Here is a 60,948-nt window from a genome sequence, read left to right as displayed (position 1 = left end):
ACACAGACTCTGGGAGGCAGTGATGATGGCTCAAGTCCTTGGGTACACACCACCCATGTGGGAAACCCGATTGAGTTTCCAGTTCTCAGCTTTGTTCCTCGTCCACTTCTGACCCTGTTCTGAGCCAGTGAACCAATACCGGATACCGCAACAGCAACTTCACGTGATCTGATGTGTGCCACACCTGACAGCAGAGGGGGAAGCCACAGGGGAGATGTGCAGTATCACTTCTACTTGTTCACTGTGGGAGTTGGTCGCTAGGTCTAGCCATCTACTTGGCCTGGTTCAGTGTTTTTATGGATTATAGTAGCTATTTTTATTTATTTTATTTATTTTTATTTTTTTTGACAGGCAGAGTTAGGCAGTGAGAGAGACAGAGAGAAAGGTCTTCCTTCCGTTGGTTCACCCCACAAATGCTAAGGCCAGCGCATTGCGCAAATCCAAAGCCAGGAACCAGGTGCTTCCTCCTGGTCTCCCACGCAGGTGCAGGGCCCAAGCACTTGGGCCATCCTCCACTGCCTTCCCGGGCCACAGCAGAGAGCTGGACTAGAAGAGGAGCAACCGGGAGAGAACCGGCACCCCAACCAGGACTAGAACCCAGATATAGTAGCTATTTTTAACTCAGCTAATCGCTCACAAGATGGATGTGACAAAATTTCTGCAAATAAATTGGAAACTGAAGGTAATACTATTAATACATAAATAAAAGAATGGCAGAACGGGCTCTCCTATTGCTGACTTGAATACATTACAATTGTAAAAAGTGGCAAACCGATCAGAACATTCAAGAAGTCAATAAAAAATAAAATCATTACCGACTGTGAAATGTATCCACACCCGTGTCAGTACCACTCACCTCCCCCTCAGAGGAGGAGGCGCAAAGCAACATCTTGAGGAAGACATTCGCCAAAAAAAGCAAGCCTCTGCAATTTTTTTTTTCAGAAGTGCTTTACATCATGTGATACACAGTGCTTCACTGAATTTCACAACAATCAGTGTCAACATTTAGAAGTTGCTTTGGAGGCTCTTTGTTAATAGGGAAAGGCAAAAAGTCACATGCCACTTGTGATTCTTGCCACAACAGGATGGTAGGCTAAAACCTTCTCCTTAGTCAGCTACCCTATTAGAAGGTTAAGCAGGAAATACAGCTGAAGACTAGAAGAAACAAGGGCTAAATTTCACAGCGTGGGAAATCTGCACAGAATTATATACGGCATGTAACAAGGCGCAGCCGTTTCTAACAGGTCCTTGTCAATAGCGTACTACACAAGGTGGACTATAAAGGGACAGACAAAATGAACACTCAACTGTGATTTGCTTCTCCAACGTTTTAGTGCCCCGATCTTGGTTTCTAAACAATCTTCCCTACCAAAAGAAACCAGGTCCCTTTGGAGAAATGGCTGATTTCGAGGCGGGGGAGAAAAGTGTAAGATGAACTTGGAATATTTTGTGTTAGAAAACAAAGAAGGGCTCCCCAAAGTGAAGCGGGCATTTTAAAAGGAACAGAAGCCAGCTGGAACTGGCTCCCACTGACCAAACTGGGATGTTATGTATTTATTAAGATAAATTAGAAGGATGAAGTGGTGGAGCCAGGGGGGCACTGCAGGCAGGGACTCTATTCTGTATCACAGTACAGGGGCGGGGACACAGACCTCAAGGATTTGGAAAATCCTTAAACCCTACAACACAAGAAATGACTCCAGTGTAAACTATGCACTTTAGTTAGTGATCATTTAACAAGAGAAGTTCATCAATCTAGGCACCCATGCAAGGTGTTTACAAAAACTGAGAGGAGGATTGAGATGAGAGAGTATAAGAGAACTCTGTACTTCCTGTTCCCCTTTTCTATAAATAAAACTGCTCTGAAAATGAAGTCTATTGTTTAACAATGGTTTTTAAATTATTTATTTATTTATTTGAGAGGTAGAGTTACAGAGACAGGGAGAGACAGCGAAAAAGATCTTCCATCCGCTGATTCCCAAATAGCCACAATACCCAGAGCTGGGCTGATCTGAAGCTAGGAGCCAGGAGCTTCTTCCAGGTCTCCCACATGCGTGCAGGGGCCCAAGGACATGAGCCATCTTCCACTGCCTTCCCAGGCCATAAGCAGCTTGCTGGATCAAGAAAAGAACGGTGGGAACTAGAACCGGAGCCCGTACGGGATGCTGGTGCCACAGGCAGAGGCTTAGCCTACTAGGCCACAGCGCCGACCCCTAAAAATATTTTTAATAAATAAAGATATCAATGAACTAATAAGGCTGAGTCCATATTGATAATAAAGGGAAAGAAAAGCTCTTTCTTACGGTGACAACTGATACTTGTAATGGAGGAGAAAAGGTTGAAAAGTTACCATCTGGGGCTCACTTGGTTAATCCTCTGCCTGCGGCGCCGGCACCTCATATGGGCACTGGGTTCTAGTCCCGGTTACTCCTCTGCTGTAGCCCGGGAAGGCAGTGGAGGATGGCCCAAGTGCTGGGGCCCTGCACCCACATGGGAGACCAGGAAGAAGCACCTGGCTCCTGGCTTCAGATGGGCGCATCTCCAGCTGTGGCGGCCATTTAGGGGGTGAACCAACGGAAGGAAGACCTTTCTCTCTGTCTCTCTCTCTCATAGTCTATAACTCTGTCAAATAAAAAAAAAAAAACATCTTAAAACATTCACAGTAAATAAAATTAAAAAAATAAAAATAAAAAAACATTCACAGTAGCATGTTTCAGGCAAGGATCATCAATGGATATTTCCTGTAGAGAAAATGCTTGTGGAAGAACAGGGTATTTGTAGGATTTGAGCGTCTTCCCACGGATTCCTTAAAGGATAAAGCAGTGACTGTGCAGCAGACAATCAGTAACACCTTGACATGTGATGACATGCGATCAAAATGACCATCACCAAGGCCGGCGCCGCGGCTCACTAGGCTAATCCTCTGCCTTGCGGCGCCGGCACACCGGGTTCTAGTCCCGGTCGGGGCACCGGATTCTGTCCCGGTTGCCCCTCTTCCAGGCCAGCTCTCTGCTGTGGACAGGGAGTGCAGTGGAGGATGGCCCAAGTCCTTGGGCCCTGCACCCCATGGGAGACCAGGAGAAGCACCTGGCTCCTGCCATCAGATCAGCGCGGTGCGCAGGCCGCAGCGCGCCTACCGCGGCGGCCATCGGAGGGTGAACCAACGGCAAAAGGAAGACCTTTCTCTCTGTCTCTCTCTCACTGTCCACTCTGCCTGTTAAAAAAAAAAAAATGACCATCACCAAAAAACAGGCACTTCCGGGTGAGCTATCTATCCCTGCACAGCACACAATCTATGCAATGGTCCAGCCTGAGATGCACACTCTGGATTTAATCAGGAGGAACCATCAGATGAGCCCAATGGTTAGCATACCATCAAACAGTTGGCCTGTCTTCTTCAACAACAACAAAAATGCTATGTGACATAAAAGACAAAGGCCAGGCTCCAGATTAGAAAGCTAAACAAATTCTGGAGAATAACTTAATGATATGAGGTGGGCCCTTGGTACCAGCATTTAAGACACCCACATCGCATGCTGGAGTGCCTGGGTGTGAGTCCCAGCTCTGCTCCCATTCCAGCTTCCTGCTGCTGTGCACCCTGGGAGGCAGCAGGTGATACTGGCTCAAGTGCCTGGTCCCTGCCGCCCCCGTGGGAGACCTGGACTGAGTTTCTGGCTCCTGGCTTCACTGGGCCCAGCACCAGCTATTGTGGGTGTTTGAAGACTGAATCAGCAAGTGGAAGCTCTGTCTCTCTCACCTTCTCTCTCCCTGTCTCTCTGCCTCTCAAATTAAATATTTAGTAGATAATGAGTTTATATAGATAGAGTGAAGATGAGGCAAAATGTTAACAATATGCATAGATCTTCGATACTTTTCTGTCAATTTGAAATAATTTCAAAAACAAAATGTGAAAAACAGTATGTTTTCTGGAATAACTGCCAGTATAACTTCTGATGAATCATTTCTGACCGGACAAAGGAAGAAAAGCTTCTTGGGTTAGGTTACAGAGCTAGCACCACTTGGGAAATTAACTCCTGTCTCATGGACAGGCGATCACAGTCAATGACTTTTTAACTTAAATTATACAAGCTTCATATATTTCATATATAGATTTAGAAACATAGTAGGACTTCCTCTCTTCCCCCCAACCTTGGATTCCCAGTCTTAATTTTGTTTAAAGATTTATTTATTTATTTGAAAGTCATAGTTACAGAGAGAGAGGAGAGGCAGAGAAAGAGAAAGGTCTTCCATCTGCTAGTTCACTCCCCAGTTGGCCACAATGGCTGGAACTGCCCCAATCCAAAGCCAGGAGCCAGGAGCTTCCTCTGGGTCTTCCTACATGGGTGCAGGGGCCCAAGGACTTGGGCAATCTCTACTGCTTTCTCAGGCCATAGCAGAGAGCTGGATCGGAAGTGGAGCATCGGGACTTGAACTGGTACCCATATGGGATGCTGGCACTACAGGTGGCAGCTTTACCCGCTATGCCACAGTGCCACCTTCCCATTCTTAATTTTTAAAATAATCTATCATCAATATACTTAGTGATCATATAGTTAACCCTACTCTACGTAAAAAGTTCAGCAGAGTATGAAGAGAAAAAAATAAAAGATTATTCCTCAATGGAAGAGACAAGGGTTATAAACACCCATTCTCCAAATGTCTATTTTACTCCAATACATTACATTTCAGGTATTCTATTAGTTGCATCGGATCAGGAAACACATATGATATTTGTCTTTTTAGGACTGGCTTATTTCACTAGTATAATGGTTTCCAGTTGCGACCATCTTGTTGCAAAAGACAGGATTTCGGCCGGCGCCGCGGCTCAATAGGCTAATCCTCCGCCTGTGGCGCCGGCACACCAGGTTCTAGTCCCGGTCGGGGCGTCGGATTCTGTCCCTGTTGCCCCTCTTCCAGGCCAGCTCTCTGCTGTGGCCCGGGAAGGCAGTGGAGGATGGCCCAAGTGCTTGGGCCCTGCACCCCATGGGAGACCAGGAGAAGCATTTGGCTTCTGGCTTCGGATCAGCGCGGTGCACCGGCTGCAGTGGTCATTAGGGGGTGAACCAACGGAAAAAAGGAAGACCTTTCTCTCTGTCTCTCACTATCCACTCTGTCAAAAAAAAAAAAAAAAAAAAAAAAAAAAGGGACAGGATTTCATGTTCTGTTATAGCTAAGTAGTACTCCATAGTGTACATAAACCATAATTTCTTTACAGCCAATAGTTGATGGACATCCAGGTTGGTTCTATTATCTTAGCTGTTGAGAATTGTGCTGCCATGAACACGGGGGTACAGATAACTCTTTCATACACTGATTTCCTTTGGTTTGGGTAAATCCCCAGGAGTGGGGTGGCTGGATCATATGGTAGGTCTATATTCAGATTGCTAATCTATCTCCATACTGTCTTCCACAGTGGCTGTACCAGTTTACATCCCCACCAGCAGCGGATCAGCGTACCTTTTCCCCACATTCTCACCAGCATTTCTTTGTTGATTTCTGTATAGGAGCCATTCTAACTGGAGTGGTTTGCATTTCCCTGATCACAGTCAATTATTTGGAAGCGATGCACATAAACTCTTTGCTACAGGGTGTCACACTTGCAGTCAACTCTGCTAAAACACAACCCAGCACAGCAGGGCAAGGACATTGAAACCTGTTTGGGGCAATGGTCACGCTAATTATCCTGATTCCATCAGTTCACAACGTGTCTACGTTAAACACAATATCATCCTGTACCCCATACCTATTGATTAGAAGTGAGTGTTTGACCTAGTAGTTCAGACACGGATATCTGAGTGCCTGGGTTCGAGTCCCGGCTCCACACGCGGCTGGTTGTAACGCACACCGTGGGAGGCAGCGCTAGCGCCTCCAGTACTTGGTCCTTGCCATCCATGTGGGTTGAGTTCCTGGCTCTTGGCTTCAGCTTTGCCCGGGCTGTGAAAGGCTCTCCCGCGTCCTGCGGCCGGCAGGGTGTCGCGGAGGGTCCCCCGCTGTCCGGCAGCTGCTCCGGCCCTGAGAGGGGTGGGCGTGGAGGTTCTTCCCGCAAAACAGCGTCTTCTACAACGCGCAGCTCGCCAGGCAGAGGCCAGGGCGGGATCAGGAGGCCCCAGGCCTGTGTCACAGGCGAGGGGCCGACCAGCAGGCCGAGGGCGCAGCCCCGGGACCGGGCCCAGGGCAGGACGGGTCCTGCCATCACGTGCACGACCCTCGGCTGAGGCGCTTCCGGGAGTTACCCCCGGGGTCCGGACAGCGGCTGGCGATCTAGCGCACCGTGGAGAGGCCGCCGCTCGGGGCCAGCCCGCCGCGGTTCTCCCTCAGGCCCCGACGGGTCCGCGTCGGCCCAGAGCCCGGCCGCCGGGCGACGACCCAGCGACCCCTCACCCCTTCGATCGCCCGGGGTTTACAAACCCAGCCGACTGGGCGAGCCCGGCCGCGGACGCCGAGCACGGCCCGGGAGCACCGGGCCCGGCTCCCCGCCCCTGCCCTCGGGGCGCCCACAGCGGGAAGCCGTGGGCGGCCGCGAGGTCTGCGCAGGCGCACTAGCAAGGCGCGGAGTTCCCGTAAGGGTCAAGGCCTCCTCGGGGCGTGGATTTCCAGGAACGGGCGTCACGGGGCTGACGGGTAACCGAGCCGCCTGCCGCTTTGTAACGCGCGCGCGCATGCGCCGTGGAGAGGAGTCGCGCCCTTGCAGAAGAGGGCGGGGCCTGCGCGGAGGGGCGGGGCGGCCTCTGGGGGCGGGGCCTGCGCGTGGCGGTGCTTTGGCGGGAGGGGCGGGGCCTGCGCCGAGGGGCGGGGCGCGCTCCCAGCCGAGCCGACGCGCTCGGAGGAGCGGCCCCCGGGTCGCCGAGGCGGGAGCGCGCGCCCGGGTTTCCAACGGGACCGCTGTGCCCGCCCCGTCCGCGGCGCTGCTGGAAGTGACTGAGGATGTGACTGGGGCGGCGGCGGCGGCGGCTGGCGGACGATGCTCGCCCTCCTGGGCGCGACGACCCTGGTGCTGGCCGCCGGGGCCTGGTGGGTGTTACCCGCAGCCGCTGGTGAGAAACGAGGGGGTTTCTGTGTGGTCCGGGGGCGCCGCGGTGGCGGCAGAGGGAGCTGTGCGGGTCCGCGCGCGGCCCGGCGTGAACCTGTGGGCTCGGCCCGGCGTGAATCCCTGTGGGCTGGGTCCGTGCGCGGCCCGGCGTGAATCTGGGCTGGGTCCGTGCGCGGCCCTGAGTGAATCCCTGTGGGCTCGGTCCTCGCCGCGGCCCTGCGTGAATCTGTGGGCTCAGCCCGCGCGCGGCCCTGCGTGAACCTGTGGGCTCGGTCCGCGCCGCGGCCCTGCGTGAATCCCTGTGGGCTCGGTCCGCGCCGCGCCCTGCGTGAATCCCTGTGGGCTCGGTCCACGCCGCAGCCCGGCGTGAATCCCTGTGGGTCGGTCCACGCCGCGGCCCGGCGTGAACCTGTGGGCTCGGTCCACGCCGCGGCCCGGCGTGAATCCCTGTGGGTCGGTCCACGCCGCGGCCGTGAGTAAATCTGTGGGCTCGGTCCACGCCGCGGCCCTGAGTGAACCTGTGGGCTCGGCCCTAAGTGAATCCCTGTGGGCTCGGTCCACGCCGCGGCCCTGCGTGAATCCCTGTGGGCTGGGTCCGCGCGCGGCCCTGAGTGAATCTGTGGGCTTGGTCCACGCCGCGGCCCGGCGTGAACCTGTGGGCTCGCGCGGTCACAGCTTTGAGGTCTCCGTGCACGGAGCATTCGCCTTGACAACTGCCCAGAGTTCTGTGTGTGCGTTGGGAAGCTCATCTGGGACTCACTGGTCTGGAGAACTGCGGGAGTGTAGCTTGTAGGGCGTTAACCCACGCATTTTAAGGGCTCTCGTGCACGGAGCTTCCACCCGCTGTAGACACTGCCATCCTCCGTGTGCGGACCGGCGCTCTTAGAGACTGATTTGCCCGACGCCGTACAGCCAGTCTAAATCAAACCCTGAGAATCCGGCCTCCGAGCCTTGGGGCTCACCCAGACCAAACTTTTCCTAAGAATCTGAGTTCTTCATTTTCCACCTGTGTGTTAAGGGCCTGGCTATCTTTTATCTCTTTTAATTTACTATTTTTCCCCAAAAAAAGTAATAATTATATCTAAACAAAGCACGAATTCAAAGTTCAGATTGTAACGTTGCTCGGCCTGTTGAGAGCCACGACAGTATTCATACTTCTTAACCTGGGAGATGCACTTTTGGACCCTAGACTAAGAAAACTGTCAATCAGGGGAGGAGATTTTTATTCATGTTTGTTTTGATTCATGTTGCTATGGATATGCATGTTTGGATTTACATCAGACCTAAAAAGCTAGTAAACTCTGTGTTCAGTCAAGGTCAATCTGGAAGGCTGGAAGCAGCTAGAAGAGTTTGTGTTGAATTAAATGCCCGTTTGTACATTTTTACGTGCTGAATAGTTGAAATCAAATATTAGAAGGATATTGCTAATAGTAATGTAGTAAAATCCGTGGAAACTGGGGCCGGTGCTGTGGCACAGTGGGTTAATGCCCTGGCCTGAAGCACCGGCATCCCATATGGGCGCCGGTTCTAGTCCCGGCTGCTCCACTTTCGATCCAGCTCTCTGCTATGGCCTGGGAAAGCAGTAGAAGATGATGGCCCAAGTCCTTGGGTTCCTGCACCCACGTGGGAGATCTGGAACAACCTCCTGGCTCCTGGCTTCGAATCAGTGCAGCTCTGACTGTTGCAGCCAATTGGGGAGTGGGGAGTGAACCATCAGATGGAAGACCTCTCTCTCTCTCCCTCTCTCCCTCTCTCCCTCTCTCCCTCTCTGTGCCTCTCCTCTCTCTGTGTAACTCTGACTTTCAAATAAAAATAAGTAAATCTTTAAAAAAAAAAATCTGTGGAAACTAAGTAGAGTTTAATAACTATATTTCCAAGTGCCTGGCTATCAATTATTTGTTGATTTCCCAAGTACCAGATGTCTCTCACTCCCAGGACTCCATTCTTTAGCAATAGAAGGGTTGCATCCCTTTGGAAATTCCGGGCTCTGCCTCATCAGATTTCCTGTATCTTGCACAGCAGTACTAGAATTGGAACTTTCTGGACAGTATGCTTATAAATATTTCACGGGCCATCAGATTTTTTATTAAAGATTTTTATTTATTTATTTGAGAGGTAGAGTTACAGACAGTGAGAGGGAGAGACAGAATGGTCTTCCATCTGCTAGTTCACTCCCCAGATGGCTGCAATGGCTGGAGCTGGGCTGATCCAAGCCAGGAGCCAGGAGCTTCTTCCGAGTCTCCCACATGGGTGCAGGGCCCAAGCACTTGGGCCATCCTCCACTGCCCTCCCAGGCCACAGCAGAGAGCTGGATGGGAAGTGGAGCAGCTGGAATGTGAACCGTCGCCCACGTGGGTCTCCCACATGGGTAAAGTGCTCAAGCACTTGGGCCATCCTCTGCTGCTTTCCCAGGCCACAGCAGAGAGCTGGATTTGAAGTGGAGCAGCCGGAATGTGAACCGTCACCCACATAGGAGTCCGGTGCTGCAGACAGAGGCTTAGCCTACTGCACCAAGCACCGGCCCCAATGAGAGATTTTTAAAAGACAAAATGAAGAGGGTTACCTAAGTTGTTGTCAAAGAATAACGCATGGATTCAATGATTGGGTAGCAGCAGTTTGGGGCTGAACACACGGTAGTGGGCAGATCTCACAGAGGTGGCCTTTGGGCAAAGCTATAGTTCTAGGTCTTGGTAGAAGGTCGTGTTTTGGTGGAATCTCTTGCAATCATTCCCGCTGTTGGGCAGATCATGTGTGAGGACCCTCCAAGACCTAAGTATCGAACCCATCGGCAGATCCTGTACCAGTGCCTGAGCCCTCTTAGTCACACTTGTCACAGTGGTCACTGTTGGGCAGCATGGTCACCCAAGTGTCCCACTGCTGGAGGCCCTGTCACTACCAGGGCCCCGTTCAGTCCATCAGTTGTTGTGCAGGTGGGCCGTGGCCACGTGCTGCCAGTGCTCAGCTGATCCAGAACTTCACTACACGCTGGGAGTCTCCCCGTGGAGTTGGCCATAAACTCTTCCCCCCACAGACACTTTAAGCATCTGCTGGGTCCCATGTGGGTAAGGAAAGGGGAGCAGGACAAGAGGAGGCAGCGCACAAACTCACAGCCAGAATGGGTTTGTGTGTGTGTGTGTGTTGTTTTTGTTTTTGTTTTTGACAGGCAGAGTGGACAGTGAGAGAGAGAGAGAAAGGTCTTCCTTTGCCGTTGGTTCACCCTCCAATGGCCGCCGTGGCCAGCGTGCTGCGGCCGGCGCACCATGCTGATCCAAAGGCAGGAGCCAGGTGCTTATCCTGGTCTCCGATGGGGTGCAGGGCCCAAGCACTTGGGCCATCCTCCATTGCACTCCCTGGCCACAGCAGAGAGCTGGCCTGGAAGAGGGGCAACCGGGACAGAATCTGGCGCCCTGACCGGGACTAGAATCTGGTGTGCCGGCGCCGCTAGGTGGAGGATTACCCTGTTGAGCCACAGCGCCGGCCATGTGTGTGTTTTAAAGATTTATTTATTGGGGCTGGCGCTGTGGCTTAGCGGGTATGGAGACTGGTTTGAGTCCCAGCTGCTGCACTTCCAGTCCGGCTCTCTGCTATGGCCTGGGAAAGCAGTAGAGGATGGCCCAAGTCCTTGGGCCCCTGCACTCATGTGGGAGACCAGGAAAAAGCTCCTGGGTTCAGATCGGAGCAGCTCCAGCCTTTGTGGCCATCTGGGGAGTGAACCAGCAGATGGAAGACTTCTTTCTGTCTCTCTCTTTCTGCCTCTCTCTAACTCTGCCTTTCAAATAAATAAATCTTTTAAAAATATTTTTAAAAGAACTTGGGCCATCCTTTGCTGCTTTCCCAGGCCATAGCAGAGAGCTGAATTGGAAGTGGAGCAGCCCAGGCTCGAACTGGCCCCTACATTGGATGCCAGTGCCACAGGTGGAGGATTAACCTATTGTGCCACAGCACTGGCCTCAGGCCATCAGATCTTGATTCATCTCTCTGAGCCCAACTCCTGCCCTTTGGCTGCCTAGAATCTATGAATTCCAACAACCAGGATGTGTTCCAGGAAAACCCAGTCAGAAATAAGGCAGTTGACCACCAAAGGTGAGGGGTGCCCAAAGACAGAAGAAAGAAGTGGACAGATCCAACACTGGAGAAAGTGCAGCCTGGTGGGGAAGTGTGGTTGAGGGCGCCCCAAGACCAATGGCACCCCGCACTGTACAGCCACAGGGAGGGGATGGATGTGCGCACTCAGACGCTTGGCTCTCTGCCAACCAGAATGGGCTTCGTTTTCCCCAAGGCGCGTGAAGGGCTTTGAACACATTCCGGGTATTAAACACTCCTGCACACGGCACCCCACAGACCTCTGCATGGCTCTGCTTATCAGGTGGTTCCCGTATGCGTACCCAGAACAGCGATGCCAGCTGCTTTAGCTCTCATGGTTTTGTCTAAGGTGGTGTAGGTCGTGTCCAACAGCATCCCTGCAGGATGGAAGTCACGTTAGGAAACGAGGAATAAGGTTGTGTAGTCTGTTCAGGGATGAAGATTCAGTGAATTGGACTGTGAAGCAAAACACCAGGGGTAGGGAGACCTAATCAGTGCCTCCTTAATTTTATTTTATTTTTTTCCCAGAAAACGTTTTCTCAAATGTCCCTCTTTTGCCCGTCTTTGCGGAGAGGTGTGGAATAGAGGTTCTTAGCGCAAGAAGGAATTCAGACATGAGACAGAGGGTAGTGCCATCTGAGTGTCTGGGCTCTGTGCTCTGGTAGCTGCTGCTGCTTGTGACCACAGAGTCACAAAGAGATGAGTGGCCGTCGATGGTGCCCCTCTCCCGCTGTTCAAGCTCTCCCCACCTACCAGGTGTCTTCTAGGAGATCAAAAGGGCTGGCAGCCTTTATGCCCCTCTGCTCTGTCGCTTCGTTTTTCTCCTTTTTCATTTTTGGAGCCAGAGAAGGTTCAGACCAGGACATCCAAAAGCAGCTGCTTATATGGGAACCTTAGAAAGTAATTGTGCGTACTCGGGACACGGCTCAGGAAAGACTTAAAGTCTATACCTGACATAGAGACAGTGATTTGTTTTTAAATAATAATAACAAAAATCCAGCAAACTCTGGGGAAGAGGGAGAAACTGATTTCTAGAGTACTACATTGTTAGAGTCAAATTATCATAAGGCACACAAAGAAAACAGGAAGTATGGCCCATTGAAAGAAAAAAAAATCACCCTGAAAAAGACCGGGTGACTCACCTCCTGGAGAGACTTTAGAGCAGTTGTCTTGAAGATGCCTGGCAGGGGCGATCGTGGTGATTCAGGACGTTGAGCTGCAGAGGGGACTTCCACGTCCCACGTAGGAGTGCCTTGTCCAAGTCCTGGCTGCGCTGCTCTCTGTTCAGTTTCCGGCTAACACACCTCGGAGACAGCAAGATGATGGCTCACATAGCCAAGTTCCTGCCATCCACGTGGGAGACCCAGATGGAGTCCCTGGCTCCTAGCTGTGGCCTGGCCTTGCTCGGCCCCAGCTCTTGTAGGCAACCAGGGAGTGAACCGGTGGATGGAAGATCTTTCTCTGTCTCTCCTCTTCTGTCATTCTGCTTTTCACATAAATAAGTAAAATTTAAAGGGAGTGTGTATGTGTGTGTGTGTGTGTGTACGTGCTGTGGCGTAGTGAGTGAAGCCACCACCTGCAGCGCCGGCATCCCATATGGGCGCCAGTTCAAGTTCCAACAGTCCCACTTCCAATCCAGCTCTCTGCTATGGCCTGGGAAAGCAGTAGGAGATGACCCAAGTGCTTGGGCCCCTGCACCTGCATGGGAGACCCAGAAGAAGCTCCTGGCTCCTGGCTTCGGATCGGCACAGCTCCAACCATTGTGGCCATCTGGGGAATGAACTAGCAGGTGGAAGACCTCTCTCTATCTCTACCTCTGCCTCTCTCTGTAACTCTCTGACTTTCAAATAAATAAATAAATCTTAAAAAAAAAAAAAGATACCCAGAGAACTAAAGAAAGCAGAGAAAAATCAGGAAAACAGTTTATAAACAAAAATAAATTGTCCATAAAGATATAGAAACAGAAAAATTCTGGAGCTGAAAGGTTACAACTGAAATGAAAAATTCACAAGAGGGATTCAGAGGTCTGTTGGAACAGACAGAAAGAAATCTCAGTGAACTTGAAGCTAGGACAATGAAAATTATCAAGCCTGAGAAACAAAAAATACTGAAGAAAAGTGAACAGTCTAAGGGACCAGGAAAGATACCATTGCACAGACCGACACGTTGTGAAAGAGAAAAAGAGGGACAAGAGAATACTTGAAAAAATAATGGCTGAAAACTTTGCCAATTTGAAGAAAGACATGAATAGAAACATCCGAGCTCCAGGAGCTCCAAGTAACATGCACTTAGAGTCACCCACCAAGACACTTATCATCAAACTTGATTTTGAAGTAAAAAGAATCCCAAAAACAGGGAGAGAAGCAACTTGTTACATACAAAGAATCCTCAATGAGGTCATCAACAGGTTTTTTTATTCAAAACTTTGGAGCTCAAAAGTCATAAGCCTAGATATTCAAAGTGTTAAAAAAAAAAAAAAATCAGCCAAGAGTCCTGTGTCTAGCAACATGTTCTTCAAAAATGAGGGAGAAATGAAAGGATTCTCAGATTAAAAAAGAAGAAGAAAAAGAAAAAGTTCCATAGCACTGCACCTGCCCTGCAGGAATGCTTCAAGGAGTCCTGAAAGGTGAAAGGCCACTTGAAGCTTTATGAAGAAATGAAGATCTCAGTAAGTGTGAGCGCATGGAGAATTATAAAAACTGGTACTGTGACAACAGTTTGTAACTCCACATTCTGTTTTCTACCTAATTTAAAAGACTAATGCATTTAATTATGCTTAGAGGCACACAATGTATAAAGATAAAATTCTGTGACAGTAACAACTGAGGAGCAGAGCCTGTGAGTGTTGTTACGCTGATGTAACTGGATCAGAGCATCACAACTTAGGTGTTAAATGTAACCCCACAAAGGAAATAACTAGGATGTACACAGCAGAATTGAGAAAGGCATTCAGACATTTCACTATCAAAAGAAAGTCAACAAAAGACAAGACAGTAATGCAGGAGCTTAGGGACAAAGCTGTAAAGCATATAGAAAACAAAACAGAAGCAAAGCCCTCATCAATAATTAAATTGAAATAAGCTTGCCAGTCAAATGACAGAGACTGGCAGAATGGATAAAAACACCTGACCTAACTATTTTCTGTCTAGGAGAGACTGGATCTAAAGTAAAAGATTGAAAAAGATACTCTGTGCAACTAGTAGCCAAAAAGCAACAGGGGTGTGGCTATATTAATACCAGACGAAACAGACTTCAGATTTTATAAGGTTACATTATTAACAAAAGCTTCAATTCAATGAGAACATATAACAATCATAAACATCTATACCTCATGACACCTTCATAATATATGCAACAAAAGCTGACAAAATTAATGGGGAAAACGATTCTACAATGATAGGTGGAGATGTCAATACTCCCTCTCAAAAATGGATAGAACAACTAGATAGAAGAGGAAACCCTTATCTCCACCAAAGGGGGGAATATTTGAATTCATCTCCAGAATACACAGAGAACTTTTAAAACCTAGCAGAAACAAAACAGCTGGCTTCAAAAACGGACAAAGAATTTGAATAGACGTTTCTTTACAGAAGATACACGGATGACCAAGAAGCACATGAAAAGATGCTCGACTTCACTAATCATTATAGAACCAGAAATCAAAGCTACAGTGAGATACTACCACACACCCACTGGATGGCAACTGTGAAACAATAGCAGGTGTTGGCAAGGACGTGGAGAAATAGGAATCCTTGTGCACTGGCATTGGGAACAGAATGGTACAAATGCCATAGAAAGCAGTGTGGCTATTCCTCAGGAAATTTAGATCCCCATGTGATGCAGCAACTCCGCTTTTGCATATGTACCCAAAAGGACAAAAGCTGTCTCAGAGAGATAGTTGTACACCCATATCCATGGCAGCATTTTCCACAATAGCTGAAATGTAGAAGCAAATGATCGGAGTCCCTGGGTGGTAATAGCTGATGTGCATCGACCAGATACATACTGGGGTACTGCTCCGCCTTAGAGAGGGAGGCATTTGCTACAATGTGGTAAACACGGAGAGTGGGACAAGCAGCATAAGTCAGTCACAAGAAGATTAATCCTGTGTGAGTGCCACTCACATGAGATATTTAGAAACAGAATGGTGGCTGCCTGGGGCTGAGGATGGAGGGGCTGGGGAGTTACTGTCTGTGAGTGTAGAGCTTCACTTTTACAAGATGAAAGGAGTTGTGGAGGTGGATAATGTGATGGTTACACCATTGCTGTGAGTGTATGTAGGTAGTGACACGGCTCCCAATGCTCAAAAATGGTTAAAATGTAAGTATTAGATGTATTTGCCAAGTTTCTAAACATTAAAAAAAAAATGTGGTACTTTGTAAGGATTTGCGGACTTAGTGCGTCTACTGAGTGTGCAATTGAGTGATACAGATTAAAGTGTGCCAAGTGTGAGAGAACAGTAAATCAGCACGAGGCTGGTACTTGGACAGTTTTCTCCGGGGGCTCAGGTCTGAGCGGCTCTTGGAGGATCTGAGTGGTCAGAGGGAAGCGCATTGCAGCCTGGAGGGGCCACAAAGGAAAACCCAGGAGGGAGGTGATCCAGCTGGTGGGAGATTTGTGTAGGAGGAGTAAGGATGAAGGTAGACCCCTAGATGGAACTTCGTGAAAATAAGCAGCTCAAACCTGGTCTGCCCAGCGGTCCAGTCCTTTTCCATGCCATGAAGGACATGGCTGACGCGAGGTTCATGCTCCCGTTAGGTGAGCTTTCAGTTCTGCGAGCAGCTGTCAACTTTGAAGTCACATCTGGGCAGCTGTCTATCAGGGCATAGGAACCATCTCTTCTCCAGACAGACCGCGAGACCAAACTGGGAACGTTGAACAGTTGTGTGTCAGTAACATGCTGAGGCCAAAGGAAAAGTCTGGTTGGTTTTTGGTTTTTGGGTTTTTTAGATTTTATTTATTTATTTGAAAGTCAGAGTTACACAGAGAGAGGAGAGGCAGAGAGAGAGAGAGGTCTTCCATCTGCTGGTTCACTCCCTAGTTGGCCATTGCGGAGCTGTGCCAATCTGAAGGCAGGAGCCAGGAGCCTCCCCCAGGTCTCCCACGTGGGTGCAGGGGCCCAAGGACTTGAGCCATCCTCCACTGCTTTCCCAGGCCACAGCAGAGAGCTGGATCAGAAGAGGAGCAGCTGGGTCTGGAACCAACACCCATATGGGATGTCAGCGCTTCAGGCCAGGGTGTTAACCCACTGAGCCACAACGCCAGCCCTAAATTCTGGTTTTATGCAAAGACCTTTTTTTTTTTTTTTTTTTTTCAATTAAAAGACAACCTTTTTTGTAGGTGAGAAAACTTAACTTTTAATCATTCTGTCAGATGCAGAGATATAATTAGGCTCCCTTGACTGAGAGCAAATTGTTGGGCTTTTTAAGGTCTTTAAAAATACACTTTGCTGGGGGGACCGGAGCTGTGGCATAGCAGGTAAAGCCCATATGGGCACCAGTTCAAGTCCTGGCTGCTCCACTTCTTTTTTTTTTTTTTAATTTTTTTTTTTTTTTTTTTTGACAGGCAGAGTGGATAGTGAGAGAGAGACAGAGAGAAAGGTCTTCCTTTTGCCGTTGGTTCACCCTCCAATGGCCGCCGCGGTAGCACGCTGCGGCCGGCGCACCGCGCTGATCCGATGGCAGGAGCCAGGTGCTTCTCCTGGTCTCCCATGGGGTGCAGGGCCCAAGGACTTGGGCCATCCTCCACTGCACTCCCTGGCCACAGCAGAGAGCTGGCCTGGAAGAGGGGCAACCGGGACAGGATCGGTGCCCCGACCGGGACTAGAACCCGGTGTGCCGGCGCCGCAAGGCGGAGGATTAGCCTAGTGAGCCGCGGCGCCGGCCTGCTCCACTTCTGATCCAGCTCTCTGCTATGGCCTGGGAAAGCAGTAGAAGGTGGCCCAAGTCCTTGGGCCCCTGCACCCTTATGGAAGACCCTGAAGAAGCTGCTGGCTCCTGGCTTCAGACTGGCCCCGCTCCAGCCATTGTAGCCATTTGGGGAATGAACCAGTGGATGGAGGATCTCTCTCTTTCTGCCTCACAAATAAATAAATAAATCTTTAAAAAAAAGTTTTGTTGTAATTAAATGTATCCATTAATAGTAAAATTTTAGAAAATATTTCTGCAGTGTATATGTAATAATCTTCCTTCTGTCTTTATAGATGAAAACAACCTAGAATCTCCTCAAAATGTGGAAGTCTCTATCATGGATGACAACTTTACCCTGAAGTGGAACAGGAGCAATGAGTCTGTGCCAAATGTGACTTTTTCAGCAGATTATCAGATGTATGTAACAGCTCATTGATTTGCCACAATGATCTGAATAATGTTTGTGGTATTGTCACTATAATTGCTTTTCACATTTGGGAAGCATTTGGTTTCTCTCTTTGTTAGGAATTTTATGTCTACTTTACATGGTATTTATAACTTCATTTCTACAAATAGAGACTTAGTCAAATTCATCTTTTATTAAAAAGAGATTTATTTATTTGAAAGGCAAAGTGACAGAGAGGGAAAGAGAGGCAGAGAAAGAGAGAGCAAGCTTCTGCCTGCTGGTCTACTTCTCAAATGGCCAAAATGGCCAGGGCAGAGCCAGGCTGGAGCCAGGAGCCAGAGCTTCATCCAGGTCTCCCACCTGGGTGGCAGGGACCCAAACACTTGGGCCATCTTCCGCTGCTTTTTTTTTTTTTTTTCTTTCTTTCTTTTGTTTTAGGATACTCTTACATAATTTTTGTTGTTGATTTGTGAGGCACAAAGAGACAGACAGAGCTCCTATCCACTGGTTCCCTCCTCCAAAGGCCATCGACAGCTGGGACTGACAGTGGGGCTGGCCTGAGAGCCGAACCAGGAGCCAAGAACACCAACCAGGCCTCCCACCTGGGTAGGCAGCAGGAAACCAATTGCTTGAGCCACCACTGTTGTCTCCCAGGGTCTGTGTTAGTGGAAAGCTGGAGTCAGGAGTCGAGGCAGGACCCAAACCCAGACACCCCAGTATGGGATGCAGGCCTCCCAACCAGTGTCTTAACTGCTGGGCCAGACACCCGCCTTGTATTATCTTCTTAAACAACTGTAAACATATACCTCTATGGGGATTATTTCAGATACTCTTAAGAATTATCCTTATAATAAAAACAAAGAGCCAGCCAGGACTGGGCCAGGCTGAAGCCAGGAGCTTCATCCCAGTCTCCCACATGGGTACAGGGGCCCAAGCACTTGGGCCATCTTCTACTGCTTTCCCAGGCCATAGCAGAGAGCTGGATAGGAAGTGGATTAGCCAGGACTCAAACTTGCGCCCATATGGGGTGCCAGCACCGCAGACAGGGCTAGCCCCTTAATACCTTTAATACACTATCTCTCAGAACTTAGGACGTACATCACTGGTAGTGATACACAAATGAATAAATTAGCAATTATAATTGCAGTGCCTAAAGAACATAGGCCATTGTAAAACATGAGTATTTATAACTTGTATCTAAGAGCTATCATCACACCTAATGTAGCATTCACTCGCCCATTCAACCGTTGGTGAGTCCTGTCATGCCTGACCCTCCTCCGAGTGCTTAAATGACATAAGCTTATCATGTAAAACTGGTTTTACAAAATGAATAGTACATTGTATTTCAAAGTATATCTTGTTCTGATCTAATTATTGTCCATGATCAGGGTTAGGGTTAGGGAGAGGGAGGAAGTTAAGGTATTTTTAATGCCAGGTAGAATCTTAGCCCTCAGGCAGGTAAAGAGCAGGGGAAACTGGCCAGGATGAATATTCCATGTGCTATGTCTATTTATAGTAATATTTGTTTTCTTTTTTTTATTTATTTGACAGAGTTACAGACAGTGAGAGAGAGAGAAAGGTCTTCCTTCCATTGGTTCACTCCCCAAGTGGCTGCTATGGCCAGCTCTGTGCCAATCCGAAGCCAGGAGCCAGGTGCTTCCTCCTGGTCTCCCATGCGGGTGCAGGGCCCAAGGACCTGGGCCACCCTCCACTGCCTTCCCGGGCCACAGCAGAGAGCTGGCCTGGAAGAGGAGCAACCGGGACTAGAACCCGGTGCCCATATGGGATGCCGGCCCCGCAGGCGGAGGATTAACCTAGTGCGCCACGGTGCCGGCCCCAATATAGTAATATTTTTTAATGTTTCCTTTTTGAAAGATATTGTAGACTTGGATCGGCACAAAGTTTATTTAGATCTTGTCCCTGGTTTCTAGTGCTTACAATATTTTTTTTAATGCAGCTAATGATAGAACTAGATTTAAAGAAAAAAAAAAGCCTTCTTAGAGGATGGCGTCTGTGGCTGGCTTACGGTCAGATGTTGAAATCTGCAAGGTGTGTTTCTGTCCCTGGCTCAGACCTCCGCTTCCCTTCATGTGCTGCCTGCTTTAATGTTCCCCGTCAACCTTGAATTCTTATCTGCTTACCCCTTTTCAAAAAAGAGGAATCCAATATCAGTCACTTAGACTTTTTTGATTTAACCATTTCCACATTGAGGAATGTATTATGGTTTTCAGTTTTGGTTCGTTTTTTCTGGTGATGTGAGAGACGGACTCACAGAACCCGGGAAGCAGCTGGGGTGGTTTGGTTTGGAAACCCTGAGACCACCGTAAATCGGAGGTTGGTTTGGGACAAGAGGAGTTCAAAAGGGGATCATCAGGTACAGTATTCAGAATTTCAATAAGGAAGGCAAGACCCAGAAACACAAAAACAGTTTGCTGGAAGTCACACAACTATTTTTAACAAAGCCTACATTAAATCTCCCTTTGCCTTATGGGTCATCTGCTTCCTTGAAATTCTCTTGGAGCCATCCACAAAATTATTGGCAGAGCTATAGTAAAAACTAACTCTGTGGGGCTGCCATTGTAGTGTAGTGGGTTAAGCTGCGGCCTGTGACACTGGCATCCCATGTGGGCACCGGGTCCAGTCCCACCTGCTCCACTTCCAGTCCAGCTCACTGCTAATGGCCTAGGAAAGCAGTGGAAAATGGCCCACGTGCTTGGGCCCCTGCCATGCACATGGGAGATCTGGATGAAGCGCCTGGCTCCTGGCTCTTGGCTCCTGGCTTCTGGCTTTGGCCGGGCCTAGCCCTGGTGTTACAGCCATTTGGGAAATGAGCCAGCAGATAGAAGATCTTTCTCTCTTTGTAGCTCTGCTTTTCAAGTCAATAAATAAATTTTTGAGGGGGTGGGGGTACTGTGTGTCTGAATGATTGCATTTTATGAATAACTGAGAAAGTATAGAAGGATGTAAACTAAGTGTTAGCAGGACATTAGCTCAAATAGAGGAGGTAACTGCTTAAATGAGCTTTATATTAGTAAATAAATTTCTTTGACAGTCTTGCATTTATACTCATGCATTTATTGCCTTTTTCACATTAAAGGTCTGAGACGAATAGCTGGATACAGTTACCTGGGTGTCAGTATGTTGCTGGTACCGAATGCACCTTTTCTTTTCTTAAGTTAAATGTTCTTGATGAAATTACATTGCGGATAAGAGCAGAAAGAGGAAACAGCACTTCTTCGTGGTATATTGTTGACTCATTTATACCATTTCTGAAAGGTAAGAAAAAGTTGCTGGCTGAATTACATGATATTCTTTAGTGACTATTGCCAGACCAATTCCCCTTCTAAGCCTGTTCATCACATAATACATGAGCAAAGATTTCCTTAAATCTATAGCTCCCTCCAGATGTGGTGCCATTTAGATGCTTTCTCTATAGTAGTGGTTCTCAAAGCCTGGTCCCCAAGACCCTTTCAGGGTGTCCATAAAGACGAAAGTATTTCCATGATAATTTTAATAGTTGTTTTAGTTTTATTCCCTCTTGTATCTGCAGTGGTATTGTTGAAAGGTGGCTGTTTAATGTGTGATGGGCAGTTGATTGAAAGGCAGAGTTACAGAGAGGCAGAGGCAGAGAGAGAGAGAGAAGTCTTCCATCCACTGTTTCACTCCCCAAATGGCCACAACAGTCAGAGGTGGGCTGATCCAAAACCAGGAGCCAGGAGCTTCTTCCAGGTCTCCCACGCAGGTGCAGGGGCCCAGGGACTTGCGCGATCTTCTACTGTCTTCCCAGGCCATAGCAGAGAACTGGATTGGAAGTGGAACAGCCTGGAATTGAACTGGCATGCATGTGGGATGCCGGCACTGCAGACAGCGGCTTTACCCACTATGCCACAGCACTGCCCCTCCCCAAATAGATTTTTAAAAAATACAAAACAGCACCACTTGTCTCACTAAATTTTTTGTTGCTTTGGAAACTACATTTTCGATAACAAATGTTTGCTGCGATGTAATGGGTTTATCATTGGTATTTTTAATGAATTCATAAATATTCTGAGTTTTAATGTTTAACATGCTAAATATCAGAAAACACACCCATGTGACCAAAAGTTCTTTGGGAGCCTCAGTAATTTTTTTAAAAGTGTGAAGCGGAGACTGGCATATGGAGCAGTGGGTCAATCCACTGCGAAACCCGGCATCCTCTCTGTGTGCCGGTTCGAGGCCTGGCTGCTCTGCTCTGCTTCAGGTGCAGCTCCCTGCTAATGTGCCTGGGAAGATGACCCAAGTGCTTGGACCCCTGCTGCCCACATGGGAGCACTGGGTGGAATTCTTGGCTCTTGGCGTCAGCCTTACCCAGACATGGCTGTTGTAGCCATTTGCAAAGTGAACCAGCAGGCCGGTGCCGCGGCTCACTGGGCTAATCCTCCGCCTGCGGCACCAGCACCCCGGGTTCTGTCCCAGTTGCCCCTCTTCCAGTCCAGCTCTCTGCTGTGGCCCAGGAGGGCAGTGGAGGATGGCCCATCTGCTTGGGCCCTGCACCCGCATGGGAGACCAGGAGGAAGCACCTGGCTCCTGGCTTCGGATCGGCACAGCGCACCGGCACAGCATAGTGGCCATTTTGGGAGGTGAACCAACAGAAGGAAGACCTTTCTCTCTGTCTCTCTCACTGTCTAACTCTGCCTGTCAAAAAAAAAAAAAAAGTGAACCAGCACGTGGAAGATCAATCTCTCTCTCTCTCCTGTGTGTGTGTGTCTGTCTGTCTTTGTGTGAGTGTCTGTGTCTCCCTCCCCCTCTTCCTCTCTCCTTTTCTCTCCCTCTCTTTTTTTTCCCCTCTTTTCCTCCCTTCCTACTCATTAACTGTATCTTTCAAATAAACAAATTTTTTTTAAAAAAAAAGCATAATGGGATTCTGAGACCAAAAAGTTTGAGAAGCACTGAACTTTACCAAGATTCAGGAGAGAATTCTCCGCTTCTGTGCTGCTCCCCCACCCCACCCGTTTCCCCTTCTGCTCTCCCCAGCTTCCTTCCTCATTCTTGTGGTAGAACTGCTCTTCTCAGGGCCTCCCTGCCCCGGGACTTCCCCGCCTGCCTGCCTCTGGCTCCGGCTGGTGGAAGCACTTCCTTCCCCGGGTCCCGAAGGCCCTGTGTCTCCTGGTTCTTTCCCTGCTCTTCAGTTGCTTGCATGCCAGTTTCTCCTCGCCTCCCAAACTTTTAAATGTTGGAACTCTGTTCCCACTCCTCTGGTGATCTTGTGCCTTTCCCAGCCATCACTTTGCCCTTGACCCCAAAAACCCTAGTTCCGGCCCCTGACCTATAGACGTACATCACTGTTTCCCTTCAACATCTCAGCTTAGCTGATAAAAGTCATTTCAAATTTTGAAAGATCAGATAAAGCTTTTGGTTTTCCTCCTTTAGTCCTGCTCTTCCTGCAATTGTTTTGTTCTCAGTACGGACACTGCTTGGTTTTTTGGTCAGGCCACCTCTTCTTCTGCGTCCTACATCCTATCTGCTGTCAAATTCTGTCCATTTCCCTTCCAGAGTATCTGATTCTTTCTCAGGAGCTCTGCTTCCAACCTCATACCAAGCCACTCCCATTTTTCACTGGTTTTTTTCCGTGTTCGTGCTACCTCCTGCGTTTGCCAGGGAGATGTTTCCACAGTGTAAGTCGTACCTTGGCTCTCCTCTGGGCCCCCCCTGCAGCGACTTCCCAGGCTCTGCTGTAACTGCAGAGTTCCTCCCACGCCAGCAGGTCTCCAGCTACACCTCTGCTCTCGTTTCCAGCCACTCAGCCATTCCCATCCTGTTACTGCCTGCCTGACTCTCTTTTTAAATTATCCCTTACAGGGGTGAGTACATTCCCACAGAGGTCTGTGTCTTTCTTGACAGCACACGTGATTGCATGTATCTGTGTGCGGGTGGTGGCTGGTGTTTGGTCAGCTTCCTGAACATTCCTCTGTTTTATTAGGCCGGGCACACAGGAAGCACTCAGATTTACTTGTTGAACGGCTGTTGTGGCATTGTAGTAACAGAGTTGCACTTGAATTGTGTGCACTTTTACAGCTCAGATTGGTCCTCCAGAAGTGCACTTGGAAGCTGAAGATAAAGCAATCAAAATAAACATTTCCCCTCCTGGAAAACAAATGTGGTCCATGGATAGGTCAAGGTTTATATACAGCGTAGTTATCTGGGAAAACGCTCCAAGAACAGAAGTAAGCATTATCTTCCCCTTTGTTGGTATGGGAGGGAAATGAGGTGATTTAACTCTGACATCGGACCTCTCTTTTTTAATCCTAGGAAAGGACAGTAACAGTTTATCCCAGGGATACGATTTATAAGCTCTCGCCGGAAACTACTTATTGTCTGAAAGTCAGAGCGGAACTCCCTCTGCAGAAGAAAGTCGGCGTCTACAGTGCCGTGAACTGTGTGAACACCACAGGTGAGGAGGCCTCGGGTCAGGTTCCATGACTGTGCGTGTTACAGGGGCCGTATTGGGGTTTTGGCATTTTCCCCCTAATTGCTGAAATTTATATGATGGGTTAACAGATATTAAAACAAAGTAATTATTTATCATTTACATAAGCAAAGCAAAAAAGTTATGAGATTTTTTTTTTTTTTTTTTTTGGTCTCAAATAAATAGCAGTGAAAGTTAATTCTACTTAAAGGTCCGAGCGTTTTGTAGTGGCAGAAATTGGTTTTATTTGTATAGAACCCACAAAGGGGGCAGGTAATTGCTGGTAGAATGGAGAGTCTTCCAGAGCGCTTGCCTTTCTCAGTGCAGTGTTAAAATATGCAAGCATCTGACGTCAGATCCAGCTTTCCAGTAACCAAGGCCAAGGGTAGGAACTGGGATTTATGATGTTAGCTGTGGGTTCCGTGTTTTACTTTAAAAATCGAATATACAGAGGATTTAAAATGCAGTTTGTTCTCCACTTCTCTTCAGCAGAAGTGAGCATCGCTAGCAGTTTGTGTATCAGCTTTCATACTTTTTCCCAGGGCTTATATAAACATACACAGACACACAGCATTTTGGTTTTTAAATTAAAAAAGGATCCTGCTAGATACACGTACGACTTGTTTGTTTAATCCAATCTGTCGAGGGTATATTTCTGAATCAGTACGCATGGAGCTCCTTGGCATTACACTGTGTGAACATGTAGCTCTTCATTATTACCATAGTGACAAGAGGTACACTTGCCTTTATCTTCTTGCCGGCGCAGTTAGGAATTGTTGCCATACATCATTCCACTATGGTAGAATTGTTACCATATATCATTTCACTAGGGTAACAGTGTATACTTTTTGAACACATTCTTTTGACTTCTAGCTGAAAATAAACTGCCCCCACCGGAAAATATAGAAGTTGATGCTGCACATCAGAACTATGTTCTTAAATGGGATTACGCGTATGCAAACATGACCTTTCAAGCTCAGTGGCTCTAGTAAGTTCGCGTTCATGAATTTCCTCTCGCCCTGTTTGTCTTGATGATTCTTTTACTCTGCTGCAGCTACCTGCAACTCGTTGTGCACCGGGTGACCGAGAGTTGGGCATTTTGTACCGGCAACTTGGACATTTAATTCTAGACCCAGCTCTGCCAGTAACTAGCTGGACACATGAGCTAATCCCTGTGGGCCTCGGTTCCTTCATTTATCGGACAGTGGGTGTGTTGTGAGATAAAGGGTTCTTCCTGGCTCTTGCTTTGAAGAAGTGTGGCCCTGGCTGCATGTGGGGCGCCCGAGTCTGGAATGCTGGACCCTGCTCTTGTCTTCAGCCTTCCGTGAGTCTTTGAAATGACCTCATTCCAGTCATTCTGACTTGTTCAGCTGAAAAAATCAATGTTCCTGCTCTACTTGTTTTAATGGTTTTGACCAATTTTTTAAGTGATTGCTTTAGTGGGAAATTTTAAAAGTTGGAGAGAACTGTATTCTGTGTGGTTGAGCAGAGACTGGCCAAATACTGTTGTAGTCCAGGTGCCTCGTACGTGGAAGAGAATCACATGTAATTTATGTTCGTGTTGACTGGGAATTGTAGAGGATAAATCGAGAGGCAGAAGAGTAGAGGGAAATCAAGTGGCAGGAAAAGTGGGGGAAAGGGAAGGAAAGGCGGGTGCATATTGAGGGCAGAGGGGTAAAGGGGCCAAAGGAAACACAGTGGAGGCATGGAAGGAAGTGGAGATGAGGGAAGGGGCCGGCGCTGTGGTGAGCTGGTTAAGCCGTGGCCTGACGGTGCTGACGTCCCATATTGGAGCACCAGTTTGAATCCTTGCTGCTCTGCTTCAGGTCCAGCTTCCTGCTAACCCATCTGGGAAGACGGCAGGTGATAGGCCAAGTACTGGAGCCCCTGCCACCCATGTGGGAGACCAGCCTGGCCTGGTCCTGGCTCCTACGGCCATTTGGAAAGTGAGCCAGTGGATGGAAGGCCTCTGTCCCTCCTCCTCTCTCTCTGTCACTCTGCCTTTCCAAAATCATGAATAAATAAATCTTTTTTAAATAAAAAAAGATGAAGGAGAAGCCAGGACGGCTGTGATCAGTTTCTGCCAGGTCTGAGCCAAGGGTGTCTCGTGGAAGGGAAAGCATTCGTATGTGCACGTGCTCGGCACACAAGCTCACAAACTGATCAGGAAACTGTCCGGTAGTCTTTTGTAAATACTCCACTTTCAGAATGATGTTAAACAACGGGCACACAGACGAGGGAAAGGTGGGTATTTCTAATGCTCCTCTGGTTTCTTGTGGGTACCAGACGTACTGTATGTAAAGATGTAGCGGAATAAAGCCCAAGGTTGGGGTGGGGGCGGCGGCGTGGTGTGGGGGGAAAACCCAAGCTTGTGGACTTCCAGAGCGATGTACTGACGTTGCACACACTGTGGTTTAGGACTGAAGAGTGGGCTTCAGATTGAAAGGGTTACAGAAAGTCAAAAAGGCAAAAGTTCACGGGGCCTGGAGGAACCTCTGGAGCCCTTTGGAAAGAGGTGAGGTCTGTAGGAAGGCGTGATTCAGACTTTGTAGGGGGACGAGAGGCGGCATCCTGGAAAGAGGCAACAGCGTGAGGGAAACGGAGGACATGGAGAGACTTAGGTCAGGGAGGGGGGTGGCTAAGAAGTTTTCTCCTTCTCGGCAGCAAATCACCACAGGCTTAGCATCTTAAAAAAAAAAAAAAAAAAAAAAACAATTTAGGGGCTGGCATTGTTGCATACCACAGCCTGTGGCACCGGCATCCCATATGAGCAGTCCCAACTGCTCCACTTCCCATCCAGCTCCCTGCTAATGCAGCAGCAAATGGCCCAAGTGCTTGTGCCCTGGCCACCCATGTGGGAGATCCAGATAGAGTTCCAGGCTCCTGGCTTCCACCTGGCTCAACCCTGGCCTTTGCTACCATTTGGGGAGTGAACCAGAGCAGATGGAAGATCTCTTTCTCTCTCTCTCTCTCTCTCTCTCTCCCTCTCTCTCTCTCTCTCTCTTCCCTCTCTCCTCTCTTTAATACTCTGCCTTGCAAATAAATAAATAAATCTTTTAAAAGAAAAAAACAAAAACCACGGCTGTTCACTGTCTCAAAGTTTGTGTGAGTCCAGAGTCCAGGCAGGGCTCAGGAGGACTCCAGTCTCCTGCAAGTCTCTCCGGAGCAGGGACAGGAGTCTTGAGGCCATCTTAGAGTTGTAACTTTGCCTGCCGCTGTGCTGAGGGTGACCTGGAGTAGCAGAGCGCCTGGGCCCGGGTGAGCGACGAGAACGTTGATCAGCAAGGCAGGGGGAGATTGCGAGCCTCCGACTGTCCTGTGGGTCTGAGAACCACTGGGTGCTCTGTGCCTGGGCGACAGAGGCAACACAGACCCTGGGGTCTGTGTTTGCCGAAGGGGTATATGGCTGCATTGTGTGTGGAGCCCTGACACTGACAGTGACGCTGAGTCGAGGAAACAGCCGGGGGTGTGGTTCTGAGCAAGCAGCTCCACCCGCCCACTCTCTGGTGCATCCTGTGGCAGACATGCTCTCGTGGCAGCGTGGTGGTGTGTCCGTCACCACACCGACCCTTTGGTGAGCTGGCCCGCGTTTATCAGCTGGCTTCTAGACAGGGAAAGCCCTGTTGGTGGTGTCCACCGACTTCCACGGTCCAGGTCTTCCCGCCTTCGAGTGGCCAGCATCGTGTCCCCGACGTGGAGTTGGGCAGATACGCCCGGCACTGTATACGTACTGTAGGACAGCTTCACCCTGCAGGGAAGGTAGCCGCACATCTCTTCAGGGCACGGAAGGTAAAATGATTAGGTTTGAGTATCCATTGCCTTTGTCTTTCGTGCATCTTTATTTGTGTTTATGATGTTAATGTTTAGTATCGGCTGTGTTGTAAAGCCGGCTGGTCCCGCTCCTGGAGGCCGGACGGCTGTTTCTGCACACTTTATGGGTTATTGTGCTGTATCTCGCTCTGGAGCAATCTTTGGCCGTCTTTTGTGTCTCGTGTTTGTCTCTCCCGCTGTGCTGTGAGGGGATCCCTGTCACCTGAGCTCCTAACAGAGTGTCTGGCGCATTGTTAAGTACTCAATAAATATTCTTCGAATTAAAAAAGTGTTTTTTCTTAAAAGTGGCTATCTAAAACAGTTTCCTGAGGACCATTCCGATAAATGGAAGCAAATACCCGGCTGTGTCAACGTCAGAACGACGCAGTGTGTCTTTCCTCAGAGAGTCTTCCCAGACAGAGTGTACTTTCTCCGTGTTCAAGCGTCTGACGGCAATAACACATCCCTTTGGTCTGAAGAGAAAGAATTCAGGAGTGAACAACAAAGTAAGGGTGCCGGTGTTCATCCTCTGACTCGGGGCAGGTTCCTACTCTTGTCCTGACGGTTCCTCTGTCTTGGCCTGCAGCTGTCATCCTCCCTCCGGTCCTTAACGTGAAGACCACGAGCCACGCGCTGCACGCCTACGTGGGAGCCTCCTGGGAGCCTGCAGACCTGCACCGGCTGCCCATATATGAAATCAGTGTTTGGGAAAACACTTCGAGCGCTGAGGTAAAATGACTGTGGACATAATTTTGTAACTTGGAGCTGTAATATGACTTGGGCAAGCAAAACTTCAGTTTACAGTTTGGGAGAAATCTCTAGACGTGAATTCTGTATGATGAGCTCAGATGTCCACCAGGTGAAGAACATTAGCTCTCCTCCCCATCTCGTGTGGTTACCGGTCACCACCATCCGGGCCCCACTGGAGCCCAGCACCACTGAATCAGGGTTGCTGAGGGTGGAGCTCAGGGAGCTGCATTTTCCCAGTGAGATTCCCAGGTGTTTCATCTAAACCAGGGTTTTCCCATCACTGCTGAAACTTGGGGACAGACAGCTCCTCCTGGCGAGGCCGTTGGAGGATTGTAGGGCGCTCAGCAACACCCGTGGCCTGTGCCCAGCACTGCTCCCAGTTCTAACATCTCCAGGCAACGTCCGGTGTCCTCTGGCAGTACCTCCAGGGCACAGCACCAGGTGCCTATGGGGCAGGAAAGCTCTTCACTCTCCTAGCTGCACAGGGCTGCCTCCAAAGTTCAGCTTTGCCCGGCAAGATCGGACTCAAAGCAGGACAGAGATCAGGGGAGAACCGTCCCAAACGTCTCTGTCATGGGGTAGCAGTGAAAAAAGAGGTGAGAAGCAGTGAATTCACAAACCATAGACAAGGATAATCCCCAGCGTCAGACGCCCCACGTGACTCCTAGGATCACGCCTGCCCCACAGTGATCCAGGAGTCGCCTCGCGGTAAAGTCTGTAATTGATTTTGTTTTGCGTTAGAAATATAAGCAAGTTCTAATGGCGTGGCTGCCTCTGTTGTGATTGCTGACTGCACAGTATCCACAGCATAATGGAGCCCATTGAGAATGACGGTCGGGTTTCAGTTGTTGCTAAATCTCCCGAACCTAAACCTGTGACCTCACGCGGACAAATCCCGGAGCCTGGGTCAGGCTTCCTCTTCTCTAAAGTGGTCATCGCAACAACTAAATGTTTCAGAGGGCTGTGTGTAAGATTTATGTACTTGACAATATTTAATTAGCGCATTGCTTGACAAATAGATCGAATAAATTTTAGTTACCATATTATCCTATGCCAGGTAATCCATCAATAATTATTATGGCCAGCGCCGCGGCTCACTAGGCTAATCCTCCGCCTTGCGGCGCCGGCACACCGGGTTCTAGTCCCGGTCGGGGCTCCGGATTCTGTCCCGGTTGCCCCTCTTCCAGGCCAGCTCTCTGCTGTGGCCCGGGAGTGCAGTGGAGGATGGCCCAAGTGCTTGGGCTCTGCACCCCATGGGAGACCAGGAGAAGCACCCGGCTCCTGCTTTCGGATCAGCACGGTGCGCCGGTCACAACACGCCAGCCGCGGCAGCCATTGGAGGGTGAACCAACGGCAAAAGAAGACCTTTCTCTCTGTCTCTCTCTCTCACTGTCCACTCTGCCTGTCAAAAAATTAAAAAATAAAAAAATAATAATTATTATAATATAGCTGTGGTAATTATAGTAATCATCTCCTTCACTAATCATTATAATATGTCGCTTTGGTTATTATAGGAATCACCTTCTGAGAGTTCTTCAGGTATTATGCTAAGGGTCTCATTTGCATCACTTTCCAGAACACGCTGCCCGGTAGTAGGAGGGATTGAGTGGCTGTTCAGCAAGTACTTGGGGTGGACTGTCCCCCCGCCGCACCAGTGCTGGCCTCAGGTGCTGGCTTGGCTCTCATGCTCCCCTGTCAGCAGGAGGAAGGCACCTGCCCCGTGGCCTCTGGTCCAGGGAGTCCATAGACTTGGGGGTGAGGAGAACACCTGCCCCGTGGCCTCTGTTCCAGGGAGTCCATAGACTTGGGGGTGAGGAGAACAGGTCGTTATATTTGAGCTGCTGACTATCGAGATAGTTCTGTCGCACTACACTCTTGTGGCAGTAGCTGATTCGTACAGATAGAAGCATTTTATAGATCAGGAAATAAGGCACCGAGAAATTAAGTCATTTGAACAAAGCCATTTAGCTATAAGTTTAGTGATACTTTAATGCAAGGGGTCTTCAAAAATTCATTGAAATGCATATTATGAAAAAGCTATGCATGGATTTCAAAATTGTTTTGAACTAAAATAAACTTACCTTTTCAGCCCATTTTTCTGGAGACTGGCAGTTAGTTTGAGGTCCAAACCCCTGCTTTTACCTATTTCGTCACTAATGAGAGATAATACAACTGCAGTTAAACCAAACCAGCCTGTATTTAAAAGACAAAGTTGTCTCAATATGTCATACCCTTTCTGACAACAAACATCACTGTTAACTTTATGTGATTTGGTTATATTGGGTTGTGCAAAACTAGTTTGTATCTGCTAAACACATACCAAGTAAGTGTTTGGGAGAGACCAATCTTAGAATGAGTATAAAATAATTCAGAAAATACTTATAGATATTCTTTGATTTCATTTCATCAATGATTTATTTTTTACAGAGCAGAATTCTACAGGAACAAACTGAATTTACTTTTCCCAACTTGAAGCCACTGACTGTGTATTGTTTCAAGGCCAGAGCGCACCTTTTGGGTGGAAAGTGGAATCAAAGCAGTGATTTCAGTGACGTTGTCTGTGAGAAAACAAAACCAGGTCCGAATCTTTTATTTTGTCTTTTTTAAAAATATATATAAAGTAACGACTCAAAATAAATCAGTATATTAAAAATTGTAAAGCAGTTCCTTCTGCAAAAAGTAAACTGTTTTTTCATGAACCATGAGTCAAAAATAGGCTTTCAAGCCAGGTGTTTCCATTTTAGAAAATATTTTTAATGTCCAGTGTTTTTTTTGTTTTTTGTTTTTTTTTTTTTTACCAGTATCTTCCTAATTCTTTGATTATTGCTCCTTGGCATATGTTAAGACTGTTAGTTTTATAATTTTTCACATAATCCTCAAGTATCCTGTGGAAATCACTTAATTAGGTCAATTGTGACTTTAGTGTTAAGATTTGCTTATTAGGGAGACAGAGCAAGCTCCCATCCGTTGGTTCACTCTCCAGATGCCTGCAACAGTCAGGATTGGAGCCAGGAGCCAGGAGCACGGTCTCGGTTTCCCACGTGGGTGGCAGGGCCCGGCTATTGAAGACGTCCTCACTGCCTCCCAGGGACCACGTCGTCAGGAGGCTGGTGCTAAGCAGCAAACCCCGGTGCTCCAGGATGGCATACCAGCATCTCACCAGGAGGCCAAAGCCCACCCAAGTGGGAGCTTGCTTGTGTGGAGCTGGCTCAGTCTCTGTGGTCCCAGTTTCTTGACTGGCAGGGCTCGGGTGCAGAATGCTTCCTCAGTGGCCCCCGTCATGTGGTGCCTACGTGTGTTGATGCTCTGGCCTGCTCCGTCTCGGCTCACAGGCAGAGCTCCAGGTGGACTGCAGCCGCCCACAGTCCTGTGTCCTCAGTCTGCCAGAAGCACGCTGAAGGGTGTGGCTTCAGGGACTGTTGTACTTTCTCTCCTGTGACTAGACGCTGTTTGTGTGTCCCGCGAGCACTGATGCTAAACGTCATCTATGTGTTTCAGGAGCTAATTCCAGAACCTGGCTGGCCGCTGGGATTTGCATCGTCATATTTTCTATCTTCATTGCTGTCTGCATCGGGAAAGGCCTCTTCAGATGTCTCAACTACGTGTTCTTTCCATCCCTGAAACCGCCTTCCAGTATTGATGAGGTAGGTCACCGTCCTTTGTTGGGCTAGGAAATGAACAGGCTATATGTTTGTCTTCAACAGAATATGTACATTGTCTTGATACGTAGAAAAAAATACAAACTGATATGTGTGTTTCCCTTAGTTTCTGTCAATTAACCTTAGGTACATAAAGTTTCATTTACTGATATGCTATATAATGTAACTATCATATTTATTTAATTTATGTGATGCATAGCATGGAGTAGTAAGGTTTGTCCTTCATCTCATAGTTTTCTGGCTGTTTAGCTTGTGTGACATTTGGTTTACTATTTAAAATCTCTGGTTCTTCATCATAGAGCAAAAAAAAAAAAGTTCTGTCGGTGTAGAAAGTGTATTTTGTGGGAGAAATCACAGAGCGTGAAAAGGAACCATCAGTTTGCTTTCATGGCCATCAGCTGCCCATCTGGCAGCCCCGTGTGAGGCTGGCATGTAATGTCGGAGGCAGAGGGGGAAGGCTTGAGTGGAGGCAGGGATGGGGCCGGGAGATGGGTCTGCTGAGGGCAGGCTTCAGACTCGCCTTGAGAGGCAGAGTCATTCGGAGGTTCTGAGCTCAGCCATTGTGACGGGCAAACAAGCTGTGCTGCTGTGAGCCCAGCACCTAACAGCACGTGAGCAGGCACCCACAGGCTGCGAGCTGAGCCAGGGGACAAACAGCCGGTGCCCTGCTCAGTGAATGCTAACTGTTCCTCTGAGCTTTTAGATATCATTCCTGCATGTCTGAGAGTCGTAGCTGTTGTGTAAAATAGACTGAAGATTGGCTCGTTATAACTGATAATTATTTTTCTTAAAAAATGATTTATTTATTAATTTGAAAGGCAGAGTTAGAGAGAAAGAGATTCCATCCTCTGGTTCCCTCCCCAAATCACCAGCCAGGGCTGGACCGCGTCAAAGCCCCGAGCCTGGAGCTCCATCCGGTCTCTCCCAGGGGGCCATCTTCACTGCCACCCAGGTGCATCAGCGGGGAACCAGATCAGAACTGGAACCAAGATCCATAAGGGTGCTGGCATGCAGGCGGCAGCTTGACCTGTTTCACCACAACACTGCCCCCTAATTATTCTTAATTGAGCAGGAAAAAATTAACGTCTCACTTGTGCTTCTGGATACAAAATTCTTCTGGGGGTGTCTTTTTTTTTTATTTCGAAATAAAATCTCTATCCCTATATTCTCCCCCTCCCAGCCTGCCCCCGGCCCTCCCACAGCCTAGCCGAGAGCACCCTGCCCACGGATACTTCATAGACACCAGAAAGGTATTAAGATAAAGTGACCTCGCTGGTGACGAGTTTGCTGTGTTCTTACCCAACCTGTTACTTACATGCCAAAAAATAGGGTTTCTACACAATGGATATAAGAAACGAAACTGTTAGACTCGCACGAGTATTTCCATGATTTTAAACAATGCATTTCTCTTCTTCCCCCTTTTTAAATTAGTATTTCTCAGAACAGCCATTAAAGAATCTTCTCCTTTCGCCTTCCGAGGAACAAACTGAAAGGTGTTTCGTAATTGAAGACGTGAATAGCATTACTATACTGGAAGAAGCTAAGGAAACCAACGGAGATCTCAAGGCCTTCCACTCCCAAACTAGTCGCGATTCGGGACACTATTCCAACGAAGACGAGAGTAGTGGAGGTAAAACGAGCGAGGGCTCTGTGCAGGAGGAGAGTGGCTGAGTGGGGATGCGGCCTGGAACCAGGGCCGTCGTGTGAGCGCACCCGGGAAGCCCCGCTCCGCACGCCTCTCAGGAACCGCGAAGGAGGCTGCTCGCTTCCGGGGAAGAAAACAGAACATCTCCAATCACAAGTGCAGGCAGGCACCTCCAGATCGCAGGGATCTGAGCCGCCTTCTACATTCCTCTGCACGTGTGAACACTTGAAGGACTTGGCTGCACCTGCCTCTGAGGATTTCGGTGAGAAGATGGTGCCCAGCTCTCCAGGGAGCCCTCACGCCCGCCTTGCTCGCTGCGGGCCGTGGCTAAGGGGCGCCTTCATGTTCCCGGCAGGCTGCTGCTCACCTACTCCTCATTCCTCCCCAACCCCAGCAGTTCAGGTCAGTCTTGTTTTTGTTCTTGTGTTTTGAGACAGAACATTTGGTCTTTTAACATTGAGGTGTGTGTGCCCACAGAAAATTTATGTTGAAGTTTTAATACCATCAATACCATCATCACCCTGTGTTCCACAATGTCACTCACCCTAAAACACAGCAATGGTCGCCAGAAAGATGATCCTTAACGTGGGGAACTCAGGCCCTGTATCCTGATAACGTCGATTTCCATCCCACCACACTCTTCCTTACGTGGCTTAGGATTAAAACCAGGTCATCTTCAGCTATGCATTTAAACCTCCTGATTCGGAACTTTCTGGAACAGCAGCTTCTGATTAGAATCTGTAGCCCCTGAAGTCCTAGAGAAATGACTGTCGAATTAGAGAAGCGGTTGTCACAGTGTAAGATCTGGAGGTGGATTCAGGTTAGTTCCAGGGTGCACAAGTAGCCTTGGACCAAAGCACCAGTAAGCGGGAAGAGAGTGAGACAGAATGATTGCAGAGGAGAGAAGCCCCAGGGGGTGTGCAGGGCGTGTGGGAGCGGCTGCTGTGCCCGTGGCCCCCGTGTGGATGCGCAGGCCCGGCCAGCTCCTCTCTGCTGTCTGGCAGCACTCGGGATCCCTTCCACTCCGTCTGCTCTCAAGGAGATGCGGAGCTCTCAGTGTCAGGGTGAGGAGGGGACAGTGTATCCAGGAAGAAAAACCTCATTTCAAACAGCATGTGTTGCTTTCCAAAGACACCTGTGGCTGCTTTTAATGGGGTCATCCATGGACATGTCCCTGGCACTGCAGCCCCGACTTCCCGCGTTCTCCCGGCACAGCAGGCCACGGAGGGGGCCTGGGCCCCCCACGGACCCACAGCTCACTGCGGGAGAGTCGCTCTGATGGCCGCCAACACGCACGTCCTCGCCTTCCTTGCCAGCGGCATACGTTCCAAAGCGCGTCCTCTGGGCCGCCCGTGGCGTCCTGAGTGCTGTATGGGAGAGGACACTGGCCCACGTCCTGGCCCCTCCACCCGGTCAGTGACCCCATCCAGCACGTCCTGCCCTGCGTTTCCACCGGGGAAAGCCACCTCCGACCCACGGTCCCAGAAAGCAGCACTTTTGTCGGATGTGGAGAAGGGGAGACGCGGACTCTTAGGAAACTTCTGGGCGCCTGAGATGTAGAAACGCGGGCCTGCACGTTTTGAGACCGTCTAGGGAGCACCTGCTGGGGTGCAGAACGGGGGCTTGTTCTGGCCTCGTCTCCTAGACGTGGGAAGGCGGCTTTACCTGCTCCGCCGTGGTGCTCCTCCTGTGGCCCACAGGGCATGGGCTCGGCTGAGAGGTGGCTGAGTGGTTTTCGTGGACAGTAGTTTTTACTTAGAAACACTGTGCACTTGGAGCACCAGTACACGGCCTCAGAATCACAGTACTGAGAGTTCTTGGAGATGCCGGATGTGGTCCAAGAATGTATGTGAAGGACTTGTGTCATCGGATACATTGTATCAGTAGATGTCAGAAATGTTACGTTCATGTGTAATACATGTTAGCATTACATGTGTGTGTGTGCGCGTGTGTATAAACCCATGCATAGGTGCCCCCCCTACCTGGGCCTCAGTCCATGAGTATGACCATAAAGAGCTTAGTAGTGTAGAGTCTGATTAAAACCTACCAGTGCTGCTCAGGACCAAAAGAGTCTGACCAGAACTTCGCAACCTATTAAAATGTTTCTAGAGCGTTTGTTTCTTTCCCCAAAAAAGAAGTTGTGGCATTTAAGACAACCTCAGATTCCTCTTTTTAAAAAGTTAGTGGTGTGCAAAAGCCCCACTTCCAGTCCCCCTGGTAACCCTATGGTTCCTGACTGCTGAGGGTAGGGGCGTGTGTGAGTGTGTGAGCGTGTGTGAGTGTGTGTGAGTGTGAAGTCTGTCGCCACTAGAACAGAAGCTCTGTGGGAGCACGGACTGGGTTTCACTCATCACTGTGTCCCCAGCACCTACCACAGTGCACAGAAGGTGCTGAAAACATAATCGTGAAATGGATGAAGTGCAAGGTGCGGCTCAAGTGTGTGTTTCGTTTTATTGGGTTGTAGAAGGAAATAACCGTGTTTTTAATGTTCCTGTACAACAAACATGTATCTTTTGTTTGTTATATTTTTATCTTAACCCTACTGAAAACAGTCTTATATGTAATAAACACTGAAGCCAAACAGTCCTTGTACTTGAGCTTAATAAGCTGTTGTGTGCTAAAGGTGCTGCTGCCAATGCCTGCCCAGGGTGTTCATGGTGGGGAGCCTGGCGCCTGTTCCAGACACCCCAGTGCCGTAACCGGCCGCCCTGTGAGGCCCGGCCGTAACCGTTTGCAGTAGTACCGCACCCTCCTGGCTGCCTTGAACCCGCGGCTGCTACAGAGACCTCTCCCTGGAGAGACTCCCCCCACCCCACGCGTGACGTCTAGCCACGCGTGACTCAAAGTGAGATGCGGTGTGTGTGCCGGCTGGGAACCTTCCTGAGTGTCCTCAGATTCGTTTCCATGTGGGTGGGGAAGCAAATCCTGAGTTCATCTCTGATGCCTGAGAAGGGACAGGCGCTGTCCTCACTGCCTTTATTCTTGGGCGTTGGGTGGTCGCAGAAGGACGGGTCTTTAGGGCAGCATAAATACACGTGGGATATTTTATCAGTGGGGAGACGTGGCCTCTTCCAGCCCCTGCGGGGAGGCACACAGGAAGAGAGGACTGGGTAAAGTCTTCGGTCGGAAGGAAGCACAGTGTGCCCCCCCCAACCCCCGTCCTGGGAGCTGCCCCGCTTGGAACTCCAGTGCCAGCAGAGGTGCCTTGTGGATGGAGAAGTACTGACGAGGAGGTGGGAACAAGTGGGCGTGGTAGGTATGCCAGCTCAGATAGAAACCATCTTGGCAAGAGGAAGTCAGAACACCCCACTCAATACGCGGGTCAAGCTAAACTGCTCACCTCCCATGTTTAATTAAACTGCCCCCCCCCCCATCATTCAGGAGAGGCTGAGGGGGCGTGGAGTGTGAAGAAAAGCTTATTTCCCTCTCCCCAGCAGAAAGTTCTTCCCAAAATCAGTCCTTAAATATACAACTAATAGCAAAGTATCTTTTTTTAAAGATTTTTTTAAGATCTATTTTTATTTTATTTGAAAAGCAGAGTTACACACAGGCAGAGAGGAAGCAAAATCTTCCATCCGCTGGTTCACTCTGCAAATGGCTGCAATGGCTGGAGCTGCGCTGATCGAAAGCCAGGAGCCAGGTGCTTCTCCTGGTCTCCCATGGGGTGCAGGGCCCAAGGACTTGGGCCATCCTCCACTGCACTCCCTGGCCACAGCAGAGAGCTGGACTGGAAGAGGAGCAGCCAGGACTTGAACTGGTGCCCATATGGGTTGCCAGCACCTCAGGCGGTGGCCCTACCCGCCAGCCCCCACGGTGTCTTTTTACATACTTAATTCTCTTTGTCTGTTCCTAAATTTCATAATACTTTTCATAGTCTGGAAGCTGGCAGGAAGAGATGATTATGAATTGTGTCGTTATAATACGTCATTCACTCTAGGATTCTGCCGCCACAGGCGTATGAAGAAGTCACCTTTGTGGGGATGGGTACTGTGGCACAGTGGCTTGGGACAAACAGCCCATGTCAGAGTGTGCACCTGAGTCCTAGCTGCTCCACTTCCCACCCCACTTCCTGATCCTGAAGTTACGGGAGGCAGCAGATGCTGGGTTCCTGGCACCCACATGGAGGACCTGGGTGGCTCTTGTGGGTGTTCGGAGAGTAAGCCAGCAGCCTGGAAGACTGATCATCTAATTTTCTTTCTCTATCTGCCTTTCAAGTAGATGAAAATAAGCATTTGGGGCTGGCGCTGTGGCGTAAACAGATAATGCCGCCGCCTGCAATGCCAGCATCCCATATGGCCATATGGGTGCCAGTTCAAGTCCCCGCTACTCCACTTCTGATCCAGCTCTTACCAGCATGGGAGACGCGGAAGAACCTCTTGGCTCCTGGCTTCAGATTGGCGCAGCTGCAGCCATTGCAGCCAACTGGGGAGTGAACCAGTGATTGGAAGACCCCTCTCTCTCTCTGTCTCTCCTCTCTCTAACTCTTTCAAGTAAATGAATAAATCTTGAAAAGAAAAGAAAAAGAAACATTTAAGAAGTCATCTCTGTGCCAGTATGTTTGTCTAGGATGCTGTCTTGGAAGAGCCATAGTACCATTTTTAAACAGTGTTTATTTGAGAGATGGGGATGTACCTTCTGCTGGTTCACTCCCTAAATGACCCCAGAACAGCCAGGGATGGACCAGGTTCAAGCCAGGTCCCTCCTCCAGCGGTGGCAGGCACCCAACTATTTGAGCCATCATCTACTATATTTCCGGGTGTACCTACATTAGCAGCAGAGCCAAGGCTCAAACCGAGGCACTCTGAAATACAATGCAGGCATCTCAAGCATTCTCTTAACTCCTGCACCAAATGCCCACACCCTTCATGGTATTTTATACCAGGTCACCTGTTATGTGACAAGCTCCATGAAAGCATGGAGCCCTGTTTTTAACTGTAGCCGACCATTGCTAAGGGTTGACTGTGGTTAGGAGGGAGCGTTGAAGGCGCATGAACTGACCAGGGTCAGCTCCGAAGGGCAGCAGACCCTGTTTAGGCTCACAAGTGGCTGACGTTTAAGATTTCGTAAATGACAACAAGAGGAAACATGAAGAAGACACTGTGTGTCGTCTGAGAGCGTTAGATGTAGCAAATAAAAACACAGAACACCCACTCTGAATTTCTACATTTTTGTAGGAGTGTACTAAAAAGTTCATGGAAAGAATGAAATTATAAAACCCATGCATAGTTTTCTCATAATATGAATGACTGCTCATAATAGACATTTCCTGTGAATTTTCTGAAATATTACAAAGGGTCTCTTAAAAGTTATGGAATATGTGTATTATGTATAAACTGTATGAATTCAAAAATTGTTTGCACCAGAACCTATCTCGAGGGTGTGTGTTTGCCATAGCTATTAAGACACCTCTCTGGGATGCTCACATCTTGTATTGGAGCCCTGGCTTCAAGTTCTGGCCCCACTTGCCATCCAGCTCCCTGCTAATCAACACCCTGGGAGGCAGCAGGTGACGGTTCGTGTTCTGGGGTCCCTGCCACCCACGGGGGAGACCCAGACTGAGTTCCAGGATCCTGACTTTGGCCTGTCCTAGGCATGGAAGTTTTGGGCATTTGGGGAGTGAGCCAGTGAGTGGAAGACACTCCTCCTCCTTTCTTCTCTCTCTTTCTCACTGTCTGCCTTTCAAATAAAATAAAAATAAATTTTAAAACAAAATAAGCTTTCAATTTCATTTTTCCATGAACTTTGTGGAGTGGCCTTGGGTATATATATGTCCCAAATGTCACATAAGACATACTTACTACAAATTTTTTTGTTGGATGCTTTCAATACGCGGGCATTTTATAGGTACTTGTGAATTTTTTATATAAAAGTTACACAACAATGTAAGTATACTTAATGCCACTGAATTCTATGCTTAAAATTTGTTAAAATTGGGGCCGGTGCTGTGGCCTAGTGGGTTAAGCTGCTGCCTGCAGTGCAGGCTTCCCATATGGGCGCCGGTTCGAGACCCGGCTGCTCCACTTCCTGGCCAGCTCTCTGCTGTAGCCTGGGAAAGCAGTAGAAGATGGCCCAAGTCCTTGGGCCCTTGCGCCCACGTAGGAGACCCAGAAGAAGCTCCTGGCTCCTGGCTTCAGATCAGCGCAGTTCCTGCCACTGCAGCCATCTGAGGAGCGAACCAGCAATGGAAGACCTCTCTCTCTCTCTCTCTCTCTCTCTCTGCCTCTCCTTTTCTCTGTGTAATTCTGACTTTCAAATAAATAAATAAATCTTTTTAAAAATTTGTTAAAATTATAAATTTTGCGTTATGCATGTTTTACCACAATTTAAAAATATATAGTAAAAAAGTTTAATCATTCCCTCTTTGAAATCTAAATTACTTCTACTACATAAAAGTCATCCTTTTTTTAAGATTTATTTATTTATTTATTTACTTATTTGAAAGAGTTACAGAGAGGCAGAGAGAGAGGAGTTTTCCATCCATTAGTTCACTCCCCAAATGGCCACAATGGGAGGAGCTGAGCTAATCCGAAGCCAGGAACTAGGAGCTTGTTCCATGCCTCCCATGCAGGTGCAGGGGTCCAAGGACTTGAGCCATCTTCTGCTGCTGTCCCAGGCCATAGCAGAGAGCTGGACCAGAAGCCAGGACATGAACTGGTACCCATGTGGGATGCCAGCACTGCAGATGGCGGCTTTACCTGCTACACCACAGCGTCAGCCCCTGGAAGTCTTCTTTATGCACATCTCTAATTTCAGATAAACAACAGTTTTTTGGTATAAGTACATCCCTTGCAATAATTGGTACATATTCATCTTAAAACATGATTAGCTCATCTGAAACTCACATTGAAGTGGGTGGCAACCCTAGCGACAGTGAGCTTCAAAAGCACTGCTGGACGTGGGCATGTGGCACAGTGGTTAAGCCGCCGCTTAGGATGCCTGCATGCCAGATCAGAGTGCTGGGTTCAAGTCTAGCTCCTCTGCTTCCGCTGCAGCTACCTGCTAATGTGCTCTCTGGGGAGACAGATGATGGACAAATATTTGGGTCCAGGAGACCAGGATCAAGCTCCGGGCTCCTGCTAGTCCAGCTGTGGCTGATGAGGGCATTTTGGGAGTGAACCAGTGGATGGAAGATCTCTTTCTTGCTCTGCCTTTTAAATAAATTAAAATGAGAGACTGACACTGTGGCATGGCAGGCTAAGCTGTGGCCTGTGATGCCAGCATCCCAAATGGGAGCCCGTTTGAGTCCCGGCTGCTCCATTTCTGATCCAGCTCCCTGCTAATGTGCCTGGGAAAGCAGTGGAAGATGGCCCAAGGCCTTGGGCCCCCACACCCACATGGGAGACCTGGAAGAAGCTCCTGGCTCCTGGCTTCAACCTGGCTTGGCCCAGATTAATGCAGCCATTTAGAGAGTGAAACAGCTAATATATTCTCTCTCTCTCTCTCTCTCTCTGTGTGTGTGTGTGTGTCTCCTCTGTAACTCTGACTTTCCAATTAATTAATTAAAAAATGAAAATAAAAATACCATCTGGCCCTCCAAACTCCAGAACCTCACTCCCCACCCAATCCTTCCCCAAGAGCTGCTCACTCTGCCTTCTGAGTAGTTCCCACATCCCCACTTCCTCCCCAGGGCCCGCCTCCCCCACTGCCCTTTGTTCTCACAGACTAACGGGTCCATAAAGACCATGCTGTTAGCACGCCAGGTACTCGCCAGGTACTCGCACGTTGCCCTCAGCTCAAGTCCCAAATCCCCGCCACTCAGTCCAGCCCCACCTCCCCTCACCCTCCACCCAGACGCTTTGGGGGTCTTTCTGCTGGAAGACTCCCCCTTCCCTACCTCCAAGCCACATTCTCAGCTTCAGGGGCTGTTCTTCAGAAAAGCCTCCTCCCTCTGACTAGGTCAGGCCCCCTGCTGTCGGCCGCACAGCACCCCACCCTTCCTCGTCCCCCTAGCATCCCTGTCCAGTGATCTGCCTCTACTGGACTGGGGCGGCCTCGGGCAGTACGGCGGGCCCAGGACCCAGCAAGTGGCACCGTGCATGGCACAAGGCAGGTGCATGATACCTGTCTGAATGAATGAATGAATGAATTGCCTGCCTTTTCTTACCCGTGAAGCCACCTGCAAATAAGCTGGGATGAGGGAAATAGAGTGGAATGAGGGACAGAGGAAAATCAGAGACAAAGACTTCCGGGGAAGAGGTACGTGAGCCGACCACGGGACACGCACGCGGTGTGCAGGTCTCCTGGTCTCGGGCCAGTGCTGAATCTCTGGGTTCCCATCATGAGCCGCAGCAGGCGCTGGGCCCCAGGTGGACAGGGACCCCACACACACACACATCCTGGCTCCATCTTCAACACCATCAACAGCAGGTCCACATCACTCAGGGGACACCATTGAGCTGACCCCAAGACCTGATTCTGCGTCACCCAAAGTGTTTGCTTCTCCATGCAAACCCTCACGGATGCACTGCCTCAGAGCCAAGAGGCCTGATTTACACCAAAGGAGGTGCAGCAGTGGCAGTCAGGGGTCCTACTGTGTGTCCCATCTAGAAGCCACTGGCCTGATAAAGCGTGGGGGTGGTCCCACCGCAGCTAGAGCATCGGCTGGCCAGTGAGGGCTGAGGGGCTGAGCCGTGACAGGTGGGATACCAAATGCAAGTTCAAGGGCCCCTCACCATCCCTCCCCGGGTTCCCCTGGGGGATTCACACTTCCTGTCCCACAACTTCAGGTTTGGCTGGACCAGAGCTCCCGGCTTGCTCCTGGCTTGGCATGGACCCAGGGACGCTTTGCCAAAGGACAGGGTAAGAACTCCAGCCAACTCTAATTCTATGGCTCCCACCTGGTTATTGGGAGTCCTCAGGCCAGTAGTCAGCAGCTTTGCTCTGAGCTGAGTTTGCACTTTTTCTAGCTTCTCAATGTAGAAATTTAGGTTATTTTTTAAAAAGATTTAAAGATTTCTTTGTTTATTTATTTGAAAGATAGAGTTACAGAGAGGCAGAGGCAGAAAGAGAGAGAGGTCTTCCATACGCTAGTTCATTGTCCAGATGGCCTGACTGGCCAGAGCTGCGCCAGTCCGAAGCCAGGAGCCTGGAGCTTCTTCTGGGTCTCCCATGTGGGTGCAGGGGCCCAAGGACTTGGACCATCCTCTACTGCTTTCCCAGGCCATAACAGAGAGCTGGATTGGAAGTGGAGCAGCCAGGACTCGAACTGGTGCCCATATGGGATGCCAGCACTGCAGGCGGCGGCTTTACCCGCTACGCCACAGCGCCGGCCCCCACATGGGTTTTCATATGTTGTGTATCATTTCCTTCCTTGTTAGGTATTTTCTAGTTTCCACTGTGATTTCTTCTTCAACCCACTGGTTGTTAGAGAGTGTGTTGTTCAATTCTCACATCTGAGGCATTTTCAAAAAGTTCATGGAATATGACTATGAAAAAACTATACATATCGTTCCAAAAATTCTGCCCCATAATAATTTTGTTTAATTCTATTTCCCATGGATTTTTGAAGTACTCATATTTGTGAATGTCCCATGCTCCTTTCTGTTACTGATTTATTATTTTATTACCTGGTGGTCAGGAACTATCAATTATGAAAGTTAATGGAGACTCTGCACGGTCCATTCTGGAGAATGTTCCGCGTGCACTTGAGAACAACGCGTGTTCTGCTGTTACGGGTAGAGCGTCCTGTGTACGTTTGTCACATCTCCTTGGCCTCTCCTGTCCCCTTGTTGGGCCTCTGCTCGGGTGGTCTGTGCCTCACTGAGAGCGAGATATTGACGTCTCCATCCACGGCTGTTGAATCGTCTACTTGTCTACCTGCTGCCTGGATTTGGTGGCTCCGTTGGATGATGTACGAGTTTCTAATTTTTATCTCTCTTAACCAAGTGACTTTTCCATCATTATAAAATGTCGTCACCTGGAGGGTGGAGATGGTCAGAATCAGAATGTGCCAATCCGAACAATAAAGAAAGATAAAGCTGGGAGGTTGTAAAAACACTACAAACTATAAAGCTGGGAGGGGTTCTCACACGATTGCCTGCCGTAACCCTCACAAACGATTCCGCCAGAACCACAGCTTTGCATAGAGGCCACCACAGTCTTATACAGAATAATGGCCCCTGCTGAGTCATCTGCCCGGGAGCATCACCCTTATTGCTGCGTCACCCTGGTTAGTGATCCTGCTGCCTAAGGATGAGTGGTCCAAAATAGCTTATGCAATCCCCTCATTTTTTGCCTTTAAAAACTTGCCCTTGAGATAGGCCTTTGGTGCAGCTCAGGAGGCCCCGCCTCCCGTGTCAGAGTGCCTGGGTTCTCGTTCCACATCCAACTCAGCTTCCCGTTAGCGTACAGGCTGGGAGGCCGCAGGATGCTCCAGTTGTCGAGTAACTGTCACCCACATGGGAGGCTTGGATGGAGTTCCTGGCTCCTGGCTTTGGCCCTGGCTGTTGCAGGCACATGGGAGATGATCCATCAGATGAGATGTTTCTCTCTCTCTCTCCCAATGTGTGTGTGTGTGTGTGTGTCTGCCTTTCAACTAAATTTTGAGAAAGCCTTCTCTTGCCTCTGCTTCGCTGAGTATGCTGTAGTTTATCAGAGCGTGTGTCTCCGTGGCATTGCAATCCCCCCTGATACTGGGAGTGACCTTTGTCTTCACTGTCTGCTCAGTGTGGCATCGGGACAGCTACTGCCACTCTCTTGTGGTTATTGTCTGCAGGGTGTCTTCTCCTGTCCTCTTAGGGTGAATATTTCTTTTTTTTTTTTTTTTTTTGGACAGGTAGAGTTATAGACAGACAGAGAGAAAGGTCTTCCTTCCGTTGGTTCACTCCCCAAATGGCTGCTATGGCTGGCGCTGCGCCAATCCGAAGCCAGGAGCCAGGTGCTTCCTCCTGGTCTCCCATGCAGGTGCAGGGCCAAGCACTTGGGCCATCCTCCACTGCACTCCCGGGTCATAGCAGAGAGCTGGACTGGAAGAGGGGTAACCGGGACTAGAACCCAGCGCCCATACGGGATGCCGGCGCCGCAGGTGGAGGATTCACCAAGTGAGCCATGGCGCCGGCCCCTGGGGTGAATATTTCTTTAAAGTTTCTCATTTGCTCCTGAATTGTAGACAGAGTCAGAAGCCACCAGTACAAGCCTGTTCAATGGGGCATGCATGGGAAAAGGACGATATTCCGCCTACGGTTTGTTTATTTAGTGGAGTGTTTCTCCAGCTTGAGAAATGCTTGAGCCTCCTTAAAGAAAAAAGAAATGCCTTTGGCACCTCCTAGTGTTGGCAAATAGGTTTCCTTTTATTAGATAGGTGCGCTTTTAAAACCAAGCTCTGGCTTGTAGTGTTTTTACAACCACAAAACCAAGCCCAATTTATAAATTAATTATAAACAAACTGCAAAGCAATAAAATGGAAGAACAAACCCAGTAGCTCCACATTTAGAAATCATGTTTTGTTGGGATTCTCCTGCCACTGGCAGAAAAAGTGAAATGCCTCATTTACCTCATGTCCCACAATAAACCAATTCAACCATTACTGACTTTTTTTTTGTCAAGCTAAGTTTGGACTGGGACAGATCACGTTAAGCTCGCCTGTTTATGGTCCCCTTCCTGGCCCCACCCAAGAAGATCCGTAACCCAAACACATAATGGGTTCAATCTGATGGTTCTAGAATATTCTTAGACTGATTTTTTTTTAAAGACTGCCATCAAAGTGAAGACACAATTTTTTAATTCATGGAAGAGAGCTAGTAAGTCTAGAATTTGAAAGACATTGGCATGGAGCTTGTCTTTAAAGGTGTGGCTCAACCCTTCGAAAAGGGCTCTGTGTGCACCCTTGGGCTATGTTACCTGCCAAGACACTTGCTCAAAGTCTGCCATAGTAGAGAGCAGAACAGTTGTAACCGGACACCCGGAGGTGGAGGCAGGACAGCTGGCGAGAGGAGGGGGACCGTCACAGGGGTGCACTCGGACTGCAGGAATAACTTCTCATGATGTATGGCACAGGAGGACGACTCTGGCTGACAGCCACTAATTATATATTGCAAATAGCGCGTAGAGAGGAGGTTGAATGTTCTCAACACAGAGACATGATACATGTCTGTTGTAGACATATATTGAAACATTACACTGAACACTGTAAATATGTATGAGTTATGTGTCAGTTAAAATTTGCTTTAATTTTTTAACAGACTATTTGACAGGTCAAGTGATGGAGAGACAGAAAGACAGTGAGAAAGAGAGACAGAGACAGAGAGAGAGAGAGATCTTCCATCCACTGGTTTACTCTCCAAATGGCTGCAATGGCCCAGGCTAGTCCAGGCCTAAGCCAAAAGCCTGAAACCTTATCTGGGTCTCCCACATGAGTGGCAGGTGCCCAAGTACCTGGGCCATCTTCCAGTCCTTGCCAAGTGCATTAGAGGGAGCTGGGTTGGAAGCAGAGCAGCTGGGACTCGAACCAGCGCTCCAGTTTGGGATGCAGGCATCACAAGGTGGGCTTACCCTGCTGCACCGCGACCCAGGCCCTTGTTTAATTTGTAAATTACGCTTATGCATGGAGTTTCCTTCAGTTCTATCAGTGACGATCTCGAGCTGGTCACCGTGACGTGACCCGGAAGCGGGCTGGTGGCTGGGTTTACTCCACCCACCAGCTGGGCAAATCGAAGTGATGAGCTCGTCGGCCCCACCACCGTGGTGTGAGGAGCTGGACCAGGCCATGAGCGAGTTGCTGAGAGGCAGGGAGGAAGCAGCCATGCTTCAGAGCTGAGATGACTTGGCCTTGGCCCCAAGTTCCAATCAGGGTCCTGCACTCCCTGCCCTGACTCCCATCCTTACTGTCACCCACGGAACAAGAGCAGAACCGAGCAGTCAGGCCATGACCCGAAAGAGGTAACTGATACTGGAGTATCTATTGCCCTGTCCTCAGGGAGGGGTCAGACCACGCAGGCCACTCTCGGGAGGGCACGCCCAGGGCGGAGCTGGGCAAGGCATTTGGTATCACCACTTCCCTGTCTGCTGTACTCAATAAACAGGTGACAATAAATAGCCCGTGCCAGCTCCCCTCGGCGCACAGCATTGCATAACGGTGCTAAGTTCAATGAACACCTGTGGGAAGGTTATGGCAAGGACTGGGAGGGAACACTTGCCTTGCATTGTGACCCAACGAATTCACCCAAGGACCACGTAAACCACCAGTTAACCCCTTATAGGAGATGCGAGAAGGAAACATGCCTACAATGGTAGGCAAATTAATTTGTGAGAATTGCTCTATTCTCCTCTCCCTAATCTCTTCTCAAGGAACCATGAGATGGGTGTCTCCACACGTGTCACTTGGAGAGTTCAACTTAGGCCTGACTTTGATAGGAATGCAAATTCCTCTCATTTTTTTTTTTTTTAAGATTTATTTATTTATTTATTGGAAAGTCAGAATAGGCCGGTGCTGCGGCTCAACAGCTCCTGGCTCCGGCTTCTGCCTGGCTCAGCCCTGGTTGTTATAGTCATTTGAAGAGGGAACCAGTGGATGGATGGACTCTCTCTCTCTCTCTCTCTCTCTCTCTATATATATATATATATATATATATGCCTTCCACTGCTGTGACCTTGGTTCAAGCCACCAGCCAGAGAATTCCTCTTCGCTCACCAGTGACCTGCCTGCATCAATCCAGCCCAAAACACCAACAGTGCCCAGGTGGAGAAACCGCACCTTAAAATCCTCTGTAGGCCGGCGCCATGGCTCACTAGGCTAATCCTCCACCTTGCGGCGCCGGCACACCGGGTTCTAGTCCCGGTCGGGGCGCCGGATTCTGTCCCGGTTGTCCCTCTTCCAGGCCAGCTCTCAGCTATGGCCCGGGAGTGCAGTGGAGGATGGCCCAAGTGCTTGGGCCTTGCACCCCATTGGAGACCAGGAGAAGCACCTGGCTCCTGGCTTTGGATCAGCGCAGTGCGCCGGCCGCAGCGGCCATTGGAGGGTGAACCAACAGCAAAAAGGAAGACCTTTCTCTCTGTCTCTCTCTCTCTCTCACTGTCCACTCTGCCTGTCAAAAAAAAAAAAAAATCCTCTGTGTCTGGCACTTCTTGGACAGCCACCGGGAACCCACACATTTTCCATATCCTGACTTCGTTCCTTCTTTGGAAGAAATGTTTCTTGATAAGCATTTGGGTTTTTCTGTTACTAAAATCACTGATTTATTCTTGGGGAAGTAAAACAAGGGTGTGGTCTTACCTTTGGCCGCTGCACAGGGAGTACAGGCCTGGCCCTAGCTCGTGCTGAAGGAGGCGGTACAGGTGGTGAACCATCGGATGGAAGATCTTTCTCTCTCTCTCTGCTTCCCCTCTCTCTGTGTAACTCTGACTTTCGAATAAATAAATAAATCTTTAAAAAAAAAAAAAAAAGAAGAAGAAGAAGGCCAGTGAAATCATCTGGTCTGGCCCTGCCAAGGCAACCAGAGGTGGCACTTGAAATTCACAAACCTACAGCAGGCTAATGTTTAAGTGGATGATTTTGTACGGCCTGTGAATGGTGTCATAAATTTCCAAATGGCCCTTGGCCTCAAAAAAGGTTCCCCACCCCTGCCAGCCGAGCTTGGAATTGTTCCAGAAGGTACCGGCCGGTAAGTGGGTGTGGCAGGATTGTCTAGGGGGACCCCTGGAAGTGGAGCCCCTGAAAGGAATGAGAAGGAGCGCCCGGCTCCCTAGGGGACAATGAACCTATTCAGGGAGTTCCTTCTCACTCCCTCCAACGTCCAGGTCTGTGCGCACTGCCTCCAGGGGAGAATATTTGCCAAGATCACTGTGGTTCCAAGGAGCTTGACCAGTCCTGAGATGGCGTGAGGCTACCAGCAGGCAGGCAGTTTTTCAAGGCCTCGAACCCTTTCCCGTGGGCCTCATGAGTGCTCCAGCTCCCGGTGTTGGCGTGCAACTGCCTGGACTGGAATTCCCTCCCTTTGCCCTTGACCCTTCGGGGCACTGCCGTCTTATCTCTGTTCTCTGGAAAGTGAAGGGATGGGTCAATTCTTGTTCTCGATTGGTCCCACAGAGCAGAGAGCAAAGGCCAGAAGGTGCCAACGTGGAGAGCAGAGCCCAGGAGGGAGAACAGACGCTGTGGCCAGGTGGCTGGCTTAGAAATTGGGAGGATTCATCAGAAATTCTGGAGTGCTCACATACGTATTTCCCTGAGCAAGAGGAGTAGGTTTAATATCACTAAGAATCATGACCGTTTGGAAAACAATAAATAAATTTTGATTCTGGTGTCACAGAGAAATTGGTTAAGAAAATAAAAAAAACAGGGCATCTGTCTTGTAAGTTTGTTTTCCTCTAATAGGGAACTTGGGCTGTGCCCTAAGTGTCCCTGTCGCTGGCCTGGCACCAACTTTGTGTGGTGGCTGATTCCGGTAACTCACATCACGGAGATGATAGCCATCAAGAACAAATAATTGGACCAAATCCGGGACCCTCCTACTTCTGTTGCCATTTGCTTCAGGGAACGGAAGTTGAAAGGAGATCAAGTGCAGGCACCTGTCCCCAGAAACGCTGGGCGTGCCCTGCACACCCCACCCTGTGCCCGTCTCATCGCCATCACACTCAGGGTCCATCAGCACAGACCACTGACAAACACAGACCACATAGTTACGCTTGGTTCCTTCAATCCGAAGCATTTACTGCCAAGAAACACACATTTCTCTGATTCGGTGTTGGCCCCTGAGCCAATAGACCTTCTTCCTCAAATGCAGAGTTCAAACTTTCCCCATGACTAAGGACACAGTGCCTACGCACACTTCCTCTTCTCTGCAGGAAATCTTTATATTTTTTAAGGTTTATTTATTTACTTGAACGTCAGAGATACAGAGAGAGGAGAGACAGAGAGAGAGATAGAGAGAATCTTCCAAGCACTGGTCCACGTCCCCAGATGGCCGCAATGGCCAGAACTGGGCCAGGCCAAAGCCAGGAGCCAGGAGCTTCATCCGGCTCTCTGATGTGGGTGGCAGGCGCCCAAAAACTTGGGCCATCTTCTGTTGCTTTCCCAAGCACGTTAGCTGGGAGCTGGGACACGAACTGGTGCCCATATAGGATTGCTGGCATTGCAGGTGGCGGGTTAACCCACTTCAGCACAACACTGGCCCCCAGAGAGCTTATTTGTTTCATGCATGAAACTTAAAAAACAAACAATTGACTACCATAAGAAAAAAAAATTACCGCGCTCACCACCCAAAAGTAAGGGAACAGATAACACAGAATAATTATCAAGCATTTCTTTCTGAGTTGGCACACCGACATGAAGCAGAGACTTAGGGGATAGGGCTCACTAGGGTTGAACCCAATTCAGAAGCTAGCTCTGCCACCTACTGGCTGGCTAAGCTTGGGCAAAGAATTTCACCTGTGCACCTAAAATCTAGGCAGTGAGTGCTGTATGCCTTGCAGCTCAGCAGGCTAAGCTGCCGCCTGCAATGTTGGCATCCTGAATGAGTGCCAGTTCGAGTCCCAGCTGCTCCACCTCTGATCCAGTTCCCTGCTGGTGTGCCTGGGAAAGAAGCAGCAGGTGACCCAAGTGCTTGGGCCCCTGCAGCCACGTGGAAGACCTGGAAACAGCTCCTGGCTCCTGCTTCTGCCTGGCTCAGCCCTGGTTGTTATAGTCATTTGGAGAGTGAACCAGTGGATGGACGGACTCTCTCTCTCACCTCTCTCTCTCTCTCTCTCTCTCTCTGTCTGTCTATATATATATGCCTTCTACTGCTGTGACCTTGGTTCAAGCCACCAGCCAGAGAATCAGGACACACCTAGGAAACACACATCTGGAATAGTTTTGACCAAGCTGACACATAAATTAGCCATCACAAGATGCTCAGCAAATGACTGACTCGTTCATCAATCCACTGAGATCAGAATTCAAACGCTTAAGTTAAGCTATTATCAATGAATTAAAAAAAAAATACTACTTTCAGGGCCAGCACTGTGGTGTAGCAGATAAAGCCACCTCTTGCAGTATCAGCGTCCCATACAGGCGCCGCTTTGAGTCCTGGCTGCTCCTTTTCCAATCCAGCTCTCTGCTATGGCCTGGGAAAGCAGTGGAAGATGGTCCAAGTGTTTGGGCCCCTGTACTCATGTGGGAGACCTGGAAGAAGCTCCTGGCTCCAGGCTACAGACTTGCCCAGCTCCAACTGCTGCAGCCATTTGGTGAGTGAACCAGTGAATGGAAGACCTTTCTCTCTGTCTCTCCCTCTATCTGTCTGTTACACTACCTCACAAATAAATAAATAAGATATATATTTTTTTAAAATGCACTCTATTATGGGATATGGACATCTCAAGAAGTATCTAATCACTGCACCAAATGCCTGCCCTCAAATCGCTTCACTCTTTTCTCTTTTTTAAAGATTTATTTATTTATTTTAAAAGTCAAAGTTACAGAGAAAGAGATCTTCCACCTGCTGGTTCACTCCCCAGATGGCCACAAGGATGCCAGGAGCCAGGAGCTTCCTCTAGGTCTCCCATGTGGGCGCAGGGGCCTTAAGACCTGGGCCATCCTCCACTGCTTTTCCCATGCCGTTAGCAGGGAGCTGGATGAGAAGTGGAGCAGCTGGGACTTGAACCGGCGCCCATGAGAGATGCTGGCATTGCAGGCAGCGGCTTAACCTGCTACACCACGACGTCAGCCCCATCATTTCACTCTTTTTTCTTTTCTTTTTTTTTTTTTTTTTGACAGGCAGAGTGGACAGTGAGAGAGAGAGAGACAGAGAGAAAGGTCTTCCTTTTCCGTTGGTTCACCCTCCAATGGCCGCTGCAGCCGGCGCATCTCGCTGATCCGAAGCCAGGAGCCAGGTGCTTCTCCTGGTCTCCCATGCGGGTGCAGGGCCCAAGCACTTGGGCCATCCTCCACTGCCTTCCCGGGCCACAGCAGAGAGCTGGCCTGGAAGAGGAGCAACCGGGACAGAATCCAGCGCCCTGACCAGGACTAGAACCTGGTGTGCCGGCGCTGCAGGCAGAGGATTAGCTTAGTGAGCCACGGATCCAGCCCTCGTTTCACTCTTAAGCTGCCCTGTTCCTTATTTATTCTCCTCCTTTCCACCTGGCACAGCCACCTGTGTCTACTTTTCCCCACGTTGCCAATTTCCCTTATGGTTTCTAGGGTAGGTGTAATCTTTTCCCATCCTATCCGAATCTTCCCACCCTCACCGCAGTGACTGCCAACAGCAAGGATTTTGACAGGTATGAGATGAGACTCATTCCATCCCTGTGAGTGTGGCTCCCTTCCTAGAGGTCCCGGGAAAGCAGTAGAAGATGGCCCAAATCCTTGGGCCCCTGCACCTGCATGGGAGACTCAGAAGAAGCTCCTGGCCCCTGGCTCCTGGCTCCTGATTCCTGGCTTCAGTTCAGCACAGCTCCGGCCATTGCAGCCATTTGGGGAGTGAACCAGTGGAAGGAAGACCTTTCTCTCTGCCTCTGCCTCTCTGTAACTCTGCCTTTAAAATAAATAAATAAATCTTAAAAAAAAAAAAAAAAGGACGCCTGTATTACTGAGATTTGATGAGGACTCTCTCTCTCTCTCTCTCTCTCACGTGCACACACACACACACACGAGTACAGCCTGAGACTTTCCAGAGATGCTGTTGTATGGGAAAGCAATGCATTCTCATGTATGTATCATGTCCCCAGCCACTTTACCAAGCCGCCCAATACTGGTGAAACACACCTGAGTCCCTGGAATGTTCCAGAACAACAGTTCCCAAAGTGTGGTCCCAGAACCCCGTGTAGGGGATCTGCAAGATCGTAATAACACCAAGAGCTTCCTGTCTTTGCGCTCTCATGCTCGAAGCGCAACGTGCAGTGGGGTTTTCAGAGCCTTTGCTGTGTGTGGTATTGAACCTGCTCACAGCAGGGCAGACGAAGAATCCAGCCTCCCTTAGGCCAGAAAGGAAAGAGATTTATAAAATGTCTATAAAACAAGAACAGTTTTATCACTAAAATGTTTTGTTTGGTAAAGTATAATTATTTCTCATAAAAACAGATTTATTATTTTTGCATGAATGCATAAGTAAATATTTATATTTTTTCTTTTTCTTTTTCTTTTCTTTTTGACAGGCAGAGTTAGACAGTGAGAGAGAGAGACAGAGAGAAAGGTCTTCCTTTGCCGTTGGTTCACTCTCCAACGGTACATGGCCGGTACATCTCGATGATCCGAAGCCAGGAGCCAGGTGCTTCCTCCTGGTCTCCCATGCGGGCGCAGGGCCCAAGCACTTGGGCCATCCTCCACTGCCTTCCTGGACCACAGCAGAAAGCTGGACTGGAAGAGGAGCAACCGGGACTAGAACCCGGTGCCCATATGGGATGCCAGCGCCGCAGGCGGAGGATTAACCAAGTGAGCCACAGCACCAGCCTTACATTTTTTTCTTAGCCTTAACTTCTTTTTTTAAAAAAAACTTATTTGTTTGAAAGGCAGAGTGACAGAGAGGGAGAGACAGACAGAGATCTCATAAAAATAGATTTATTACTTTTGCATGAATCCATAAGTAAATATTTACATTTTTTTCTTAGTCTTAACTTTTTCTTTAAGATTTATTTCATTTTTTTAATTTGAAAGACAGAGTTACAGAGAGAGGTAGAGACAGAAAGAGAGGTCTTCCAACTGCTGGTTCACTCCCCAGATGGCCACAATGGCTGGAGCTGTGCCGATCTGAGGCCAGGAGCCAGGAGCTTCTTCCAGGTCTCCCACGTGGGTGCAGGGGCCTAAGGACTTGGGCCATCTTCTACTGCTTTCCCAGGCCATAGCAGAGAGCTGGATGGGAAGAGGAGCAGCCGGGACTCGAACCGACGCCTATATGGGATGCTGGCACTTCAGGCCAGGGCTTTAACCCACTGCACCACAGCGCCAGCCCCTCTTCTTTTTTAAAAAGACTTCTTTGAAAGGCAGAGTGACAGAGAGGGAGAGACAGACAGAAAGAGATCTTCCATCTGCTGGTTCACTCCCCAATTGACCACAATGGTCAGGGCCGGGCCAGGCCAAAGCCAGGAGCCTGGAACTTCATCAGGGTCTCCTTCGTGGGTGCCAGGGGCCTAAGAACTTGGGCCATCTTCCCGACAATGATCCTTCAGCATTCTTGGCCAATTTGAATAAGGTCATGGGGTCCTGAGACCAAAAGGCTTGAGAAGTGCTCTTCTGGAAAGATCATCAGAACTGCACGCGCACTATGCTAATTTGGTGTTCTGGAGCCTGCCCCTGGTGGGTCTCGTTCTCCCCTTACTTCATCTGTTAGCAGGGACTTCCCGTGCCCTGGCGACGCCTCACAGCGAGAGAGCGGGGCCCAGTTTAGCTCCTGGCTGAAGCTGAAGGCTTCCAACGCTTCCAAAGGCCGGCGGTGTCTCCCAGGCTCTGTTTTCTTCCACGACATGTTCTGCAACGACTGCTCTGGGGTGCACTGCTCTGGTCTTTCAGAGTTGCTCCAACAGCAAGATTTTTCCCTTTTAGTATTAAAAAAAAATAGCCATTTATTTCTAGTGGCCGTGCAGTCTTGAGCAAATCTTAATTTGCACCTCACTTTTTCTCGTTTGTGTTGGAGCACATCAGTGCTTATCAGCCGTGATGGGTCGACATTGAGGTCACGTGTTGGGGCCAGCACTGTGGCATAGCAAGTTAAGCTTCAGCCTGCGATACCGGCATCACATGTGAGTGTTGGTTCGAGTCCCAGTGGCTCTGCTCCCAATCCAGCCCCCTGCTAATGCTCCTGGGAGAAGCGGCAGAGGATCGCTGGACCCTGCACCCAGGTGGGAGACCTGGATGAAGCCCCTGGCTCCTGGCTTCAGCCTGGCCCAGCCCTGGCCATTGCAGCTACGTGGAGAGTGAACCCACAGATGGAAGATCTCTCTCTCTCTTTCTCTCTCTCTCTCTCTAACTCTGCCTTTCAAACAAATAAATCTTTAAAATAAGATCACTTGTGGAATTGATGGAGGACAGCTATGTTCACAGAGATATTCCAAGCTATAGAGGCAAAATGAATGACAGAATCATACAATTAGCCTTTTGCAGCTCATCGGTTCAGGAGAGGTTCATCAATGGATCGTAAAACCCAACCTTTCAGGGAAAATTGCTGGGGACAGATTTGCACAGTGACATCCTTTTCCACTAATTGCTTGCTACTCCCAACGGGGAAAACTGACCTTGGCCGTGGACAGATCGGGCTGTCACCACCTCACCCCAGCGATCACTGGTGAGTGAGAGGTCCACTTGGTCTGACTTGGGAAGGGCTCATCGCGATTTTTTTTTTAACTTACAGTGGTGTGAAAGCAAGCCCCGTCCAGGAGAAACGCTTCTGATGCTGGGATTTTGATTTTTCCCAGGACCCTCTGTGGACATGGGCAGCAGCAGTAGCTGAAGCATCCAACAGCCCTGGTCACGAGGGAGAAGCACCAGTCCCCTACAGCGCCCGGGGCTGCTTGGCCGTGCTGTTGGGGAGCTCACGGTGTTCAGTGCGTTCTCACATCACTGCTTTCAGCTGACCGGGGCGGGGGCGGAGTGGAGGTCACTGGGATACAACACACTGCACAGTGAGGAGCACCTGCTTTCACGCCAACGTGCTCACCCCACAGCCCATAGGCAGATGCGAAGTTTGTGGGGCCTAAAGCATATTTAACATTGTCAGTCCTTCCTCAAGGAAAAGACTACAAAACTAGATACAAAAGTATGTACGCAGAATGAGAAAACAAAATTACAAGTTACAAAGCCCAAAGAGGAGTTACAGATCATGAACGTCACCAAATACTGGGAACAGTAGTATTTGTGTTAACTGCCTGACACGTCTGTCTGATGCTTTCCCCTCCGCTGCTGGCCGCAGGCTCTTTGGACATTTGTGTGGGATCCTTTCCATAGAAGAGAGGTTTGCAGGTCAGCGCTGTGGCCCAGGGGGCTAAGCCGCTGTCTACTGTGCCAGCATCCCATATGGGCACTGGTTTGAGTCTGGGTGCTCCGCTTCTGATCCAGCTCCCTGCTAATGCACCTGCGAAAGCAGCAGAAGATGCCTCAAGTCCTTGGACCCCTGCACCCACATGGGAGACCTGGAAGAAGCTCCTGGCTCCTGGCTTCAGCCTGGCCCAGCTCCACTGTTGCAGGCATTTGAGGAGTGGGCCAGCAGATGGAAGATCTCTCTCTCTCTCGCTCGCTCGCTCTCTCGCTCTCTCTCTCTGTAACTCTGCCTTTCAAATCAATAAATAAAATCTTAAAAGAAGAAGAACAGGAACAACAACAGAGGTTCTCATCTGGCTGCAAGTTCAACCACAGGGTCCCCACCACCCACCCAATCAACTTAGCTAAGCCTGGGCGTTGCCAGTCTTTAAACACGGCCCGAAACTTCTAAGGCACAGCCCGGGCAGAGGACACTGGCAAAGCCACTCTGGGCGGCCCACAGTCCCAGCTGTGCCTCTTCTGACTCAGCACCGTGGCAGACAGAAACTGAGCCAGAGACAGGAAGCAGAAGCCTGGGGCCCACAGCGAGCACTGGGGCCCAGAAAAACCCCCGTCTGGTCACAGGGGACACTTAGGAGAGCTGAGAACTCGGGTCTGTCAGCCTGGTTTCTGCCCCTCCGTCTCCCTCTCTCCCACCCCTGCCTCACAGAGCAGCGAAGTCCCAGGAGGGTGAGGAGGACGGGTCCACGGGGTTAAGGCTGCTGGAATGTGTGGCCTGAAAGAGAGCGGAGCATCTGCCAGCAGTCTGTCCCTTACCCGCGAGCTGAGCCGTCCCTCCCACCAGCCCTCGCATCCATAAAATGTCTTTGTTGTCTCTGACGCACCTGCTTTAGATGTCGGCTATGAAGAGAACTCTCCATATGGGGCTTTTGGGGGCCTGGCTTCTCTCCCGCAGCATCACGTCTTTAGGGCTCCCCCATGGAGCCTCCCCTTGATGCTGACAGGCCTGGTGAGTATTGGGTCTGTCCACTCAGGAACCACTGGGCCTTTGCACTGTCTCCACGTTGGGCTGTTCGGAGTCATGCGCTCGCTGACCACACTCAAGTCACTCACGGCCACTTCCCCGAAGGCACCCCAGAGTGTGTTGGTGGCTGTGGCCCTTCCAGGTGTTGGCTAAAAGAACCAGAGTCTAGTTGAAGAGTTCCAACTGCAGAATTTATTCAGAATGAGGGCGGGGACATCAGTCCAGTGATGGGGAGGGGTAGAGGTGTGGGGGAGGGGGAGGGTGGGGGTGGGGTGGGGATCAGTCGGTGGCTTTGTCAGGACTTGAGCTATGCACCTTTCTTCACTCCTTGAGTGCATTCAGAAAATTGGGTCCACGAGACAGAGTTGGGCAACATACATCTGGCAGGGCCAGCCCTGTGGTGTGGCAGGTAAAGCTGCCGCCTGCAGTGCCGGCATCCCATATGGGCGCCGGTTCTAGTCCCAGCTGCTCCACTTCCAATCCAGCTCTCTGCTATGGCCTGGGAAATCAGTAGAAGATGGCCCAAGTGCTTGGATCCCTGCACCCATGTGGGAGACTGAAAGAAGCTCCTGGCTCTTAGCTTCAGATGGGCTCAGCTCTGGCCATTGCAGCCATTTGGGGAGTGAATCAGTCTCTCTCTCTCTCTCTCTCTCTCTGCCTCTCTGTAACTCTGCATTTCAAATAAAGAAATCTTAAAAAAAAATACATCTGGCTGCTATTTATCAAGATGCAAGCATGTCTGGTGCCATTAGGAGCTCAGGGGCTGATGGCAAGGGCTATTCAATGTCTGCCTTCCAGCGCTGCACCTGCACAGGAGGAGCCGAGGGCTTAATTTCCTGTAATGGCCCCAATGGGAAAACTGGCTCCCATCTTTCTCTTTAATTTGTTATTAATTTATTTGAGAGGCAGAGACACACATACAAATGACAGAGAGAGACAAATAGAGATAGACAGATAGAACTCTTCCTCTGCTGGCTTACTCCCCAAAATGCCTACAACTAATAGGACTGGGAGTTCAATCCGAGTCCCCACATGGGTGGCAGGAGCCCAAAGACTTGAGCCATCCCACTGCCTCCCAGGGTCTGCATTAGCAGGAGCCAGAATTGGACATCTGACCCCAGTGGGGGACACTGGTGACGTCACAGCTAGGTCACACTGGTGACGTCACGGCAAGCTGAGCGCTGTCATCCTGTTTTTCTCAGTCTCGTGGGAGCAGGTGCTCCTGGCCAGGAGGTGAGGGGTCCTGCTGAAGCTGCCCCAAGGCTTTGTCACAGCACAGGTGCACCTGGTTTGCTGAGGCCTCTGCAGGCTCCACTTCATCCTGGAGATGTCATTTCGTCCCCACAGGCTGAGCCAGATGAACACTCCTCCTAGGGTGCGTGTGCCCCAGGCTCTCCGTGTAGACTTAGCCAGTCCTCACCCCTCCAGACATCCAGCCCCTGCTGCTCTTTCTTCCATGAGCCTCCCGTCAAGCTCTCCCCATCTCCCGTCTATCAGACACGCTGGAGAAACCTGAACTTCGAAGCACGGGTAAGTCAACCCTGGTCACTCTTTCTCAGTCTCCTCAGCACCCCTGGAGCTCACTCAGCCTAGTGCATCGTCCAGAGGTCGCTGAATTCCATCCACCGATTGCGTGCAATCCAAGCCTGGGTTCAGCCAAAAGCACCCTGCAAAGTTCCCCACACCACCGCAGTGTAACCCTGGCCAGTTGCCTGGCGTCTTTGTAACCGCAGGAGCCACACATGATGTTGGCCTTGGACTTCAAAAAGTGGACCTCCAAGGGAAGCCCAGCTTCTACTCCTGGAGAAGCTGCTGACAGCCCTAAGCTTCCCCGGATTTAGGATCCAGTCTCCTCCCTACCCCCACCCCCACCCCCACCCCCGTGCACATCCATCTCTGAGCGTGGGAGCCTGCCTAGACTTCTGCGTGTCTTACGTAATCAGAGCAGGAGACGAGACGGCCAGCTCATCCCCGTCCGCCCGGGGCTTTCCCAGCCTCTCAGAGCCCGGCAAACCCAGACAGCTGATTACCAAGCACCACGGGACACTTTACAGCCACAGGGGGGATTAAAGAGTGCAGCCAAACACAGCCACAAGGAAGTGCTGAGAGGTCACAGGGAGGACAGGACAGCAGGAAACACCCCCTCGCTGCGTTGTGTCAGGTGGTTAACCCGCCCAACCAGTGCTAGGGTTTTGGAGGTCAGTAATCCTCGCCCCCACGGCTGCCAGCTTAGTAAGAAACAAACCCTCATGGAGAAGGGGGCAGAATGCAGAAACCTGGCATCATGCCAGGGAGGTTTCTTTTCTCAGTGATGGAGGTAAAATTCATGTCACCTAGCTGGGCCGTCTTAAAGTGTCCCATTCAGTGGCATGTAGGGCACTCACGATGCTGTGCGACCACCGCTAGCATGCACTCCCCCCAGGCCCATCAGACATCCCGTTCTTCCCCCCACCCCCACCTCCAGCAGTCGCCAGTCTGTTTCCTGTCTCTGTGGATTGTCCCATTCTGGACATTGCATAGAAATGGGGTCATACAATATGTGGTCCTTGACAACCGGCTTCTTCTACTCGGCATGATTTAAGCTTTATCTCTGGGGCCAGTGCTGTGGCATAACAGGTTAAGCTGCCACCTGCAGTACCGGCATCCCATATGGGCACCGGTTTGAGTTCCGGCTGCTCCATTTCTGATCCAGCTCTGCTGGGGCCTGGGAAAGCAGTGGAAGATGGCCCAAGTCCTTAGTCCCCTGCACTCGCGTGGGCATCCTGGAAGAAGCTCCTGGCTTCTGGCTTCGGATCGGCATAGCTCTGGCTGTTGCAGCCATTTGGGGAGTGAACCAGTAGATGGAGGACCTCTCTCTCTCTCTCTCTCTCTCTCTCCACCTCTGCCTCTCTGTAGCTGTCTTTCAAATAAATAAATAAATCTCAAAAAAAAAAAAAAGATTCATCCCTGTGGCAGCATGTGTCGGTACTTTGTTCCTTTTCATGGTTGAATGGTATTTCATTGCACGGATGGCCCAGGTTTTGTCTGGCCTTAGTTGTTAAGTTTCTTGAAGGTTGGAGCTGAACTCAAACTCGCCCTGAGCTCCTCTGGGAAGCAAGGCTATTCTGCTGTCTCTTGTTTCTTTCTCCTTCTTCTTCTTCTTTTTTATTTTCTTTTATTTGAAAGGCAAAGAAACAGAAGGAGAGAGACTGCCCTTCCAGCTGTTCACACCCCAAGTGCTGGTGCTGGGGCTGGGCCAGGCCAAAGTCAGGAGTCCAGGATTCAATCCAGGTCCCCCATGTGGGTGCCAGGAACCCCTGTTCTTGAACCATGACCTGCTTCTTCCCAGGGTGCACAGAAGCAGGAAGCTGGATCAGAAGCGACGGAGCTGGCACCGGAACCAGGCACTCTGATGGCTGCCCAAGCATCCACTTAGCCACCGCACCAAACGCCTGCCCCCTTGCTGTTGTTTTAGCGTCGCAAATAAAATACTAATCTATTTGCGTTGTGAAACAAACACATCTCAAACGACACTCACCTGTGCTCTGCGCGGGCTCCGGCACATACGAAGCGTGAGGTCTCGGTGAGATCTTCACTCCCTCCTCCCCGGCACCGCCCCTGGGCCCATAAACACGCTCAGGTCTCCCCGAACTCAAAAACACTTGCAGATTTCCGCTGGGCCTACCACTTCCTCTGCTCACCCCCACGCATCATCACCACACTTTCCTCGGCTTCCTCTCACCCACTGATGCTCCTTCAACGCCGCCCTCTGAACCTCACTGCCGTCCTCAGCGCCCGCACCGCCCCCACCCTTGACCTCTGCAAGCATTGGCCCCTGTGGATCAGCCTCTTCCTTCTAAGAACTCTCTATGCCTCCCTCGTCCTCAGCCCCATCTTATCATCCATGGTTCCTATCATCATCGCCTATCTAGTTGTTTTTTCAATTTATTAGAATGACAGAAAGAGAGAGAGAGATCTTCTATGCACTGGTTCACCCCCCCACCATTGGGCCAGGTTGGAGCTAGGAGCCCAGAACTTAATACCGATTCTCACATGGGTAGCAGGGACCCAAGTAAATGAGCCGTCACCGATCGCTTCCCAGGGTGCACATAAACGGGAAGCTGGGCCTGGAACCCAGGAACTCGAACACGGGGTGCAGGCATCCCAAGTGGAGAGTTAGCCCCCGAGCCGAACGCCCATCCCGTGTCCTCCCATTTGATGACACGCCCCTGGAGGCAGAGTCTGTGTTAGCATCTTGCATCCCGTGCATGGCATTCCCCTTCTCAGTTCTCAGTAGGCGACTGCTGGGGAGACGGCAGCTGGGCTATGTG

General features: G+C 49.7%; 1 protein-coding gene across 1 annotated transcript; it reads left to right on the top strand.

Annotated features, from left to right (window-relative positions):
* Window positions 1-6,888: 6,888 nt before the first annotated feature.
* IFNAR1 (interferon alpha and beta receptor subunit 1) lies at window positions 6,889-36,341 on the top strand. The gene is made up of 11 exons (XM_062205952.1): window positions 6,889-7,034; window positions 17,316-17,439; window positions 20,526-20,704; window positions 23,483-23,631; window positions 23,717-23,858; window positions 24,747-24,861; window positions 27,990-28,189; window positions 28,270-28,412; window positions 30,861-31,011; window positions 31,932-32,077; window positions 33,524-36,341. Exons 1-11 carry the CDS (start codon window positions 6,962-6,964, stop codon window positions 33,761-33,763), a joined length of 1,662 nt encoding a protein of 553 aa, XP_062061936.1. The 5' UTR covers window positions 6,889-6,961; the 3' UTR covers window positions 33,764-36,341.
* The last annotated feature ends 24,607 nt before the right edge of the window (window positions 36,342-60,948 follow it).

The sequence above is a fragment of the Lepus europaeus genome, chromosome 2 (assembly GCF_033115175.1).
Source record: "Lepus europaeus isolate LE1 chromosome 2, mLepTim1.pri, whole genome shotgun sequence".
NCBI classification, from domain to species: domain Eukaryota; kingdom Metazoa; phylum Chordata; class Mammalia; order Lagomorpha; family Leporidae; genus Lepus; species Lepus europaeus.
This window is presented reverse-complemented; position numbering and strand designations above follow the sequence as displayed.

Coding starts and splice junctions, on each gene's coding strand:
- IFNAR1 (XM_062205952.1), top strand. CDS start 6,962: ATGCTCGCCCTCCTGGGCGCGACGACCCTGGTGCTGGCCGCCGGGGCC. Junction 7,035..17,315: donor GGTGTTACCCGCAGCCGCTG/GTGAGAAACGAG, acceptor CTGTCTTTATAG/ATGAAAACAACCTAGAATCT. Junction 28,413..30,860: donor AAAACACTTCGAGCGCTGAG/GTAAAATGACTG, acceptor TATTTTTTACAG/AGCAGAATTCTACAGGAACA.